At 48.9% G+C, this 71,891-nt stretch overlaps 1 protein-coding gene, 1 long non-coding RNA gene and 1 pseudogene across 2 annotated transcripts; all 3 read right to left on the bottom strand.

Annotated features, from left to right (window-relative positions):
• Positions 1-19,499: 19,499 nt before the first annotated feature.
• On the bottom strand, positions 19,500-21,134 carry LOC109941359 (DEAD-box ATP-dependent RNA helicase 14-like; annotated as a pseudogene).
• Positions 21,135-34,876: 13,742 nt separating this feature from the next.
• LOC103644842 (uncharacterized) lies at positions 34,877-35,979 on the bottom strand. Its single transcript, XM_008667998.1, has 2 exons — positions 35,809-35,979; positions 34,877-35,137 (listed from the first exon to the last, which is right to left on the bottom strand). The coding sequence occupies exons 1-2, from the start codon at positions 35,977-35,979 to the stop codon at positions 34,877-34,879; spliced, it is 432 nt and encodes a 143-aa protein (XP_008666220.1).
• Positions 35,980-39,213: 3,234 nt separating this feature from the next.
• Positions 39,214-39,883, bottom strand: LOC103637743 (uncharacterized). Its single transcript, XR_558325.3, has 3 exons — positions 39,864-39,883; positions 39,429-39,541; positions 39,214-39,318 (listed from the first exon to the last, which is right to left on the bottom strand). It is a non-coding gene; the product is annotated as an uncharacterized lncRNA (long non-coding RNA).
• Between the last annotated feature and the right edge of the window lie 32,008 nt (positions 39,884-71,891).

The following is a 71,891-nucleotide window of genomic DNA, read 5'->3' as shown; positions in this document are numbered from 1 at the left end:
TTGGAGACATATGTTTCCTTTAATTTTTGTATATACGTATTTGTCATACAATCAAATGTTTTTGTACATATTTTAGTTTTGTAAATTTGTTGTTTAAAATATTAAAATGGATAGAGGAGATGAGAGAGAATATCTATGTATAAAGAACAGATGAACGTCCTTTATATTTAAAGTATCGTTTGAAACATACTGACAGAGAGATAGAGGAGGAAAATCACCCCTAAGAGCTGATTTGGTGACCAAGGATCACGAGGTCTATTGGGGAGGAAGGGATGAAAGTTCCATATGCCCGGGAACAGGATCTGGATGTCGCCTAGAGGGGGTGAATAGGCGAATAATAATTATCACTTTATAACTGAAAATTCATACTCTACTCGAAGGCTGGATCGCAGTGGAATGAAAGACCCTTCGAGTAGGTTGCAGCGGAATTGAAGTTCCTGTCTTAAAATACCCTGCACTTCGAAGACAGCTTGTACCACATATAAATATTGAAGTGCAAGTATAAACAACAAATAAGACAGAAAAATAGCACACAGCACAGAGCAAAGCACACAGACACATGGATTTATCCCGAGGTTCGGCCAAGCCTGAATTGCTTGCCTAGTCCTCGTTGAAGTTAGCCACACCTTGGCTTGGAGTCTATTTCAACTCCTTCCTCTGTTGCTCAGATCTGTCAGTGTGACAGATAGAGCCTTCCACTATGTTGATATCAGTTACAACGATGTCGTGGATGCTTACAATCTTCTCGACAACACTCCAGCAGAGTAACAATGCGCTCAAGATATTGCTCTAGCTCTCAGCAGCACTTCCCCTCTCTCTAAAGGCTTATAACTTCGCCTCTACACAAACTAGAGAGATACACAAGAGAGGGAGAGAAAGAATTGATCCAAATGATGTATGGATTTGTTGGCTGCACTTGTGTTCTTGTTTGAGGCGCCTAGGGGTCTATTTTATAGCCCCAAAGGGCCTAAGAGTCGTTGGAGATTCATTTGGAAGCTCCCAGCCTTCCCTGGTTGCGGGTGCATCGTACTGTCCGGTGGTGCACCGGACAGTGAACAGTAACGGATCTGATTGACAGTTTCCTTCTGTGGAACAGCTAGCCGTTGGTGCACCGGACAGGTACTATTCACTGTCATGTGCACCGGACACAGCTACTATTCACTGTCTAGTGCACCGGACACAACTACTATTCACTGTCCTGTGCACCGGACATGTCACTATTTACTGACCTGTGCACCGGACAGAGTTACTATTCACTGTCCTGTGCACCGGACAGCTACTATTCACTGTCCTGTGCACCAGCCAACAACACACTAAATGATTTTTCCTCCGTTCTTTCTCCGTTTGACTTCAACTTTTGGGAGGATTTTCCTGATACTTAAACAAACACATTTAGAGTATAATCCAATTGATTTAGTCCTAGAAACTTACATCTTTCTTGTTCTTCTCCTAGCTTTTCTGTTTCTCCTCCAGCAGAGCTCAGAATGGTACTTTCTCTACAGAAAGAGTTAGAGAGCAAACCAAAGCACCAAATTTGTAGTAAGAGGTGTATGCAACATGGTTGAACACTCAAACCTGACATACTTAACCTTTTTCATCGTTTTACCCAATTTGGCATGTTTGAGGTCGATGTTGGACTCTAAACCATTAAGTCAACTTGACTTGATCTAGATTGACATATCTGAGCTCCAACTCCCTTGTTCATTTCTCGAGCTTGATCTTGAGCCTTATGACTTACACCACATAACTATAGATGTTACCTCATTGGTTGTAAGTCATGTCCTTATGTAGTGATCCTTGATGCACCATAACTCTTAACTCGATCAACCTTGACTTTGCAAGTTGTTGGAGCGAAGGCAGAAACGCCACCCTTCGCTCGAAGTCTCCGCTACTTAGCCGCTGCTCTGACAGAGACAAAGCAGGCAGGGACACCCTTCGCTTGATCGGCACCAGACGAAGACCGACGACGAAGGCATCCCACAGTGCGGCCTCGTCCGGCTCAGTGGCCCACGTGCGATCCGGCCCATTGTAACGGGCCCTGCGTAGCCGTCGCGTGTTACGGGCCTAATTTGTAAAGGCATCCCTGTAATTACAGTCTGTAACCCTGCTTTGTGGGAATAGTCCGGGGATAACCTAGGTAGCTGAGGGCACATGCGTCCTTCACACAAGGCGCTGGGCGTTCAGGTACCTATAAATACCCCCGCACAGTACCCGTGAGAGGCCTGGTTAACAGAGCTATTCGCCATCTCACGCGTAACCCTACTGTCTACACTATTCACCCCTGTTGGCCTTCTTGCGACTGATAGCAAGTTCCAACACAAGTCTTCTTCTTCACCCCTAGCTTTGGGTTCCTAGTCTCCTTGACCTTCTCCCGTGCACTCGGTACCTCGAAGCTCTTCTTGCCTCCATCCTTGGCTTGATCGGTTGTCTCTGAGTTACGCACACTGAGTCTCACTTAAGCAGTGTTCATTATCTATAGATAAATCAGTCCTTGGACCATCACACTTGTTCACTTGTGTTGAACCATGTTAGCTTTGCATTAAGCACCTGTTCAACACTTAGCACACTTGTTAGTCCTTTAATTGGGTTGTCATCCAAACACCAAAACCCACAAGAGAGCTTTCAAGGGATTCCTCCCCAATAGATCCACGTGATCCTTGGTCACCAAATCAGCCCTAAATATAGAACACATAACCCTTTAGGGCTAGTTTAAAACTTAATTTTTTTAGGATCACTTTCTTCTTCTAGGATGAGTAATCCATTGGGGTATCATTTAAATAAGTCATTTAGTTGTTTGGGTTCGGCTTCCATTGCATTCAATTTAGTCTCTATGGACTGTTCATTTCGCTTTAATCCGAAATGGCTAAATTATTCGCTTAGATTAAATTCGAAACGACTTCTACTATTTCTACAGTGTTTTGTTTCTATAGATTATGTTGGATAAATGTGGGCTTGGGCCAATTAATATTCAATAATAGTTAATGCTAATGGTTCACTTAAAATGCTATGGTGTACTAATAAATTAGCACTGTCATTACCCTGGAAATGGGGTACCCGTTATTACAGTATGAAGGTACGGTGTTCATGCGGCTATCCTTAGTCGCTTGACGAACAACACATGACCCCTCCACGTGGGCGGTTCCAGGGCCGCCACGTGGCCAGGGAAGACAATATCCTCCAAGGTATCAACAGTGGGTCCAGACCCCCATGGGAAAGTGCCGGACCCCAGCATATCCGGACCGGACCTCCGGGCAGGGTCCGAGACCTCCGCGGGTACAGACCGGACCCCCGGGACGGGTCCCGGACCTCTCTGTGTAGGGTCCGGGCCACCCTCAGCAGGGTCCCGGGATTCTGGGACAAAGAATACCCAGGCCTTAATCAATGCCAGGTGGGGGTCCGGAGCCGACACGTGTCCGGACCATACCATGTACACTTCTGCTCCCCGCTCAGGCGGAGACCCGATGCTGCCACGTGGCCTACTGCCCATGACTTAAGCTAGCGGGCGGAGCTTGACATAAGGCCTCTGGGCCACGCAGCGCTGCATTTATTGCGGAGAAGACGCGCCGCCTGACTATTCCGCTGACAGGCGATGTGCCGCCTCAGCATTTAATGTGTCCTATCCACTCCGCTCGCAGGCGGTGTCCAGGCCATCCTACATGCGGCATGCCTGTCCAGTCCATTGCCAAACAGTACGCCCGTGCTGCGAGGTGCATTGTGACCATCATCACTTGTACGTTGCCCGGGAGGCTTCCCCTGCACGCCAATACTACGCAGATCGCGGATATCAGGGCGCAAGGAGATTGCTCTAGCAACAAACAATAGTTGCTCCAAGTATTACATCCGATATGTCCCTGGGCCCGCATGTCGGGGCTCAGCATCCTTGTACGTGCCCCCCTTCAGCTATAAAAGGGGAGGCACGCAACGTTACAACGGAGGCTATCTTGCACTCAAGCACACTTAGACCTAGCGGAGGCTCACAAGTTCATACAAGCTCTCGAGCTCAATACATCACATAGTGGAGTAGGGTATTACGCTCTGGTGGCCCGAACCACTCTAAACTCTTATGTGTTCTTGTGTTCGTTCATCGCTTAGTAGACAGGAAAAACGCTTAGGCCCCTACTCATCTAAGGATTTAGGGCGGGTGCATTCCGCCACCCGACCGGAGATTTTCTCTCCGACATTTGGCGCGCCAGGTAGGGGCTAGGCTTTCGGTTTTTGCTTGTTTTCTCGCTCAGCATGATGGTGCAAATCGTTGAGCACCACGCCGAGACTTCGGTGGATTTCCTGGTGGAGGAGGAAGCTGCTTCTTCCACACCGCAGGTTCCAAACCGCCCAGTGTCGGGCACTGCTGCTGTGCGCGCTGCACAACAGCATACAACTGCGCAGACATTCCGGACTCCATCGAGGGTGACCCCGGGGGCATTGTCTGCAGCCAGGGAGTTGCTGTGTCACCCTCCAAGCTCCATGGCCTCACCGGGGGCCATGAAGCAGTGGCGGGACGACGTTAACCGACTGCTCGGCATGGCACATTCTACCTCGACTAGGTCGAGGCCATGGTCATCCAGGCGCCAACATGAGGCGTCGACGTCTGTGCGCTCACCCTCAGTGAGGGGTGCGCAGACCAACGACCTTCGGGTAGAGCTCAACCACAGGCGCGCGGGGGAGGATGCCCGGGTCTCTCTGGAGAGGGCGCGGGAGCACCGACAAAAATTCGAGGGTCGTGATGACGCTCGAGTCTCTCTAGAGAGGGCGCGTGAGCGCCGGCAAAACATCGAGGGTCGCAACCTCGATCAAGACTTTGCTGCGGTAGCACCGCAAACACAGTGGGCGCCCGGTTCCAGGTGGGTGTCCCTTTGGCCGGCGTGGGCTGCGCCGCACTCGCGGATCATCTCCGCGCTGCGACTTGGCCATCCAAGTTCCGGCCGCACCTGCCGGAAAAGTACGACGGAACATCAAATCCGTCGGAATTTCTGCAGGTGTACGTCACCGCTATCACAGCAGTAGGAGGAAACACCGCCGTGATGGCGGCATATTTTCATGTCGCCTTGTCTGGGCCTGCCCGGACTTGGCTGATGAATCTTGCCCCAGGATCAATCTATTCCTGGGAAGAGCTCTGTGCGCGGTTCACAGTGAACTTCGCCAGCGCCTATCAACAACACGGCGTGGAGGCCCGCCTCCACACAGTGAGGCAGGAACCCGAGGAGGCTCTCTGGACGTTTATCTCCCGCCTCACTAAGGTGCGAGGTACTATACCTCGCATTTTTGATGCTTCCATCATCACGACCTTCCGTTAGGGAGTACGTGATGAAAAAATGTTGGAGAAGTTAGCCACGCGTGACATGAAAACTGTCTCCATTCTCTTCGCTCTGGTCGACAAGTGCGCCAGAGCCACCGAGGGCCGGGCATGGCACTCGGCCCCACAAAACTGGGGCTGCCCAGATGGGTGGCTCGGGTACCGTCCCCCGGGACGGTAAAAAGAAAAGGAAGGGTCGCGGCCACGAGAAGCCGCAGTCCACCGCTCTAGTCGTCGCAGCTGCGACTGGGGGCCAGGGCGACCACAATAAGCACCCACGGCCGCAGAGGGGTAACAGCGGCTCATGCCCTGTGCACCCCAACAGTCGCCACAGCGCCGCGGAGTGTCGCGAGATCATCGACCTCGCGAAACGCGTCAGCGAGCGACGCGAGCAGTCTTCCAAGCACGGCTCCCCACCTCGTCGCCGACCTGGCAAGGAAAGGGTCGACGACGGCGAGGTGGCCGCGGCTGAACGGGACCTCGGGTACCAGTCACCCGAGGGGGTCCTGAAGGTTGTCATCACTGGAGACTCCTACTCCGGTGGTGACAGCTAGACGGGCCACCGGGGGGACCCCGGTCTACGGGGCCGAAGCCTACCTTCCCCCGAAAACCCTTCTAGGCTCCCCACGGGTCCAATCTTCTGATGGGTCCATACAGAAACGGCTACAGCGTGAGGACGTGGACTCTATCAGCAAACGTAGATGGGAACCTAGGGTCGGGACCTAACCCTAAGGCGAGTACTGAACCAAGAAGGGCTCCACAAACTCTCCCCCTGCTGGGAAGGACCCTTCAAGGTGATAGAAATATGTCGACCCGGGGGTAACCACCTTGTTGCAGCTGGAGTACCTCTTCCTAACCCCTGGAGCATCTCTGTAAGTTCTATCCATAGGAGCAAGTCTGTGGGGTTTAGTTTTTCTCCCTTTTGTAACTAGGTTGCGCATACGTGTATGCCAGCCCGGTGAGGTCCGCCCTCATAAGCCCGGCCTGTTGGCCTGCACCCATGCATGTCGAGTTATAAAGATAAGATTTACCCCCTCAGATGCGCTCCTATGACACTCTTATCCTCCTGCCTCCATGGTTTTATCCTGCAGTTCCCGGATATTATTTTTATCTAACCCACTCGTACAGTTCCTATTTGTCCTGGCATGAAGACATTCGAATTGAGTAGCCATGCCTGCAGTTTAGGACCCCTCTACGAAAGCAGGGGGTCCGGTAGCCTCGGGACCGGTTCTAAAGAACATGAGCTCGTTCCATGGGGTGGTCCGGAGCAGTGTGGCCACTTAGCCTGGTTCCGTACCCAAAAGCCTGCACACTCCACCACTCTGTGATGGGCACCCTAGTACTTGGAGCTATAGTCCTGTGGGTCCGACAACCTGGGGTCCGGCTCTAGAGAATGGATACTTGTCTCCTGGGGTGGTCCGGAGCTGTGTAGCCGCTTAGCCTGGTCCCGTACCGTAAGCCTGCACGCTCCACCACTTTGTGACGGGTGTCCTAGTATTTGGAACCACGGTCCAGGGGGTCCGGACACACAACTTGGCTTCCCAGACTAAAACCTGCAGGTCCCGTGCATGTATCAAAGGATGGCTAAATGTCAGACGATGGGTCCTATGAGTGTACTACTAATGCTCCCTAGTCGAAGCCGTGTTCAGGTCCAGGTCCCAGTCGAGGCTGCCTCCTGGGGGCCGTTCCCAGCTCTTTTAGGTATGCTGGTATCTAGCCTCGACACGTCGAGCCTACCTCCCAGGGGGCCAGGTACCAGGGAGGAGCCGGCAAAGCCACGCACAACAGGGACAACTGGTATACAGATAAGTGCTAATACTGCTTAATAAATAGTACTCAAAAGTACCTTACAAAAACAAAGTTATTACATCCGCCTTCAAGCGGAGTCCTAGCTCCATCTCTACTCTACAGGTATGGACTACTCTGCACCAGCAGGGTGCGTTGAAAGCTAGCTCCGAGCGGCTTGCCAGCGGCAGCGACCACCTTAGCGTGTGCGCCATGGTGGAGAGGCCCTCGCCCCGTCCTCCTACGGGAGTGACGACAAGACCATCCAAGCCGAGGAGTTAGAAGCATGGCGACAGACGGCGCTTGCGGTCTGGCCGGTGCCGCGTAGCCGGAGTTCGCCTCCAACCTTCACAAGGCTGGTGATCATCCTTCCCTCCGAATGCTGTAGGAAGAGGCAGGTCACCAGCTCACGTGGAAGACGGAGCTGCAGCCCAGCTCGCTCCCCACCACCGCAAGGCTGATGAACATCCTTGAAGCTAAGCACCGGTGGAAGAGCGCTGCCCCCACGAGGCCGTGCACCTCCAGCAGAAGAAAGGCAAGATCGGCAGCACTAACCCGCTGGGGAGGTTGAAGACAAAGAGCACGAACTCTCCGCCGGCAAGTTCACCGGGGAGGATGGCGCCGGCGCAAATCCTTCCACCGAACGCCGGCGCATCCCATCCAAGCAGGCGGCACACCATGTCGAGCACTGAAAGTCGCCTAGAGGAGGGGGTGGATAGGCGAAACCTGAAAATTATAATTCTAAATACAAACTAGATCCCTTGATTAGTGGTTAGAACAAGATTCACAATTATCGGAGTATAAAACTAAAACCTTTGCTTGCAACGAGTATTGTTTCCAAAGAGTGCGGAATTTAATCAATAACAATACTATTAGAAATGTTAGTGGAGAATAATGCAAGAGGGCTTAGTTAGGAAGAAGATAAACACAAGTTCTTTCTTACAAGAAGTTGCTTCTCTAAATGAGAATTTAACTTGAAGCAACACAAAATAATGTTAGCAAAGAGTAGCGTGAGAGAACTTAGAAAGGGAGAGAACAAACAAATCACAAGCAATAAACACACGAGACACGGGTGATTTGTTTTACCGAGGTTTGGCCCTCGAAGGCCTAGTCCCCGTTGAGGAGTCCACTAAGGATGAGTCTCTTTCAACCCTTTCCCTCTCTCTACCGATCTCCAAGATCAGCGAGCTCTTCTTCTTCTCAAGGATCACTTAAGACCCCGCAAGGATCACCACACACTTAGGCGTCTCTTGCTAGCTTTACAAGCCTCCAAAACTTTGGAGGAAGTTCAATGGGAGTCAAAACTCCATGCACAAATGAACGCAAGATGTAGCACACACTTTCTCTCAATGAATCTCACAAGGCACTAGAGCTAAACTCACATGAGAAGCTTTCTTTTGCTTGCTCTCTCTTATATGGCACTTGTGTGGGTTGTAGTGGTCTAAATCTTGTGTATAGGATGGATCAATGAATAGAGGTGGTTGGGAGAGCTGGGATATGTCAACTATATGACTTGGAATGTTGCTTGGGCTCCCTCACCTTGAAGTGGCCGGTTGGGGTGGTATTTATAGCCACCAACCAAATTGTAGCCGTTGGAGAAGGCTGCTGGCGATGGGCGCACCGGACAGTCCGGTGCACCACCGGACAGTGTCCGGTGCGCCGCCACGTCATCTTGTCGTTAGGGCTTGGAGCTCATCGACCTTTGGAGGCTTTGTCCTCATGTGGCACCGGACAGTCCGGTGTCACACCGGACAGTCCGGTGCCCCTCTGACCTGCTGCTTTGACTTCTGCCGTGGCACTGTGCTGCACTGTTCATCCGTTAGAGTCGACCGTTGCGTGCAGATAGCCGTTGCTCCGCTGGTGCACCGGACAGTCCGGTGGCGCACCGGACAGTCCAGTGAATTATAGGGGAGCTGCGTCTGGGAAACCCAAAGCTGAGGAGTTTGAGCTGATTCACCCTGGTGCACCAGACACTGTCCGGTGGTGCACCGGGCAGTCCGGTGCGCCAGACTAGGGCACACTTCGGTTTCCTTTTTGCTACTTTCTTTTGAAGCCTAACTTGTTCTTTTTGTTGATTTGTGTTGAACCTTTGGCACCTGTAGAATGTATAATCTAGAGCAAACTAGTTAGTCCAATTATTTGTGTTGGGCAATTCAACCACCAAAATCATTTAGGAAAAGGTGTGAGCCTATTTCCCTTTCAATCTCCCCCTTTTTGGTGATTGATGCCAACACAAATCAAAGCAAATATATAAGTGCAGAATTGAACTAGTTTGTATTAATGTAAGTGCCAAGGTTACTTGGAATTAAACCAATATATATTTTTCATAAGATATGCATGGATGCTTTCTTCATATTTAACATTTTGGACCACACTTGCACCACATGTTTTGTTTTTGCAAATTCTTTTGGAAATTCTTTTCAAAGTCTTTTTGCAAATAGTCAAAGGTAAATGAATAAGATTTTGAGAAGTATTTTCAAGATTTGAAATTTTCTCCCCCTGTTTCAAATGCTTTTTCCTTTGACTAAACAAGACCCCCCTCAATGAAATTCTCCTCTTAGTGTTCAAGAGGGTTTTAGATATTAATTTTGAAAAGGGGTTATACCAATTTGAAAAATCTATCAAAAATAAGATACTAATTGAAAAACCTTTTAATACAAATTTGAAAGACTACATTTTTTGAAATTGGTGGTGGTGCGGTCCTTTTGCTTTGGGCTAATACTTTCTCCCCCTTTGGCATGAATCGCCAAAAACGGATACTTGTGAGTGAAATATAAGCCCTTTTTATTTTCTCTCCCCCTTTGGCAAACAATATATGAGTGAAGATTATACCAAATTGGAGAGCTGGCGGAATACTGGCAAGGAAGGATAATACTGAAGATGTAGAGTGGAAGCGATGTCTTTGCCGAATACTCCATTTCCCTTTCAATCTAAGACTTAATACACGAGATGCTCATGGAAACATATTAGTCTTAGCCTTGGCACAATAGAGATAGGAAATATGCAAATGTACCAAAGGAAAGAGACATGATTAAAAGGATATGTCAATTAAGCTTAAACAGTTCTATATAATAGATTGCTCCCCCTAAATATGTGCCTTGTGAGGAATACCGATTTTGGCCTTAAATGCCAAGTGCACATAATTAGGTTAATGAGAACATATCTTTAACACAGAAACTGTGAAGTGCAATGTGTCATAATAAAAGTGTGATGCTCATGACAGACTATGCACTTATGGAAGCATGTTGGAATCTTAAGCATTTACCCTTAAGTATTTCAAAGAGACTTAAGGACCCTACACCTTTTGAAACAAAGGTAGCTTATCCTCGTTACAAGGTTAAGCTTTAAGCTCTTTGACAATAAAATTACTTCACCTAGTTTTAACAAGAATGCATAAATGCAGGAATGAAATGTTTGAGAGGTTAAACTAGGTATGAAGCAGGGATATGCATAGATATGCTTTCTCTTCCTTTTATACAAGATAAGCAAGGAATGTATAGAAAAGAAAGATTCAGGTACATGTATAAATGAGAGGAAGTAGTTTTACCCTTTTGTACATTTACATAGAGACGCTCTCTTCATTGTGCTTTGTCCTTAGTCTTAGTAACTTAAGACCTATATTTAAGACAGTGTATGGAAATATTTTGCACAAAAGAGGGTTCTACAACTAGTGATCCTTTTTCTAAGTCATGGTTATTATATATCAAGTAGATCACAAATTGTATAAATATATCATGAATTCTCCTTTTAACTTAGTGCATATCAAGAAAGATATTGATTGAAATTATATGAGGCACTAAGAAACATAAGTGTTAATTGAAGTTATTCAATGATCAAACAAACAACAGATGCGATCAAAAGAACAACATAGGCATTAGATCATTAAACAAGCTTAAAACGGGAGAATCCAGTAAATATGCTACTTTAATAATGAAAGCTACAATCCTTGATAAAGGTGACATTACTTTACTAAACTGGATTGATATGTAGTAGCATACTTCATGAGAAAAATGTTCTCATACATGAGACTATATGAGATTACTAAGATAAAGTGTTAGTCTCAATATAATCAAGATATAGAAATAGGCTTCCCCTAAAGATATGCATCAAGAAATTGAATGACTTGGATAGATGTACTCACTTTTAAAGACAAATAGGGAGAAGCATTATTCATCTTGATCAAGGCTTACAAAATTTGCAATAAACAATTTATGCCTAGTATTCTCACAATGAAAAATATTTAGAATGCTTACAACCACACCATTGATTGTTTTGAAGATCTCATTATCCAAGTAGGTGTTGTTGCTCTTGATGTCTTCCTTTTTCATTTGAGTGTCCTCCCTTTATAGTTGACTCTTTTTCCTTCCAAACTTATTGAAAATACTCAAGAGAGATGTTAATAGCACAAGGGAGTATATGATGAAGAATGATTTCTTTTAGATAAGGAATATAAATAATTCATCATTCAGAAGTCACACAAACATGAAGTAAAATCCTTAACATTAGTGCACATTATTAGAAAAGAGGAATAAGCACCTTTTAAATATCTTGATCAATCATAGGAATTTTACTTCTTCATATTGAATTTATTATCATGACTTAAAAGCATATCAATATGCGGACAGATATAGCAAAGGCATGAATTAGATTCTAATAGACAAGTGCATCTATGAGAATGAGATTGAATGCACATCTAGTTGATTTAAGTCCAATAAAGAATCTATTCTTCACATAGGTAGAATATGATAAATTTGAATAAATAACCAATGATGGGAACTATATTTGTTTAAGAGGATGAGTTCCCATACCTTTGCTTTTACCTTTCTTCCTTTGGGTGAAGAGTAACCCTTGAGGCTTGTGACTTGCACTTACTCTCTTGTAGATTTTCATAAGTAAGCTCAAGAGATATGGCATTAGTAACACAAGCACTAGTTTCCCTTTTGTAATCATTTTGATAAGGAATGGAAAATAGATTACTAAAGCATGGAAACTTTATAATATGAACTAGGTATTCCATGATGTATGCTTAATTTTGCTTACAAAACAAGCATAGATAATTCTTTAAGATTATGGAAATAAATCTAATTCATAACATGGAGAGCAATAAATATAGAAGAATCATATCCAACTTAAGCAAGAGGCAAAACAACATAAATCATTGGATTGACTTTTCTTTTCATGTTAGATCGCGCACCTCCAAAGAGAAACTTATTCTCTACATGTGAGACTACTTAGGTTATTTAGACAAAAACATTACTCCCACGATTTCTAGATATAAAGAGAGATTACCTTTATAAGTGTCCTAAGGAATTGAATTCCTTACGTGACACCTTATTCTTTTAAGAACATGGAATATCTCTTTATATCTAGAACATGGCAATAATAGGATGATTAGTGTAAAGCATGCCATGAGATACTTACATCAACTTAAAGCATGTAGATTGCCATGGTATAGAAATGATGAATATACAATCTACCATATGAGAGGAATTTCTTCAAAGAATGGTGACATAATTTAAAAACATTTGAAGTGCTTTCTTTTTCTATGTGACTACACAAGACACATAAGAAATGATAATTTAAGATACTTGCCCTTAAAAGCATAATTGTTACCATCCTTTGGCTTTCCTCCATGATGTAGGCCTTGACTTTTCGGCATAGGATTAATTCTTTATTTCCTACAACATCAATATCTTCCCCGAGATGATTTGAGTTTTATATATAACAATTCAAAATAACTTTGGGTCAATCTTGGATATATATCATTGAAGATTGATAGCTTGAGTTAATAAAAATCGAATTGACTCTCTCAAGCACCCCAAAGCTTCATACCATCTCCTTTTCCTGCAAAGCTTGTCAAGCATATTTTGGTAACCATCGCTTGATGGGTCCATCAAGGTTAGTCAACAAAGATCTAGAAACCCAAAAGTCCTTGGTGTTAGCGCTTGGTAAACTCATTACCTTTCTAGCACAAGTTGCAATTTTGGGTTGCCTAGTTACATGTGAAATAATTGACAAGCTAGAAGTGGGGTTGTTACCAATGGGACAATCCTTGCATTGATGTCCCTTCTTTCAGCATATGTAGCAAAGGCGATCTTCAAGTCTTGAAGATTTTTTCTTTCCTTGTTTCATGCTTGCTACATGGTTAGTTAATAATTTCTTTTCTAACACTATGCCTTTTTGCTTTAAATAGGGACAAGACTTAATTAAGTGTCCCTTTTTTGAGCATTTAAAACAAAGTTTATCATCCTTGTTAATAATCAAGCCATTTTTAATATGAGGACATGACCTAATTGAGTGTCCCTTTCCAAAGCATTCACTACACTTTTTACTTCTCTTAGTGTGAAGTGTGGCTTGATCATTACCTTGGATGTTACCTTGTATGGAGGCATGGTTAAGGCTTTTGGAAGAGGTATTGATTTTCTTCTTTTGTTCCTTCCTCTTTGCAATCCTCAAGTCCTTGACATTTTCTTCAAGGGATTTAGTGTATGCCACGGTTGTTCCCGTCTCAAGCTTCTTCACCATGTGATCACGGTTATCTTGAGATGGTTGAGCAATGCACTTCCCTTTTAGTTGTGCCAAGCTCATTTTTGGCCTCTCATTTTCTTCTTTGAGCTTTTGATATGTATCTTCTTTTGTTCCTGTAAATTCTAGCTCAAAGAAAGATTTGCTTGTCGACGGACAACAAGCAATGCACATGGTAAAATAGTTTCAATTTGAATACATGTGCATGAGTGAGGTTGTTGGGATTTTAAGTTTTCTATCACAACCTCATGAGCAATATTTAACATGATATTATTATCCATAAGATTTTCATGAGAACATAGAAGCATATCATATTTTTCTTGAAAAGCTAGATTTTCAATTTTTAGCTTTTCCATTTGGTTCTACTAATCAAAAGTCTTGAAAAACTCTTTTTACTAAGACGTGTGATGGTGATCTTTTTGTGTGCCAAATTTATGTCGATGACATAATATTTGGTTCTACTAATCAAAAGTCTTGTGAAGAGTTTAGCAGGGTGATGACTCAGAAATTCGAGATGTCAATGATGGGCGAGTTAAGCTACTTCCTTGGGTTCCAAGTGAGGCAACTCAAGGATGGAACCTTCATCTCCCAAACGAAGTACACACAAGATTTGATCAAGAGGTTTGGTATGAAGGACGCCAAGCCCGCAAAGACTCCGATGGAAACCGACGGACACACCGACCTCAACAAAGGAGGTAAGTCTGTTGATCAAAAAGCATATTGGTCTATGATAGGGTCTTTACTTTATTTATGTGCTAGTAGACCGGATATTATGCTTAGTGTATGCATGTGTGCTAGATTTCAATCTGATCCAAGGGAGTGCCACTTAGTGGCTGTGAAGCGAATTCTTAGATATTTAGTCGCTACGCCTTGTTTCGGGATCTGGTATCCAAAGGGGTCTACCTTTGACTTGATTGGATATTCAGATTCCGACTATGCTGGATGTAAGGTCGATAGGAAGAGTACATCGGGGACGTGCCAATTCTTAGGAAGGTCCCTGGTGTCATGGAGTTCTAAGAAACAAACCTCTGTTGCCCTATCCACCGCTGAGGCCGAGTACGTTGCCGCAGGACAGTGTTGCGCGCAACTACTTTAGATGAGGCAAACCCTCAGGGACTTTGGCTACAATTTGAGCAAAGTCCCACTCCTATGTGATAATGAAAGTGCTATCCGCATGGCGGATAATCCTGTTGAACACAGCCGCACAAAGCACATAGACATCCGGCATCACTTTCTGAGAGACCACCAGCAAAAGGGAGATATCGAAGTGTTTCATGTTAGCTCCGAGAACCAGCTAGCCGATATCTTTACCAAGCCTTTAGATGAGCAGACCTTTTGCAAGTTGCGTAGTGAGCTAAATGTCTTAGATTCGCGGAACTTGGATTGATTTATAGCATACATGTGTTATGCCTTTGATCATGTTCCTTATGCACTTTGTTGTTTACTTATGGTGCTCAAGTTGTACAAGCTCTCCCCGGACCTTACAAGTCCATTTGCAAGTGATGCACAAATTTAGGGGGAGATGTGCTACAACTTGACCCTTTGAGACTAACTGTGTGCTTGAGTTTGCTTAATTTAGTCTCAAAGGAGGTTTGAAAGGAAAAAAGTGGACTTGGACCATGAAAAGACTTCCACTGCACTCCGATGAGAGGGTAACTTATTCCAAGTTCATCTTCATACTCTTATTGCCTTTTTACTCTTAGTTGAAGATTTTGGTGAGGCAATGGGGTTAAAGGGCCAAAAATGATCCCGTTTTGGTGCTTGATGCCAAAGGGGGAGAAAATAAGGCCAAAGCAATAAATGGATCAGCTACCACTTGAGAATTTTGAAAATAATAAAATAGAGCTTTTGTTTTGTCAAAATACTCTTATTGGCTCTTTCTTGTGGGGAGAAGTGTTGATTATGGCAAAAAAGGGGAGTTTTTGAAATCCTGAATCAATTTCTCTTGGAATGACTCTCTTTATATCTTAACAAGTGTGTTTGACTTAGAGATAGAAATTTGAGTTTGATTTGCAAAAACAAACCAAGTGGTGGCAAAGAGTGATCCATATATGCCAAATATGATTCAAAACAAATTTGAGTTTTCATTTGCATTGGTACTGCACTTGTTCTGGTTGCTTTATGTTGTGTTGGCATAAATCACCAAAAAGGGGGAGATTGAAAGGGAAATGTGCCCTTGGGCCATTTCTAAGTATTTTGGTGATTGAGTGCCAACGCAAGTGCTTTTGTGTTGATCTATGCAATGTGGTGAACAAAGTGCAAATCATGTCAAAAGGTATGTTTCTAGACTTAGTACTTTGTTTTATGGACTAATGTATTGTGTCTAAGTGCTGGAAACAGGAAAGATTGAATTGGAAATGAGATGGCTCTGTTCTACCAAACTCTGCTCAGTCTGGGAGCACCGGACTGTCCGGTGGTGCACCGGACAGTGTCCGGTGCGCCAGGCTGGCTCGTGCGAACTTGCTGTTCTCGGGATTTCATCGGCGGCGTACGGCTATAATTCACCGGACTGTCCGGTGTGCACCGGACTGTCCGGTGAGCCAACGGCTGGCCGGGCCAACGGTCGGCTGCGCGATCTGCGCAAGACACGTGGCCGAGCCAACGGTCGGGAGGGAGCACCGGACTGTCCGGTGTGCACCGGACAGTGTCCGGTGCGCCAACGGCTCCCAGGCGCCAACGGTCGGCTACGCCACAGAAGGAAAGAAATCCGCACCGGACAGTGTCCGGTGTGCACCAGATTGTCCGGTGCGCCAGGCGACAGAAGGCAAGAATTGCCTTCCTGGAATGCACTCAACGGCTCCTAGCTGCCTTGGGGCTATAAAAGGGACCCCTAGGTGCATGGAGGAGTATACCAAGCATTCTCAAAGCATTCCTAAGCACTAAGACATCGATTCCGCGCCTTTGATTCTTTGCGATAGCAATTAGAGCTCTAGTTGAGTTGTGAACTCATTGAGTTGTGAACTCATTGAGTTGTGTTGTGAGCTCTTGTTGCGACTTGTGTGCGTGGTGTTGCTGTGATTTCTTGTCTTGAATGTGTTGTTTATCCCTCCCTTACTCCGTGCTTCTTTGCGATCATCTAAGTGTAAGGGCGAGAGGCTCCAAAGTGTGGAGATTCCTCACAAACGGGATATAGTAAAGCAAGCAAAACACCGTGGTATTCAAGTGGGTCTTTGGACCGCTTGAGAGGGGTTGATTGCAACCCTCATCCGTTGGGACGCCACAACGTGGAGTAGGCAAGCGTTGGTCTTGGCCGAACCACGGGATAAACCACTGTGCCATCTCTATGATTGATCTATTGTGGTTATTGTGTTTTGTTGAGATTCCTCTCTAGCCACTTGGCATTATTGGTACTAACGCTTTAACCAAGTTTTTGTGGCTTAAGTTTAAAGTTTTACAGGATCACCTATTCACCCCCCCTCAAGGTGCTCTCACATGTCCCGAGACTCTTCCAGCTGGTCCAGTGAGTCTTCTCGGTTTGTTCGATTGCTTTGGTCGTCGTAGGCCCTCGCCCTCGGGGAACCTTATTCTAAGTCTATGGGCAAGATGGCCTCGGCCCCATAGACTAGAAAGAACGGTGTGAAGCCCGTGGCTCGGCTCGGCGTTGTCCTCAGACTCCAGACCACCAAGGGGAGCTCCTTCATCCATCGCTTGCCGAACTTGTTGAGGTCATTGTAGATCCTCGGCTTGAGTCCTTGCAGAATCATGCCGTTGGCACGCTCTACTTGCCCATTCGTCATGGGGTGAGCCACGGTGGCCCAGTCCACCCGGATGTGGTGATCCTCGCAGAAGTCCAGGAACTTTCTGCCGGTGAACTGGGTGCCGTTGTCGGTGATGATGGAGTTCGGGACCCCAAAGCGATGGATGATGTTGGTGAAGAACGCCACCGCCTGTTCAGACCTGATGCTGTTTAGGGGTCGGACCTAGATCCACTTGGAGAATTTGTCGATGGCGACCAGCAGGTGCGTGTAGCCCCCGGGTGCCTTCTGCAAGGGACCGACGAGGTCCAAACCCCACACAGCAAACAACCAGGTGATGGGTATTGTCTGCAGAGCCTGAGCGGGCAGGTGGGTCTGCCTTGCGTAGAATTGACACCCTTGATAGGTGCGGACAATTCTAGTGGCAACAGCCACCGCGGTTGGCCAGTAGAAACCTTGTCGGAAAGCGTTTCCAACAAGGGCTCGAGGCGCTGCGTGGTGACCGCAAGCCCCCGAGTGTATTTCTTGTAAGAGCTCCTGGCCTTCGGCGATGGATATGCATCGCTGGAGGATGCCTGAGGGGCTGCGGTGGTAGAGCTCCTTCTCGTCCCCCAGCAAGACGAACGACTTGGCGCGCCGCGCCAGTCGCCGAGCTTCGGCTCGGTCGAGGGGCAACTCTCATCGGTGGAGATATTGCAGGTATGGGGTCTGCCAGTCTTGATTAGGCGGGACCCCATTCCGCTCTTCCTCGACGCGCAATGCCTCACCTTCGGGGGCCGAGGGTGCCTCGGGCTGAGCCGAGGGCGCCTCGGGCTGGGTCCAGGCCTTCTCGGGCTCGGGCGTGTCGTCGGTCTTGACTGAGGGTTGATGTAGGTCTCGGGAGAAGACGTCCGGGGGAACCGTTGTCCGCCCCGAGGCTATCTTAGCCAGCTCGTCCGCAGTCTCGTTGTATCGTCGGGCGATGTGGTTGAGCTCGAGCCCGTAGAACTTGTCCTCCAAGCGCCGAACCTCATCGCAGTAGGCTTCCATCTTCGGGTCACGGCAGTGGGAGTTCTTCATGACTTGGTCAATGACAAGCTGCGAGTCGCCGCGAGCGTCGAGGCGTCGGACCCCTAGCTCGATGGCGATGCGCAACCCGTTAACTAGAGCCACGTACTCGGCCACGTTGTTGGACGCCGGGAAATGGAGGCGCAGCACGTAGCGGAGGTGTTTCCCGAGGGGTGAGATGAAGAGCAGGCCCGCGCCCGCTCCTGTTTTCATCAGCGACCCGTCGAAAAACATGGTCCAGAGTTCCGGTTGGATCAGAGCTGCTGGAAGCTGGGTGTCGACCCATTCAGCCGCAAAGTTCGCCAAGACTTGGGACTTGATGGCCTTCCGAGGGGCGAACGAGATTGTCTCGCCCATGATTTCCACCGCCCACTTTGCAATCCTACCCGAGGCCTCTCGGCACTAGATGATCTCCCCCAGGGGGAAGGATGACACCACAGTCACCGGATGAGACTCGAAGTAGTGTCGCAACTTTCGCCGCGTCAGGATCACCGCGTACAGCAACTTCTAAATTTGTGGGTAGCGGATCTTGGTCTCGGACAGTACCTCACTGATGAAGTAGACCGGCACTACACCAAAATAGTGAACTTCCTAGAGCCTAAACCCTAGGAAGTTAGCACTAAACTCTAGGAAGTTAGCTAAACTCTCGGAAGTTAAGCCATCCCGTCGGAAGTTTGGCTCTCGAAAATTTTTTGTCGGAAGTTAGCTTAACTTCCTAGAGCCCTCTAGGAAGTTAGCTAACTTCCTACAGCCAAAGAAGCCTCTCGGAAGTTAGTAGGTTCTCGGAAGTTAGTAGCTTCACGCCGTCAGCGCCGTCAGCTGACTAACTTCCTACGACTAACTTCCTACGGCTGACTATAGCCCTAGGAAGTTAGCTGACTAACTTCCTACAGCTGACTGTAGCCCCTAGGAAGTTAGCTGGCTAACTTCCTACAGCCCAATATGCCTCTAGGAAGTTAATTTGACCAGCATTACAAATATTTTTTATTTTTATTTTACACCACATTCACAACATAACAAATATATCAACAGCTATATATCACAACATATTTTCACATAAAACATCTCACATACAATCACATAACAATATTTAAATCCATAATCTCATCAATTACATCACAAAAGTCTCATCCATAATCATAATAAGACATATCTCATCTAGTACTAATAAGAGACAATATCTTATACATAGTCATAATAAAAGTCTCATGTATCAGAACACAATAACATCCTCTTAGGTTTCGAGCTAACTGATCACACATCCTCTTAGTGGAGCAAAATATTATGCTTTTTGATCCAGGATCTTGTGAACGCAAGATCTGATCAAGTCGTCTAGATTTGTCCATATGTGGAATAACTTCCACATGCTGCAGTGTGTAACAAACCACTTCAAATTACAGAAACAAAGTGTCTGGTTTGAAAAAAGAAAACGACATTTTTACTCACCTGAGTAATTGACTTATTTGTGACCAGCTGATCAGTGTTTCCAATGTTAACTTGAACTGGGTTAGCCAGTAAATCAGACGCTATTTTTCTAACCTCTCTTGGCCATGTGGCAGTATACATAAGAGTTTGCCGTTTCGGTGGTATTTGTTTCACAATTTTCCTTATTTGTGGCTCAAATCCCATATCAAGCATATAGTCAGCTTCATCAAGGACAAGGTATGATACTTGGTGCAGGCTCACTCTATTCATTTCCAAAATATCATTTAATCTCCCAGGAATTGCGACAACAATGTCAGCACCACGCTCCAACTCTCTTAGCTGAGGGCCTTTTGGAGCACCTCCATATAATCACTTCAAACAACAACAAAAATAATTAACATCCCTGACATATAACATATATTAAATGTAAATGGAATGTTCATCTGCTCACATATGAATTCAACTGCTCACATATGAAGATCTATCAAACTTGATTGCTTCATCTTGAATTTGTGTCGCCAATTCCCTGGTTGGAGACAAAACTAATACGGTTGGACCTTCCCTTGAATTATGCTGCAGGCGCTTCAAAAGAATAAACCCTGGGAGAAGATAGCCCAGTATTTTTCCTGAACCTGTCTTCGCCATAGCTACTATATCACGACCCCTTGGAGCAATTGGCCATGATTGAGCTTGGATAGGAGTTGGTGCAGAGAATCCTGCTTGCAGAACCTGCAAAAGGTAGATACCCTTCAGAGATGAGTATTATCTGAATACTAGATCTGTGTAAGGATAAAAGTCATAATATAGTTATAGCAAAGAGAAAAAGGCTTCTCATGTTGTGAATTTTTAAGTTACACAGAACCAAGCCAAACATCATGCAGCCGAGGAATGAACAAAACAGGGAGTTGTTTCAAACCACAGGAGGTTGTACAAGACAACAAACAGGTCGAACCACGACTTGGATTGTTGACTTGAAGAGCCTGCTGCAAACAAAACTTGGTTTAATCATGCATACGTACAATGTATGCACGATGACCACCTAGTCACATCGGAAAGGGATCCAAAAAAATGACATTAATATTCCTAAACATTGTGTAGACCTACCTCCCTTAGAATGTCTAATGGGAAGCCTGTGGATTGAAATGTCATGAATGGTGCAGGTGCCTCATTGCCCTATTAATATAAATGAAAAAAGTAATAACTAAACAAAAAACAAGAGTGATTGAGGGTAACATTTAAATAAAAAAAGAAATGGATTAGTTGACCACATAAAAAGTAAAATGGATGGATTTGTAAATCACATACGACCAAAATTTTGTTTCTTGTCCACCTTCATCACCGTCATTTTGAACTTTTGAAGGCATCTGGGCTGTCCTCCAAAAGCTGGAGCTTTTTTAATCTACTGCAAAGCATGAAGTGTAACAAGCGAGGTCATTAGTAAATTAAGCGAACCGGCTGCATCAATTACACACACAGCTCGAGCTACAACAAATGCACACCCAATCAATCCGATCTAATCAAATCAAATAAAATTTAGTATTAACTGAACAGGGGAGTGAGAGTTTTGATCTAATCCAATCAAATAAAAATTAATACTCATAGGCCTAGTAGTATGAACAGAACGGGCAGCACATAGGTTCAGACATGAAAATTGTTCAGCCACAACAAAAATGGACCCTACACAAACATTATCCAGGTCTGCTAATTCATTTGCTCATCTATAACTAGTATATATAATTCCTAAAAAGCAGTAACAAATTCCTTAGGGCTAACAGATCAACTATAACTAGTAATTTGCTTGCACGAAGACCAATGTGTTTAAACAGTTAAAAGAGGTCTTGTTTTAGGTAGAAAATAGTAGTATATGTGAAAACATACATGTAGAAATGAAAAAACTACCTGAATAGACAATTGTAGTAGTAGAACAATTAAGTCTACAAATGTAGCATCAGAATTGTAAGCAATTTATTACTGCTCTATAAAATTATCAGTCTACATACTATCTGTGTAGTGCGGTAGTGCCTCAATTTTCAGTCTACAAATTCTGAAAAATATGTTTACAAATTATCAGTCTGATATATCTATGTGGAAATGTTTGAACAAACTTACAGCTAATCCTACAATGCAGTGTCTCTATTAAAAAATGCATAATTAAGATATAAAATAAGCTAAGGATCAAATATGTATAAAACAAACTTACAGCTAATCCTACCATGTATTTGTCGCGTGCTCCATTTTATCTGCACAAGTGGAGCCCGGTAATGGGGGAGGCTCTGCTGCAAGGGTTTTGAACCAAACGTTGTCTTCTGAAGAGATGCAGGACCAGCTGGAGCAGTTCACGTATGTGATGCAACAGAAGTTCCTGTCCGGTGAAGACATGGAACATATGGACTACTCACGGATCGATAACGATGAGATGCTGGATGACCACTGGTCCAGAGAAGCCAATTATGACGCAGAGAAGAAGTATTTCGAAGAAGATTAGGTAGTAATAGGCCTACTGTTTTAGTGCCTTGGATGCAGCGGCCGCGGTGGGTGCGGGCTTGGGCGGCCGTGGCGGGCGGGGGCGCGGGCAGAGGCGGCCGCGTCGGTGGGAGCTGCGGCCGGGGGCGTGGGCGGCCGTGGTGGACGAGGCCAGAGCCAGGGGCGGCCACGGCGGGCGGGACCGAGGGAGAAACCGAGGGAGAGAGAGACGTGAGAGAGAGACGGTAGTGAGAAAAGTGAGAGAAGAGATAAGATTGAGTAGAGGTTTAAAATAAAAAATATAACTTCCTAGAGTAAAGTCGTAGGAAGTTACATAACTTCCTAGAGTTTGTACATGTACTCTAGGAAGTTAAGTAACTTCCTAGAGCCGGCCGTAGAAAGTTAGCTTTTTGTTTGACTGGTCAAAAGCTAAAATCTAACTTCCTAGAGGAGACCGTAGGAAGTTACCTGCCCACGCTAACTTCCTAGAGCCGGCCGTAGGAAGTTAGCTTTTCGTTTGACCACAACCGCGTATCAGCAACTAAAAGCTAACTTCCTAGAGGAGGTCGTAGGAAGTTAGTTGCCCATGCTAACTTCCTACGGCTGCCACTAGGAAGTTAGCGGCTCGATTAACTGAACACACGGGTCAGCATGTGAAAGCTAACTTCCTACAGCTTTTATAAAATACCGTAGGAAGTTATGTTTATTTCCTAGAGCTACCAGTTGCCTCTCGGAAGTTATTTATTTCCTACGGTTTGTTATAAAAGCTGTAGGAAGTTAAAAAACCGTAGGAAGTGTATGATTTTGGTGTAGTGCGGCCTCTGGACGGGCAATGCATGCTCCTCTTCTCGTCTCTCAACCACGATCGCGGCGCTGACCACCTGAGTGGTAGCGGCGACGTAGATCAGGAGGGCTTCTTCGGCAGCGGGGGGCACCAAGATGGGCACGTTCGTGAGGAGCGCCTTTAGGTTCCCGAGGGCTTCCTCGGCCTCAGAGGTCCAAGTGAAGAACTCGGCCTTTCTTAAAAGGCGGTAGAGAGGTATGCCTCTTTCGCCGAGGCGCGAGATGAAGCGGCTCAGAGCCGCAAGGCATCCCATGACCCTCTGTACGCCTTTCAAGTCCTTGATGGGCCCCATGTTGGTGATGACCGCGATTTTCTCCGGGTTGGCGTCGATGCCCCGCTCGGAGACGATGAACCCCAAGAGCATGCCTCGGGGGACTCCGAAGACACACTTCTCGGGGTTGAGTTTTACGCCTTTCGCCTTGAGACACCGGAATGTCGTTTCAAGGTCGGAAAGGAGGTCGGAAGCTTTCCTCATCTTGACTACGATGTCGTCGACGTAAGCCTCGACAATGGAATCCACGATTTGATCGATGCGAGGCAGAGGATAGGGAACTTTCAGACATGCTTTGTTTAGACCAGTGTAGTCTACACACATCCGCCATTTCTCTCCTTTCTTTCTCACAAGCACAGGGTTGGCAAGCCATTCGGGATGGAATACCTCTTTGATGAACCCTGCAGCCATCAGCTTGTGGATCTCCTCGCCTATGGCTCTGCGCTTTTCTTCATTGAATCGGCGCAGAGGCTGCTTCACGGGTCGGGCTCCAGCTCGGATGTCCAGCGAGTGCTCGGCGACTTCCCTCGGTATGCCGGGCATGTCCGAGGGACTCCACGCGAAGACTTCGGCGTTTGCGCGGAGAAAGTCGACGAGCACTGCTTCCTATTTGGGGTCGAGCTCGGAGCCGATCCGGATCTACTTGGAGGCGTCGTTGCTGGGGTCGAGAGGGACGGACTTAACAGTCTCTGCTGGCTCGAAGTTGCCGGCATGGCGCTTCACGTCTGGCGCCTCCTTGGAGAGGCTCTCTAGGTCGGCGATGAGGAACTCGGATTCGGCGAGGGCCTCGGCGTACTCCACGCACTCCACGTCGCATTCGTACGCGTGTCGGTGCGTGGGGCCGACGGTGATGACCCCGTTGGGGCCCGACATCTTGAGCTTGAGGTAGGTGTAGTTGGGGACGACCATGAACTTGGTGTAGCATGGCCTCCCCACCACTGCGTGGTAGGTTCCTCGGAACCCGACCACCTCGAACGTGAGGGTTTCCCTTCGAAAGTTGGAGGGAGTCCCGAAGCAGACGGGTAGATCGAGTTGTCCGAGGGGCTGGACGCGTTTCCCGGGGATGATCCCGTGAAAAGGTGCCGCGCCCGCCCGGAGCGAGGACAGATCGATCCGTAGGAGCCCGACGGTCTCGGCGTAGATGATGTTGAGGCTGCTGCCTCCGTCCATGAGGACCTTGGTGAGCCTGACGTTGCCGATGACGGGGTCGACAACGAGCGGATATTTCCCCGGGCTCAGCACGCGGTCGAGGTGGTCACCCTGGTCGAAGGTGATGGGCTTGTCGGACCAGTCTAGGTAGACTGGCGCCGCCACCTTTACCGAGCAGACCTCCCGACGCTCTTGCTTGCGGTGCCGAGCCGAGACGTTCGCCACTGGCCCACCGTAGATCATGAAGCAGTCGCGGACCTCGGGGAACTTCTCTGCCTTGTGATCCTCCTTCATGTCGTTGTTGTGGGCCCTGCCACCTTCCGCAGGTGGCCCAGCCTTGTGAAAGTGGCGCCGAAGCATGACGCACTCCTCAAGGGTGTGCTTGACGGGTCCCTGATGATAGGGGCACGACTCCTTGAGCATCTTGTCGAAGAGATTGGCACCTCCGGGAGGTTTCCGAGGGTTCTTGTACTCAGCGGCGGCGACAAGGTCCGCGTCGGCGGCGTCGCGTTTCGCCTGTGACTTCTTCTTGCCCTTCTTCTTGGTGCCGCGCTGAGTGGACGCCTCGGGGACATCTTCCGGCTGGCGGCTCTGGGGCTGCTTGTCCTTTCGGAAGATGGCCTCAACCGCCTCCTGGCCAGAGGCGAACTTGGTGGCGATGTCCATCAGCTCGCTTGCCCTGGTGGGGGTCTTGCGACCCAGCTTGCTCACCAGGTCGCGACAGGTGGTGCCGGCGAGGAACACGCCGATGACATCCGAGTCGGTGACGTTGGGCAGCTCGGTGCGCTGCTTCGAGAATCACCGGATGTAGTCCCGGAGAGACTCTCCTAGCTGCTGGCGGCAGCTTCGGAGATCCCAGGAGTTCCCAGGGTGCACGTACGTGCCCTAGAAGTTGCCGGCGAAGGCTTGGACCAGGTCGTCCCAGTTGGAGATCTGCCCCGGAGGCAGGTGCTCCAGCCAGGCTCGAGCGGTGTCGGAGAGGAACAGGGGGAGGTTGCGGATGATGAGGTTGTCATCGTCCGTTCCACCCAGTTGGCAGGCCAGCCGGTGGTCCGCAAGCCACAGTTCCGGCCTCGTCTTCCCCGAGTACTTTGTGATAGTAGTCGGGATTCGGAACCAGGTCGGGAACGGCGCCCGTCGTATGGCCTGGCTGAAAGCCTGCGGACCGGGTGGTTCGGGCGAGGGACTTCGATCCTCCCCTCTATTGTAGCGTCCCCCACGCCTGGGGTGGTAGCCTTGGCGCACCCTCTCGTCGATGTGGGTTCGACGGTTGCGGTGGTGGTGCTCGTTGCCGAGGCGACCCGGGGCCGCAGGCGCTGTGTTGCGCGTGCGCCCGGTGTGGACCGAGGCTTCCCGCATGAATCGGGAAGTCGCGGCGCGATGCTCCGAGGGGCATCCCTGCCTTCGGGAGACGGAGCTTTCGGCCTGTCGGACCGCGGCATCCTCCAGGAGATTCTTGAGCTCTCCCTGGATATGCCGCCCCTCGGTGGTTGATGGCTCCGGCATCGCGCGGAGAAGTATTGCTGCTGCAGCCAGGTTCTGGCCGACCCCACTAGAAGCCGGTGGCGGCCTTGCCCTGACGTCGTCGGCAATGCGAAGCTGGATGCCCTGGGGCAGATGACGCGCTTCTCCGGCCGGAGCTTGGTATGCCCATTCCTGCCCGATGTTCCGCCGGAACGGCTCAAGTGTTCCTGATCCCTCGTCGAGCCTGGCCTGCCTCTCGCGGATTTGCTCGAGCTGCGCGTCCTGACCCCCCGCAGGGACTGGGACCACAGCTAGCTCCCAAAGGATGTCAATGCGAGGCGCAGGCCTAGGGGGATCACCGTTCTCCGGTATACCAAAATGGTTGCCTTCGCCGGGACCCCCTAGATCGACATGGAAACATTCACGACTTGGGCCACAGTCCTCGTCACCAATGCTGCGGCTACCGTCGGAACAATCGAAAAGGCAGTAGTCGCATGCGGTCATGAAGTCTCGCATGGCGCTGAGGTTACCGAGTCCGGAGAAATCCCAACAAAAGTCAGGCTCGTCATCTTCCTCAGAACCCGAGGGTCCGTAGGTCGAGACGGCCGTCAGCCGGTCCCAGGGTGACCGCATACCGTACCCCGGAGGGTTTGGACATGCCTCTATGAAGGCTTCCACCAAAGCGAAGTCGCTTGGTGGGTCGAGGCTGAATCCAAAAGGCATGAGATGGGAATCGGTCGGTACCTCTTGGTCGACGGGCGGTGACGAAGTCGCGTCGGGGGCAGACTGCACCGTCGTCTCAGGTACGAGGGTGACGCCCAGCAAGTCCCTTGCGAGCGTGCTGGCGTCGTCCGTCCGCTTGGAGTTGGCGTGTTGCGGGGAAACGGCGCTCATCTTCATCTCAGACGCAAGGTCGACGCCCGACGTGTCCCCCATTGGGGCGCCGACGCCGTCGACTCGCTCGACAGCCGACGAGGTGCCGCCTCCTACTTGGCCTTGGTTGCCCCGCCTCCTCCTCCGTCAGCGGGGGAGGCGACGGGACAAACCCGAATATTGTTCTTCCGCCACGTGGGGAAGACGTCGTTGATTCCGCCACCGGCGGGCGGGTTGTCGGCCGCTATTGTCGCTGTCGCGCAGCGGAGGAAGGAGTATCATGTCGTAGCTGCCGTCGAGGGACACGAACTCAAGACTCCCGAAACGGAGCACCGTCTCGGGCCGGAAAGGTTGCTGGAGACTACCCATCTGGAGCTTGACAGGAAGCTGTTCGTCAACATGCAGCAGGCCCCTACCTGGCGCGCCAACTGTCGGCGTTTCGACCCCGGGGGGTCCCTGGACCGACGAGTAAATTGTCGCCGCATGTCCCAGCCCAGATGGGTCGGCGCAAGACGAAGCACGAAGGGGGGCAAAAAAGGAGACAGGCAGAAAAGGGGAAACCCGCGACCTTCGTGTTGTCCTGCGTCCAGGTCGGGTGCGCTTGCAGTAGGGGGTTACAAGCGTCCGCGTGGGAGAGAGCGAGAGACTTTACGCGTCGTCCCGTTCCCCTGCGCGGCCAACCCTCTCGTACGATAGCCCTGGACCTTCCTTTTATAGGCGTAAGGAGAGGGCCCAGGTGTACAATAGGAGATGTAGCAGTGTGCTAACATGTCTAGCAGAGAGGAGCTAGTGCCCTAAGTACATGCCGTCGTGGCAGCCGGAGAGGTTTTGGCACCCTGTTCATGTGATGTCGTGGCCGTCGGAGGAGCGCTGGAGCCTTGCGGAAGGACAGCTGTCGGGGCTATCGAGTCCTTGCTGACGTCTCCTTGCTTCCGTAAGGGGCTGAGAGCCGCCGTCGTCATGGAGCACGCGGGGCGCCATCATTATTTGTTTACCGGGGCGAGCCAGATGGGACACCGGTCTTGTTCCCCGTAGCCTGAGCTAGCTAGGGGTAGGGTAATGATGGCCCCCCTTGTGATGTGGTCGGTCTGAGCCCTAGGTCGAGCGAGGCGGAGGCTCCTCCAAGGTCGAGGTCGAGTCTGTCTTCCGAGGTTGAGGTCGAGTCCGAGCCCCGGGTCGGGCGAGGCGGAGACCATCATCTGAGGCCGAGGCTGAGTCCGAGCCCTAGGGTCGGGCGAGGCGGAGTTCGTCGTCTTCCGGAGCCGAGGCCGAGTCCGAGCCCTGGGGTCGGGCGAGGCGGAGTTCGTCGTCTTCCGGAGACGAGGCCGAGTCAGAGCCCTGGGGTCGGGCGAGGTGGAATTTGTCGTCTTCCGGAGCCGAGGCTGAGTCCGAGCCCTGGGGTCGGGCGAGGCGGAGTTCGTCGTCTTCCGGAGCCAAGGCCGAGTCCGAGCCCTAGGGTCGGGCGAGGTGGAGTTCGTCGTCCGAGGCCGAGACGGGGGCCGAGCCCTGGGGTCGGGCGAGGCGGAGCTTCCTATGGCGCCCGAGGCCGGACTTGGCTGCTGTCAGCCTCACTCTGTCGAGTGGCACAACAGTCGGAGCGACGCAGGCGACACTGTCTTCTTGTCAGGCCGGTCAGTGGAGCGGCGAAGTGACTGCGGTCACTTCGGCTCTGTTGACTGAAGGGCGCGCGTCAGGATAAGGTGTCAGGCCATCCTTGCATTAAATGCTCCTGCGATACGGTCGGTCGGTGTGGAGATCTGGCCAAGGTTGCTTCTCGGCGAAGACTGGGCCTCGGGCGAGCCGAAGGTGTGTCCGTTGCTTGAGGGGGCCCTCAGGCGAGACGTGAATCCTCCGGGGTCGGCTGCCCTTGCCCGAGGCTGGGCTCGAGCGAGGCGAGATCGTGTCCCTTGAGTGGACCGAGCCTTGACTTAATCGCACCCATCAGGCCTTTGCAGCTTTGTGCTGATGGGGGTTACCAGCTGAGATTATGAGTCTTGGGGGTACCCCTAATTATGGTCCCCGACAGGTGGTGCACCGGACAGTCCGGTGCGCCAGACCAGGGCACACTTCGGTTTCCTTTTTGCTCCTTTCTTTTGAAGCCTAACTTGTTCTTTTTGTTGATTTGTGTTGAACCTTTGGCACCTATAGAATGTATAATCTAGAGCAAACTAGTTAGTCCAATTATTTGTGTTGGGCAATTCAACCACCAAAATCATTTAGGAAAAGGTGTGAGCCTATTTCCCTTTCAAGCACCCACTCAGTCTGGGCATGCTCGGGATGAACTTACAAGGCCATGGCAAACTACGACGACGCAAAGTAGAGACCTTGAAGGCAAAGGGGCGCAGAGAGCTCGGAGGCGAAAGGGCACAACGAGTGGGAGAGAAGCAAGGCATGGCTGCTGCTCGAGGGATGAACCCCTTTTTAAAGGCAGACTCCCCCGCTCGCGCCCCGAAACGCCACAGGAAATCTCCCCCGACGCACACCGGAGTACCCAACCTATGACACGGGGGCCCGGTCCCGCAAGTCATACAGCTGGTGCGTTGGTCTCCAAGTGTGAAGGAGGCGAACCGCCACACGTGGGGCGAACCGCCGCCCATGGTAGTGCGCCTCTTCATCTCCACCGAAAACAACGACTCAGCCTCTGGCATGGGGGCCCAGGCCCACATGTCATGCACCTGGCATGCCGGTTCCTGGGTGCAAAGAAGTTGAACCGCCGCGCAAAGTGCATGCTACCGACCCGCGGTAACACGCCTCTTCACCTCCGCCGAAAGCAGCGGACCAGTCTCTGACACGGGGACCCGGGCCCACGAGTCATACTCTTCGGGCGTTGGCCTCCGTGTGCGGAGAAGGCGAACCGCCGCGAGAGGAGCACGCCACCGCCTGCAGGAGTGCGCCTCTTCACCCCCGCTGAAACCAACAGCCCAGTCTCTAGCACGGGGGCCCGGGCCCACGAGTCATCCTCCATGGGCGCGGGGTCCTAGGTGCAGAGAAGTCGAACCACCGCTCGCGCTAGTACCGCGCCTCCTCGGGGCCTCCGCAAAAGATTGAAATTTTTTCAAAACCAATGCAGCAGTATCGAGGCACCACGCGCATGGCCCAGCAAAACCATTAAGTGCGGAGGTCACGGGTCAGTCAGCCGCGGAGACAGGCGTGGCAGTTGGCGTGTTCGAAGGCGGGCTGGCAGTAATTTCGCCAGCAAGCGCACAGAAGCAGCGCACCAATCGACAAGTCCAGCTTTGGCCCCACCTGCAGGCTCGTATCCTCCCCTGAGGCGGGCCCGGGGGCCACTGTCAGTACCCTGGAAATGGGGTACCCATTACTACAGTATGAAGGTGCGGTGTCCATGCAGCTATCCTTAGTCGCGTGACGAACAACACATGACCCCTCCACGTGGGCGGTTCCAGGGCCGTCACGTGGCCAGAGAAGACAATATCCTCCAAGGTATCAATGGTGGGTCCGGACTCCCATGGGAAAGTGCCGGACCCCAGCATATCTGGACCGGACCTCCGGGCAGGGTCCGGGACCTCCGCGGGTACAGACCGGACCCTCGGGATGGGTCCCGGACCTCTCTGTGTAGGGTCCGGACCACCCTCAGCAGGGTCCCGGGATTCTGGGACAAAGAATACCCAGGCCTTACTCAAGGCGAGGCGGGGGTCCGGAGCCGACACGTGTCCGGACCATACCATGTACACTTCTGCTCCCCGCTCAGGCGGAGACCTGATGCTGCCACGTGGCCTACTACCCATGACGTAAGCTAGCGGGCGGAGCCTGACGTAAGGCCTCTAGGCCGCGCGGCGCTGCATTTATTGCGGAGAAAACACGCCGCCTGACTATTCCGCTGACAGGCGATGTGCCGCCTCAACATTTAATGTGTCCTGTCCACTCCACTCGCAGGCGGCGTCCAGGCCATCCTACAGGCGGCATGCCTGTCCAGTCCATTGCCAAATAGTACGCCCGTGCTACGAGGTGCACTGTGACCATCATCACTTGTACGTTGCCAGGGAGGCTTCCCTTGCACGCCAATACTACGCAGATCGCGGATATTAGGGCGCAAGGAGATTGCTCCAGCAACAAACATTAGTTGCTCCAAGTATTACATCCGATAAGTCCCTGGGCCCGCATGTCGGGGCTCAGCACCCTTGTACGTGCCCCCCTTCAGCTATAAAAGGGGAGGCACGCAACGTAACAACGGAGGTTATCTTACACTCAAGCACACTTAGACCTAGCGGAGGCTCACAAGTTCATACAAGCTCTCGAGCTCAATACACCACACAGTGGAGTAGGGTATTACACTCCGGTGGCCCGAACCACTCTAAACTCTTGTGTATTCTTGTGTTTGTTCATCGCTTAGTAGACAGGCAAAACGCTTAGGCCCCTCCTCATCTAAGGATTTAGGGCGGGTGCATTCTACCACCAGGCCGGAGATTTCCTCTCCGACAAGCACCATATTGGAAGTTCATGGGACAAATCAATCAACTTAAATAGGTGGATCATTGGTGAATCTATTGAGAAGTTGGGAAAAGAATGAAGGACTACCACACGCGCGAGCGCGCCGCCGCCAGCCGGGCTGGGCTGTGGCTCTTGTCGAATATTCCTTTCAAACGGTTGCGCATTTTGCCTGGAGTGATGATCGTCCGTTTACTGTCTTCTGGCTAGTAACGGACGTTAGTTACTCGTCATTTTCTAGTTCTAATGGCGCGACTGTTTCTATTTGTTCTCCTTCTCCCTCCTTCTGACTGCCTATAAGAATGGAGAGGAATGACTCTCTTTCGGTTACGCCTCCCTCCTTCTGACTGCCTATAAGAATGGAGAGGAATGACTCTCTTCCGGTTACGCGTGATCTCTCACACGCGTTGCAAATAGCACGTCCCCTCCCATCTTCTGCGAGCAGAGAGAGAGTGGGAGAGCAAGCCTCCAAAATCGTTGTCCACAGAGATACACTTGCATGGGTGGGCGGATGATCAGATTTTTGGGGCGTATTCGTGACTACTCGCTTCATCCGTTAGACTAGCGATGCTTCGTCTACATCCGGTTCTTCATCGTCTTTCCCGGACGACACGTGTTGCTGTTCTTCTTCCGGCGACCGTTCGAGGGACTGCACTGCATAAATCTTCCCGCATTGAATTTGTACGGCTACATCGAACATACACACGAGATGTCTCGTGTGAATGGAGCTATTGATGCCTTGAACATCGGTCCCTCCGCAGTGTACTTTCCGTTTTTCGTATTTGTGCATGTTTTATTGCTATTTACTGCTTATGCGAGTAGTGATACACACATGCACATACATGTCATCACATATATGACACTGTTTTTCTGGATTAAATCAAACCTGATAATGCCTAAATTTCTAACGCTCCAAAAACCTGATATTAGGCATTTTTCTATTAGTGGTTTTGCTGCTGTGTTAAAACAAAGGGAACCATTTGATGGGACGTTTTACGAGAGATAGTGTAGTAAAATGATACTATGGTTGATAGCAATGAACTGCTATCACGCCACACAGGAGAAACCCGAACAGTTCACTCCTGAAGAGGAGCGAATGTTCGACGTTGTCGATAACCAGTTTTGAGGCGCCGTGATTGGCGCTCTTGCCAACAAGTATGTTGATTCTTATCTAACATGCACATTTTCAAAAGAATTATATGATGCATTAGATGAGAAATTTGGTGTTTCTTATGCCGATAGCGACTTGTACATCATGGGGCAGCTGTTTGACTATAAGATGGTGGAAAACCATCCTGTAGTTGGACAGGCTCATGAAATACAGGCACTGGCCAAGAAACTCAAACACTTCACATGTGTCTTGCCTGATAAGTTCGTGGCCGGCGATATTATCGCTAAGTTGCCGCCCTCTTGGACGGACTTTGCTACCACTATAAAACATAAGAGACAAGAGTTTAGTGTGGCTGAGCTTATTGGTTCTCTTGATGTTGAGGAGAGGACGAGAGCAAAAGATACTCATGAAAAAGGAATCGAGACTTCTAGTGCCAATATGATACAAAAAAAGAATTCCAATGCATCACATAATAATAAAAAAAGAACAAGCAACAGAATGCCACGAAGCCCAAGCAGGCAGCCACGTTCGAAAAGAAGAACAAAGGAGCTGGTTGCTTTGTTTCTGGGAGTACTGATCATTGAGCTAGCGCTTGTCCAGTCCACAAATTTAAGCAAGATAAAAAATCGGCTCAAGAGAAGAAAACAGTAAATATGGTTATTAGCAAGACTAGAGAAAGAACATCGGGGTATGGTAATCTTTTACCTACTATTCTTTCTGTGTGTCAATCCCCTAAGTGGTGGGCTGATATTGGTGCTAATATTCATGTGGTGTTGATATTTCATTGTTTTCTTCTTATCAGAGCAAAGGGACTGTAGCCTTGCTGATGGAAAACAGATCATATGCGCGTGTTCTTGGTGTTGGTACAGTCATTCTGAAGTTTATTTCAAGAAAGACAGTGCTATTGAAGAACGTGCATCATGTCCCCTCCATAAAAAAGAATCTAGTTGGTGGCTCACAATTATGTCGAGATGGCTACAGACTTTTTTCAGTCTAATAAATGTATACTGTCAAATTATGGAACATTTGTTAGAAAAGGCTATGGTAGTGGAGGCTTGTTCCGCTTATCTTTACATGATACGTGGCTCGTGGTAGATCGGACCTTGGTCCGAATATTCCTTTCAAACGGTTGCACATTTTGCTTGTCGTGATGACTGTCCGTTTCCTGTCTTCTGGCTGGTAAAGGACGTCAGTTACTCATCGATTTCTAGTTCTAATGGCGCGACTGTTTTTGTTCGTTCTCCTTCTCCCCTCCTTCTGACTGCCTATAAGAATGGAGAGCGAGGACTCTCTTCCGGTTACGCACGATCTCTCACACGCGTTGCAAACAGCACGCCCTCGTCCCATCTTCTGCGAGCACAGAGAGAGTGGGACAGCATGACTCCGAAATCGCCGTCCGCAGATAAACACTTGCACGAGTGTCTGGGCGATCAGGTTTTTGGGAGCGTATTCGCGACTGTTCGTTTCATCCGTTCGACCAGCGCTGCTTCGTCTACACCCGGTTCTTCGTCGTCTTCCCTGGGCGACGTGTGTTGTTGTTCTTCTTCCGAAGAACTTTCGAGGGACTACACTGCGTACATCTTGCTGCATCGAATTTGTATGGCTACATCGAACATACACACGCGATATCTTGTGTGAATGGAGCTACTGATGCCTTGAACATTGGTCACTCTGCAGGATACTTTCTGTTTTTCGTATTTATGCATGTTTTATTGCTCGTTACTATTTATACGAGTAGTGATACACACATGCATATACATATCGTCACACTAGTTTTCTAGATTAAATTAAACCTGGTAATGCCCAATAAATTTCTAACAAATTACAGATAAAACAGTTCAAATAGCTAAATTTAATCCGAATCGAACAACTTATCATGTCCTAATAATTATTTTGCAGGGGACGTGCGACCTTGTCTGCGTGGTGTACAGCCGTACAGGCATTGTAGGTAGTTGGAGGCTTGGAGCACATGACCGGCGATCCCGCATGTTCCGTTTCCTCGGCGGGAGGAGATGCGCTTGACGTGTTGACTCTCTGCAAGTGCTCCTCCTGTCAGTGAGCCAACCGTTCCTTGCTTCCACAGACCACAGGGGCTTGGAGGTTAGTACAAACCAGTTGCGGGATTGATTACAGATAACCAGAGTAGGGTAGCTGCCTGTTGCTTGTTACAACTACTGCCTTCACAGAGAACTAGTAGGGTGCCCGTGCGTTGCAACGGAACCGAATTATAACACGATAACTTACATTAAGTATTCCCTCAAGTTTGCAAATACTAATGTTTTGGAAACAGCAGTTTTTGACCAATATTTTCTAGGAACAAAAATGAACATTCTAACAAAGTTATGCTTTTTCATAAAAACATTTTTCAAGATAAATGTATGCATACGATCTTCGAGTTTCTAATGCAGTAGTTTAGTTACTTGCAATCAAAGTTTAAAATGAAACTTTGCTCTATTAAGTATTTGCAAACCAAAAACAGTAGCCATTAAGGGAGAATACCTTGCCCGTAAAAGCCATCATGCTCTCTTGAAAAGCTATGGCAGCCTGTGGACATAAGCTTCTTATGAGAACGCTGCTTTGGTCCCTTGTATGGTACATGGAGTCCACGAGGCCTCAAACAGAAGGCAAACAATGCAGGCTTGGGAGGCAATTTCTTTTCTTGGTACCCATTTGATGAACTCTGCATCCTGCATACTTTTGATTCCCATTCATGCAGCTGCTGTTCGTAGATCTTCCACATAGCCGACTGAAAAATGAAAATTATGCAAGACTTAGAACAAGATTGTGGTCTGCTTCGTAAGATATGTCATAATCAAAGCTCAGGAAAAACAATCAATTATTTGACAGGAAGCATCTATGTTACCATGAATTCTAAAAATAATTGATAAGTACAATCAACTATGACCAACTAATTGTTTCATTGTTACTGTTCAAAAAGAAGGCTTTCATATCTTTACCAATGAATAGGCAACAAAAAGGTCCCCTGAGGATCTAGTTCAATAAGTACTTAGTCAGAATCATACTCTGGGAGATAATGGATTTGCAGCAAATGTAAAGAGTGTTATGGCTTTTTACTTCACTACATTGGCACTGGCAGTACCAAAAGGCTGACAGTACACTTTGTTTGCAAAAATAATTTCAAGCATGCTTCAGTACTATATGCCCAACTAAATAAATAAATAAATATGTTCATAAAATTATGTAAGTGAACTGCAGTTATCTTTATCTAGTTAAAGTGTGACCAAGAACCCAAGACTGCTTACTAAACATTACATGAAACATAATAACAGAGTTAGATAACATCTATCCAATGCTCACCTGCTTTCTTTATTGTATCAACTAAATGACCAGTAAACAATAGAAAGCTAAAAAAAGAAGCCAAAAATAGATAAATAAAAGGAAAAAATATATGCTCACCTGAAAATGTCGAATAAGTGGCATTCCCCTTTTCTGCCTCTTGTCTTGCCAATATGCATGTATCACTTCAATAGTGTGCAGAGGTACATCATCAGTCTCCAGTTCCTTCATCTGATCAATGCTGAGTCCATTACAGTTGTGTCTATATGCAAACTGGTGTTCTGCAGGCATATGCTCCAAAGACAAATTTCAACATATAGGTAAAAGAGTCGCATAACAGAATGCTCTTCCAAGGCGGACAGGAAAGACTAAATGACAGGAACAAGCTAAAACAGTCATGAGGTGCCAAATGACCAAAAGCACATTTGTAGGTTCTCCAACTGAAAGCAATATACCTCATTGAACATTAGAAAATGTAGGAGGAGAGCGGGTCTCCTTACAAGAATTCGACACAATGCCCGTGACGACACACAAATTATTTGATAAATTGTTAGAGCACAACAATTACATGATAAATTAAATGTTCAGGTTGGACACTCTACAACATCTAGGTATCGACTAAAACATTAATGTACCGATTGTCTAGAATGGAAATTGTGCCTGTTAGCCTAGCTGGAGCATGGAGGTTTAGATGAACCAAAATCATTTCCTTGCTCAGTACACTGATACGATGGCATTACAGAGGTCATGGCATTATGGCTGTGTAAGTGAGCATTATTAAATGAGCATATTACTTATGTCCAACGTTAACCTGAAAATGATGTGCTGTAAATATCTCAATACTCAACTTCTATTGTTGGGGTTACCGTTTTGGTAGAAGGATACCTGCTTTGTTTTCTAATCATTTTAGCTTCTTCATCTTGGAGTTATTCCTGTGACTTTCTGTTCTTCCTGGAATATGTAAAGTTTCACATTCCATCAGTGAATGCGATAGGTGACTCCTCACTTTGCTATGAGCTCCAACGCCCACGAAACAGGATCATTCGGTGAGGCAATACAACAAACAGGTGGCTGGCACACATGGGTATCACACGGCACATGCACTGGAGCATGAGGGACTCATCGGAAAGGCCATCCCGGTGGTGTCTGCCTCCAGCCGGGCCTAGAGGTCGCCGTAGAACTGGTACTGGCCGACATTGCCTCCTCCCAGTACGCTTCTGGTCGCGCCTAGACGTCGTCGTAGAGAGAGAGGAAGAGGCATGGCTGGTTCCTCCCGACAAGCCGCGGTTGAAGCAAAAATCCCCTCCTCCCCTTCTCGTCTTCCTCCCGTCTCCCTCCCAGAAACGACTCGCGGTTCCTCGCTGCACTCTCCCTTGAGAAAAAAACCTTTGAAGGAGGTTTCGATCGTGAAACCGCCCAGGTCCCGCTCCGCAAGTGCATGGCAGTGAGCTTTCTGGCCAATGAGGTGTCGGACCTGTGCATCGGCAAGCCGGCCGTGAGGTCGCTCCAGTGGCGGAGGAGGTGAGCGAGGCGATGACGAAGGGAATAGGGCGGAGGCATGGGCGTGTGGAGGTGAGGAGCCCAGCGACTTGCTGAGCAGGGGGCTAGGGCGCGGCTGGAGCGAGGCAGGGGGCTCGCGCGGGCGGTGGTGGCGGCCGAGCGTGGGCTAGGCGATTGCGAGGCTAGCGAGCGATGTAGACGCGCGGCATCAGGGGGCGGTTGTCACGGCGGGGGAGGGGCGCAGACTGTGGCAGTGGGGCATGGAGACCAGGTCGAAGGGCGGGGGCACGCCGTAGGTGTGGACGCCCTCGTTCCTATCTTATAAGAGTAGTATAGATTTGAACAATATGAAACAAAGAAATGTATGCCATGTTCTGATGTTCATGCTCATTTAGTGAGGTTAGCAATGGCACAATACACATAAGACAACACATGAAAATTATTTGAGAGTACAAAGCCGATTATATTGGTTATACCAGGTTATCACTATCACAGGCACAAATGATGGCTTTATTAAACATTTGGCAAACATACCGAAGAGCAGCTTCTCTAACAGCACCGCGGACATCTGGCTTCTCGGCTCTATTCTTCTAGATCACTTCCAAGGAAGCACCCCCAATTGACCTGGAGTATGGCTTCTTGGTGGGATAGTGCCTCTTCTTGACAACTTCAACATGGATATCCTACAGAGAAAAAATGTCAAATACATGTGAGTTACAGATTTCCAACACCAATATGAGCATGGTAAAAATAATTGTTTTGCAAACATCTTATTAGATGTCATGCGTCAAATAGTTCAATACAAAGATAATGGCGAAGTGTAAGATTAAGAAGGATGCAACAATCACATGATTGAGAAGACAACTAACTATAATAGTTTAATAAGACTTGTATTTTGCTAATACAAGAAAGTTGCAGGTAATCTAACTAACAAAACGTGGAATCTTTATAAGAGAAAATAACGAATGACACTCTTAAGAAAGTTGTTGCTTCCTGTGCATTGCTGTCTAGGTAAGCTTTGTAGACTTCAGGCAGTTGTGGAAGTAGCACTTGCATTTCGAGTTGGCAAAAAGGAACACCTATAAAAGAAATGTATGTTCTTCATTTGATTAATCATTTGAAATCTGTTGATACATCCTTGTCATGGTCCTGCAAATTTTGTACTAAAATGACCATGGTCATCAGGTAGAACTAACGCCTGGTGCGATTAGAGACTGTATCATGGTTCTAAGTTCATATATATGGTAATAAAGAAGGAACTGATTGCATACTGTAATGCTTACAACATTCCTGGTGTCAAAAGCAAGGTTCCTCCTGAAGAACTTGATGTAGAGAAAGGTAGTAGGACCCATGGATTTCTGCTGGAACGTGTCATCCGCCTTCATCTTGCTCTAGATCTAGGCATCGCTTGTTGGGCTACGGCGTGGTGCCAGCCTGCACCACCGTGGAGGTGGGCAGCCAGCTCTGCTCCATCCAGCAGTGGAGGATGTCCGATGTGTGGTGCGACACGCGCAGTGCCCACTGGTCATCCACCTTCTGCTTAGCGTACACCTCCGCCGCCAGCTCCGACTTAAGTGCAACAAGAAAAATCATAGCCAACTGGCAAAAAAAAATGACAACGCTTCCTTCGACTTCATGATGATGCCCAGCATCTTTAGGGTTCAGTTCAGACTGGAGCGAGTATCACTCCTCACGTTTGGGATTGCATGGCATAGGAGGCATTGATTTTTGTAATCTCATGATAATGAAAAAATCAGAAACTTGTGAAAATGGGAGTAGTTCTTACCCTATAATGAAGTAGCGTTAAACATCAATTTCACAATTTGCTAGTGGTCTAGATGTGGGCTTGTTAACCTTGAGCGAGTATCAAGGTTAACTGAAGGTTTTGTGTTCATGGAAGAACTGGCATTGATACCAACATAATTACGCAAGTACTGGATTCCAAACTACAACCACAATGTAGATAAATTAGTAAAAACAATGAAATAGATATTCAACCAATCTAGAAAAGGTGAAGAAGCATACCCTCCCAAATGCTTGATGTGGATAAGAAATGGCCATTATGTTTTTCAAGCCTGGTAAACCAAGTTCCTCGACTGTGACTATAGTTGAGAGCTGAATAGGACTAATCTAAAATCAATCATATGCATAGAACAATTTATTTAATTCTAGGCAGTTAAACAAGAACCTTAACATAATAAGGCTTGAATAAGACATGAACAAATTTAGAAGAAACTTACATGAGGGTCTGAATTTGCTTTGACATCCACTGTGACATTCTTGTGCTTTAGCTGGGCTTGGATCTCACTAATGATGGACTCATTTCTCATTGTGCTTAAAGCTGTTATATCCCCTATAGACAGAAATATTAGAAAGGAAAAGGTGGAAGACCAAATTTTCATCATCGTTAGTGAGAAGTATGAATATAATAGGTGTATGCAAACGTAGACAAAATCGTGCAAATGTTTCCATATATCAAATCACTGTGAATAACAATTAAACAGAATAAATCATAACCAATTAATTTCTTCCATAGTGTACCAAATTCATGTCTGAAAATTGCAGTATGAAAGTCTTTAGTGCTTGCTCTAATTATGAGTTATTTCAACATTGGATAACAGTGTAACAAATAAATCTTGAGAGCACAAGAAATCAATTAAGGAAATATCACATACCATTTTATTGTAAAGAAAAGTAGAATTCAAAACTTCTCTGCTTTTTCAGATTGATCGTGGGGCTTATTGGTTCCATGTTCACTAAAAAGACCAGATATTGAGCGAGAGCTGAATTTTTCATTCAGCATGACATGAGAGTTCTTTGGGCTTGGTGTAGGGTCGGCAACCATTCATCAATGAGGGATCCATGGTTACTTGTGTCAGCCATGCTAGAAATCTCTAACTAAAACAGAAACTCAAATCATTAAATATCTGAACAAATAAATTACTTGCACATGTCAAAAAAACAATTGAGTTTTGACAGACTTACTGTGGGTCTGGGTTGTGTTACTGTTTGTGTAAATCACTCTTCTGTTGTTTGTGAAGATTTTCGCTAATTTGTTAGGACCTCCTTGTAGACGATGTTCTTGGTGTATGTCCCACAATCTACTGTGGGGTTCTTTCGTACACCCTTCCTCGACCTCTTATTTCCATCGACGGCTGGGGTGACAAGGATCTTTATGTTCGATCGGGCTGTCGCTCTAGATAGAGCAACATATAATTGGCCATGAGAGAACACTGATTCGGGCAAGTACACACCAACATTGGGAATAGTCTGACCCTGTGCTTTGTTAACAGTCATTGCAAAACTAAGACGTATAGGAAACGGCTTCCTTTTGAACTGGAAAGGGAACATCTCATCATCAGAGGGACAAAGAGGTATACGTGGCAGGAAAATCCGTTTTCCAGCATGCTGACCCAGTACAATTTCTGCGTCAATGCTATTTCTTTGGAAACCACGAACCACCAGCCTGGTACCGTTGCAAAGTCCATTCGCAGGGTCTATATTCCGAAGCAATATAACAGGGCATCCAATCTTGAGCTTCAAAACATGCGGGGGTAGCCCATTAGGCGTTAGTGTGTTTAGGAACTCAGGTGGGTAATAGTTATGGGGATCATCCATGGCGCTATCGAAACTATGGTACACCGTATGTGCACCTTGAAAACGATCGATCATCTTAACATTTATCATATCCACCCAATCGTTTCGCGTTGATAGTATCACTCGTGAAGTAATGTAGGTGGAATCTGATATATTTTCATTGAGATTTGGGAACACGTAGTCTATTAGATTGTCAAGATCACTGTCACTCCCACTATAAGGCACACATACCTCGCCAGGAAGACGGATGTCACCATCTCTATTCGTGACCTCAGTTCCACCACCTATGCGTAGCAAAAACTCTGCAAACTAAGGGTCGTTTTTTGCCCTCATATTGCTAACAAGCTTTAAGTGGGACATGGACTCCCATAGGTAAGACATCCGTAGAGAAGAAGCGACTACTTGAGCCCTTGAACCTTTACGAACAATAGGCAAGACTTGTCTGAAATCCCCACCGAAGACAATGGTTTTACCACCGAATGGCAATCCAGGCCGACCCATTATATCGCGCATGCTATTGTCTAGTGCCTCCACAGCTTGTCTCTTAGTCATAGAAGCCTCGTCCTAGATAATGAGAGATGCTTTCCGTAGCAACTCTGCGATTCCACTCTGCTTCGTGAAGCTACATACAGCGCCATCATCAATAGTAAGAGGTATCTTGAAGCGTGAATGGGCAGTTCTTCCTCCAGGCATTATGGAAGCCGCAACGCCAGATGTAGCTGTTGCCACCGCAATCTTGTTCTGGCTACGTAGCGTCACAAGCAACACTCTGTATAGATAAGTCTTTCCAGTGCCACCAGGTCCATCCACAAAGAACAATCCACCCTAATCAGTGTCAACAGCAGACATAATCTTATCATAGGCGGCTCTCTGTTCCTCGTTAAGAGTCTCTTTGAGAGCCACATCTGCCACTGTCGGTTCGATACTTTCCTCCTCGTAAACCTCCCTAGCAGTACCTATAGCATCGTCATACATGTCAATGATAGGAGGAAGTGGGAATGTCTTTATGTCCTTTCCCATTGACTGCAGCATGTTCCTAATGTCAATCAATACCATCTGCTCAACATGAGTTTTGCTCTCACTCCTACGTTGATAGTCCTCTGACATAGCATCTAGGTGTTTCCGCCAGAGTACCGCCACATCGCTTGGCTCACAGTACACCAGTATTGTGGCAAAAAGTCGTCGCAGCGCCGATGGCATCTGGAAAAGAGCACGTTCAGTGAGACACTCATCCAGTGTGTTGTCCGACTCAAGCAGTCCTCTTCTCTCTGCTGCCTCATGAAAAGTCGGTAGCGTGACACCATCTACTGTCCTTAGATCCACATAGGAGATGGCGCCAGCCACGTGGTTTAGGAGAACACGAAGATAGTAGCGCTCCCCCTCGGCTGGATGAGTAGAGACTATTCTACCGACTTGTCCACCCGTATCTCGTTTCCTCCGTTGCCATACTTTGCCCTTACCACTCTGCCAAGTGAACCACTCAGGGAAGTCACAATATAGGATGCCCGGAGCCTCTTCGTGTAGCCTATTTGCCTCAAAATATGCTGTGAGCATTGACCTATCAGCACCTGGACGGTTTACAACTCGCTGGACCATTTGCCGATCATGAAACGCCACCATGTGCATGTTTGGAAGATGGAGCTGCAGCTGCATCACAGGTGGAGAGTTCTGACTAAGCTCAAAGTCGTATATCCTCCATAAGGCTTCTGGCGGGGTCACCCACCTTACATCTCTGTACTGCTTGATCTCATCTACATCATCATCTGTCTTGCTCGCATCTCTCATAACAACAGACGCACGATCATGGCCTTTGTATATGTACTTGAACAAATATTTAACAACCTTGATGCTCCCGCACGCCTCAACATTGATGTGACAGTTGAAGAGGCGAAGGAGGTAAGGATTGTAAGGGACAACCCATCTATTGTCCAACTCGCACCCTCGAACCTTTTCCTTACGCCCATCATCACGACGTCTGTAAACAGGATATGAATCCTTCCCTTGCAAAGTTGCATCACTGAAAGGCCGAGGGTAATGATTCTTGCATGATGCACGACCCTTAGTGCATGGACAGTTAGGGTTTAGCGACCCGCATGGACCATGCATCATATGCTTGATAACCATCTTTCGTAGTTCATGGTACTTTTTGTCTGGGATCTCGGCTGAGATCAAAAGGTCATACTGCTCAGGGCATGTGAGCTTGTACTTCCTCTGCATGATTAGTAAAAAATGGGCATGGGGCAAACCCCTCTTTTGAAACTCGACGACATAGACGTAAGCACGAACCTTACCGAGAATATCTTGTTTAGTCAGCCTATACTTTAACTCCTGTAGCTTCGCATGAAAGACACGCACTACAAGATCCGAACGATCTTGTGGTGTCTGCCCAGAGAGAAGCTCCCTCCTTATCTCATCCTAGTTAGGGTTACATGTCATGGTAAGAAAGATGTCTGGTTTCCCAAACTTCCGCACCAGAGCCATAGCATCCATATACCGACGTCTCATGTCACGAGGACCGCCAATAAACGACGACGACAGCACAGTTCGCTTCCCAACCTTTTCTGCTCTTATATCGCCATCTAACATAGTATCCACCAAACCCTGGTATAGGTCTGCCCGTAACCGATCCTGGTTCTTACGAATGAAATCTAAATGGGAGCTCTCAATCTTGATGTATGTGTCAACTGCGAACTGCTGGAAAAGACGTTTACCATGAAGTATTGGATTGAATACCCCTGGACGAATCTGGAATTTGTAGCAGTAATAGTCACGTACGGACACACATAGATGATTAGGAGATTCTGCATGCGCAAGGATTGATTATTTAGTAATGTCGAAAGGATACTTTAACAATGTGTTACGTAAGAAATTACAAAGAAATAACTAACCTGCATCTTCATCGTTTGCATTACTTGCCCTATGCGTCGCACGGTATGCATCCACTTCGCCCATGGATACACCAACCTTTGGTATATTTGCATGCCATCCAAGTTCACCTCTAGGAAAGAACAGTGGATACGATAGTGCATCGTAGCATCCATGGTATGAGCGGATACCATGGCTTGACCTATCCTTCCCATGTAGCATAACACTCTTGCTGAACTGGCCTCGCCGTTCGCTCCCCTCGATCCAGACAGCAGCGACTCTGAAGTGATAGGTGTGTTATATGTCTTCTGGTTCAACGATTGATCAAGGTTCAATGTGATACGATAGTCATCAAGGTTCTCAACATGACCCATGCTTCTAAGATGTTCAGAGTATGGATTTTCACGGAGTATGGAAACTATCTGTTTAATAACATCTTTGTCTTTCTGTTGATGTTCTTTGCGGCACATACGGTACCGATGCTCGAGATTGGGATCATCATCGTAAAAGTAAAGTTCAAGGTGTTTATGCTCCGCCCCACCTTCCCTACCGAATGACTTGATATTGTGATACATCATGCCTTGTGCTCGGAATGTGTATATACCAGAATCCCTAACATTAGTTGTCATACTATCAAGGCAACAGTACAACAAAGTGAAAGAGAAATGGCCATTAAAAAACCTGATGTTATCACGAAAGTGCCTAGCATCAGAGTCTGCACTATCCCACAACCTCCGGAGTTGTGGAGGGGTCTCCAGTGGGGCTAGCTCAACCTTCCCACCACGACAGCAAAATCCAGGTGGCTCATACTCAAACTTCTTCGCATTGCAATAACCGCAGTTGGGAACAGACTTCAGCATATGTGTTTCTTCAAGCACGTTACTGTACACCTTGTTGTACGTGTCAGGAAAATCAGTGTCAATAGATTCTTCTTGAGTACCATCAATCTTGATGTCCTCGTCAGTCTCATCATCTAATATTTTTTTAGAAAACAATGATTAAGACATGTGTATCTATATAAACCATGGTAGCAACATGTAAATCCATGTACATACATTGCCCAGCGAATAGGTATCCATCATTATCATCATCATCCTCTTCGAATATGACACCCTCATCATCGTCACCTATTCGTGAAAATATGAGGTTTGACTTCTAGGGTGGGGAAACATGTAATGTGAACAAAGTTTTTAACAATTACCATCGGAAATGACCTTTGGCTTCGTATGTGTATGCTGCACTCTTTGTTCAGCCATGCCTTCACTCAGATTTGTTGCCAAGGTAGCACCTTGGCATGGATTCGTACATTGTACTGATGGAAACACACGTTTAGTAAGAATACATGCTATCGTCACCGTGCAAGATTGATTTAAAATTGGTTAGAAATTACCATTGTTGTGGATCTCTGTAGTCGTATGGGGTTGTGTCCAATCGTCCCCTTCCACGGCGTCACTGATTGTATCCTCAGTCACCGTAGCCACGTTCCTTGAAATGGCGGCTTCAAATTGTTGGTTTCGACTACCTAAGATAGCTGGTCTTGCCCCAGATAGCACATGATGTTTACGACTTAGTGGCTCAGTAGAAATAGTGAGTGAACCAACATCCTCGATTTGTATTGAAGTTGACAGGAAAGGTATCCCGACGAATTCAGGGATAACCCAGTCGCAAGTGGTAACTGAGGATCCATACGGTTGTGTTGCATCTGTTCTATGACGTCCAACCTCAGGGGTATATGTTGGGTCCTCCATGGCGATGGACTCCTGATGCAAAGTGTCAGATTGCAGTGCTCTACGTTTTCTGCCGTACTCTGTCTTTGCATCTTTCCGTTTTGGTGTCTTATTATACAACCTAAGGTGTTCACGCCTAGACTCCCTCTCGATGGGAGTTAAGTTTTTGTACCGCTCACTAAAGTAGGCGGCCCTTTTCATAGTATGATTAGGTGTGTTATCAACACTTTCATGCACACAACCTGGAATAAATGCATGTCTACGTTCAATGTTTTGAAACCCGTTGTTTTTTGCATATGTAGTCAAGTGAACAGTCATGTACCTATTGTCAGAAGGTCATTACTTGCGACAATGTTGTTTACCTGGAATGTCTCATTTCTATGCAACCAATCGCTATCATCATCTAGATCCACGTTTACTTGTTCGTCTCCACCTACATTTAACATTTTAGCATAAGTAAAGAGATACATAATAGGTGGTGCTAAAGTGACAAAAAATGTGATTGTTATATACCTGCAATGCCTTGTGTTGACAAAATTTTGAAATCAATGGTGCTACAGTCATCTGGAAAGCTATCTGCAAAACATGGTGAAAACAAAAATAGGATTAATAGGTACTCACTCATTCATAAGAGGATCTGTTCAAATATTGGTAAAATGATCATATACCTAAACCGAGATGCACATCCCCACGTATTTTAAAGTTAACCACCTCACATGACTTGTCCATATTAATGTCTTATTTATATATACCATTTACAAAAGGCTACACGACAACTTTGTATAGTACGGACATGTAGGTATAAAATTTAGAATTAGAAATTTAACTTTCATCACCTATGGATGATTGTGTTTTTATCGGTAGTCCTTTATTCCTTTGGCGCGCTTCACGACGCTTCCTATTTTTCTCATTCTTTTGTTCAACAGTCATCGTGGCATATCTTTCCCTATCCCTTTGCCTCTTACGTTCCCTAGCATCAACAATTGGTCCAAGCGAGTTCGATTCATTTTGATTACCTACAATGTAACTTTGTGGATTAGTGTCCGTACCTACTACATTTCGACACGCATGTACTAAGCTTTACCTGTAATGATGGTGTTTGAGATGTTCGTGAATGGTGTGCGATCAGCATTGTATCCCATCTGATCCATAACAAGAACAGTGCCCTACAAAACATGAACACATCAATAAACAATAATAAAAGAGGGTAGACAATCGGTAGTCCTTTATATGTGCTCATCCAGTTAACCAGATTGACCATCAAGAGAGGTGTGATTGAGAAGACAATAGATGTTGTCAAACCAATTAGGACTGTGTGTGAGACATATACATTATCAAACAACAATTGTGAACTGAACTATAAAGCAACATAGTTTCAATGATTATGATATTGTTATCTCTAGATAACACCCACCGAAGGCATTTAAAGCACCACATCACACCATAACAAAGCAAAGTTCGCTAGTTAGTTTATAGTTTTGTGTTTTATAGTTTTGAAGTCCTAGTGTTGAATAAGTTGTTACTGTTACCACTGATTAAGTGCTACTGATATCAGTGAAGAAAATATAAACCATAAACATAACAGTGCATTTTAGGTTTACCTGGTAAATGAAAAGAAGCCTTATGGAAAGTGTTAACAGTCCCTTTTCAGAAAGAAAACCTGTGGAGAGCAGAACAAAAACATTCAAATCAGTATACAACTTATTTAATTAAATGGTAGTGCACAATGATTACTGTTTAGACCGTCTAAATAGTGTTTAGACAGAATAAAGATAGTTCAGACAACATGACAAAGCCATAATATATACTTATTCATAAAAATACATGTTATCTAAGTTCTCGGTAAAGCAATAAGAAAAGGAATAGTGTGCTTTCATTGTAATGGATTTTTCTTGCACCTAACAATAGCAAATGAATGTCACGCTGTATTTGACAGAGCAGCTAATTATTGGACAACCACCATACATATGATTGGAAATTAAAAGCTTTTGAAAGAACTCAGATTGAAATCATCACCAAATTAATAGATAGCCGAAGGCAGATACTTAGATAACCGAGCTGTGATGAAATCTCTAAATCTAAAACTCTCTAACATGTAAAAGTCTCTGACAAAATCATAAACATAATAGTGCATTATAGATTTACCTAGTAAATAAAAAGGAGCCTTATGGAAAGTGTTAACAGTCCTTTTTCAGGAACAAAACCCGTGGAGAGCAGAATAAAATAAATCAGTACATCTATCAGTTGTATGCACCCAAGTAATATAGTAGATCGAGAGAGTTTAATCATAAATTTTGGTTAAATCAGTACTGCTATCAAAATAGAATGGAATAACATTAGTGGCCAGGAAAAGCACAAATAACAACACTTAACCGAAGGCAGAACCAAAAAAACAGTACATCTATCAGTTGTATACATTTAAATTTTGACAGTCTGTGAAATACTAAAATAACTCTCCTGTAATGAAATATCTGAATCTAAAACTCTCTGACAAAATTTCTGATCCGATCAGTTGCGGGATATTGATAGACTGCGTGCCCATAATTCATGCCTGAAAACTGGAAGTTGCCAAGATAAAGTTTACAGTTTAGGCTCAATTTGCAAGGATAAGTTCTGGCAAATGTGTATGACTATTATATTCCTTGTTCCACAATTCCATTAGCTTGATAAAGTTTACCGTTTTTTTCTTCATTAAGTTAAAACCTTATTCCTGTCACCTTCAAGAACTACGTAATGTGCTATCGTGCATCTCGAATATCAATGAAATAGGCAACTACGAAATGCCAAAGACCATAGTAACTCAACCTCAAAAGATTTAGCTGTCGGGTGACTACTGGCAGAAAAAACACAGAACAAATCTATGCTGCAAAGCAGGTCCCCTGGTCCATAAGTACATACAAAAGTTTGACAACTACGCTATCGAAACAGCTTTATGGCCACAACATATGTGCTCTGATCAGTCCCAAGGAAAGGAAACCTAAATCACATCACGCATAGCCAACACAAAACTCGACTGGACATATACTTCCCAAGGACTATATGCTTGCAGGACAATGACTACAACTAATCTGCTACAAATGCAATAGAAACCAGATGAAAATGTAATTATACAAGCACAATACCTGACAATCAATAGCAATGAATTAAACAACCAAGTAAGTTTGCAAACACACAAATATCAGGATTTGACAGGCAGCAGAAAAGCAAACAAAAGTAAGTTCCTGCCACAAGGGTGCTATCCTGGTGCATCTCCCACATCAATGAAATAGGTGACTATGAAATGTCAAAGGACATAGCACCTGAGTGCGTGTGCTTTCAATTAAAATGGGTCTCCCAAACACTTTTAGAACTCAAAAGGTTAAACTGACATGCGACTACAGACAGCATAAACAAGGAACAAACCTCTGCTGCAAAGAGGGTTCTCTGGTCCATATACCATGCACAAAAATAGACAACTACGCGATTGGAAAAGCTATAGCGTCTCAAACACCTCAGTATGGTGCTTGGATCCGTCCCTGGGAAGGAAAGCTAAGCACAAACAGCCAACTCAAAACCACCGGATCAGAGGAGGTCGTCGGGTAGGCTGGTGATGCGGTCGCCCGCGTCATGGTCATGGCGGCCGCCTTCTTCCATATGGAGCGGACGGGACTCGATCGACGGAATGGATTAGTAGGGTTTGCGTGCCGCAGATGGGTCACCGAGACAGATGACGAATGGTTGGGGGCGCTGAGACGGATGGCAGTGCAATCGGATCTCTAAAGAAGGTTTCTAGAAAATTTGCAAGTACCTGACACTGACAGATGACGAAAACATGGATGGCCTGTTTAGCAAATCCTTCGCATGATTTGATGGCGAGAGGGCAGGAATTTCGAGCTGCGTCGCTGCGGAACTCTGCGCGAGGTGGATGAAGAGGAGAGACACGGCGGCTGCCAGCGCCCAGCGATATGAAACGCGAACTCGGATGGGGAAAGTAGTCACTCACGTGTAATGGGCTGAGTAGGCCGAACAAATGACAAAATGAAACCATCTAATGACCAAAACCACCGGATCACAGGAATGGAATTAGGATCGGTTCTAACGACAGCAAGAGATAAGGCGAGCGCAGGAAGCAGTCTATGGCAGGAATGAAAAGAAAAAGGTTTCGACTGTTGCCATACCCTTTGAGGAAAGGGTGCGCCAAGGCTACCACCCCAGACGCGAAGGACGCTACGACAGTGAGGAGGATCGGAGCCCCTCACCCGAACCACCAGGCCCGCGGGTCTTCAGCCGAGCCATACGACGGGCGCCGTTCCCGGCCCGGTTCCAAGCTCCGACTACCATCACCAAATACTCAGGGGAGACGAGGCCGGAGTTATGGCTCACTGATTACCAGCGGGCGTGCCAGTTGGGAGGGACGGACGACGGCAACCTCATCATCCGCAACCTCCCCCTCTTCCTCAAGGCCTTCGCTGGAAATTTCCAAGGTACATACGTGCGCCCTGGGAACTCATGGGATCTTCCGAGCTGCCGACAGCAGCCAGGGGAATCCCTACGAGAATATATCCGACGGTTCTCAAAGCAGTGCACCGAGTTGCCTAACATCACTGACTCAGACGTCATCGAGCATTCCTCGCTGGCACCACTTGCTGGGATCTGGTAAGCAAACTGGGACGCAAAACTCCCACCAAGGTAAGCGAATTGATGGACATAGCCACCAAGTTCGCCTCTGGTCAGGAGGCGGTCGAAGCCATCTTCCGGAAAGACAAGCAGCCTCAGGGAAGGCAGAAGGAAGACGTCCCCGAGGCGTCCGTCCAGCGCGGCACCAAGAAGAAGAGCAACAAGAAGGCGCAAGCAAAACGCAACGCCGTTGAAGCAGATCTCGTCGCTGCTGCCGAGCGCAGGAATCCTCGGAGACCTCCCGGAGGGGCCAACGTGTTCGACAAGATGCTCAAGGAGTCGTGTCCCTATCACAAGGGTCCCGTCAAGCACACCCTTGAAGCGTGCGACATGCTCCGGCGTTACTTCAATAAGGCTGGGCCCTCGACGGAAGATGGCAAGGACCAAGGCAACAACAATAAGGGGGGCGACAAGGAAGAAGAGTTCCCGGAGGTCCACAACTGCTTCATGATCTACGGTGGGCAAGCGGCGAATACCTCGGCTCGACGCTGCAAGCAAGAGCGACGGGAGGTCTGCTCGGTGAAGGTAGCGACGCCAGTCTACCTAGACTGGTCCGACAAGCCCATTACCTTTGACCAAGACGACCACCCCGACTACGTACCAAACCCAGGAAGGTACCCGCTCGTCGTCGACCCTGTCATCGGCAACACTAGGCTCTCTAAGGTCCTCATGGACGGAGGCAGCAGCCTCAACATCATCTATGCCGAGACCCTAGAGCTCTTGGGGGTTGATCGGTCCAAGATTCGAGCCGGTGCAGCACCTTTTCACGGGATTGCCCCCGGCAAGCGTATCCTGCCCCTTGGGCAGCTTGACTTGCTCGTCTGCTTCGGAACTCCCTCCAACTTCCGAAAGGAAACCCTCACTTTCGAGGTAGTCGGGTTCCGAGGAACCTATCACGCGGTGTTGGGAAGACCGTGCTACGCCAAGTTCATGGTCGTCCCCAACTACACGTACCTCAAACTCAAGATGCCAGGCCCCAAGGAAATCATCACCGTCGGATCCACATACCGCCACGCTTACGAGTGCGACGTGGAATGCGTTGAGTACGCCGAAGCCATCGTCGAGTCCGAAGCCCTCATCGCCGACCTGGATAGCCTCTCCAAAGAGGCGCCCGACCCGAAGCGGCATGACGACAACTTCGAGCCAGCCGAGGCAGTTAAGTCTGTCTCTCTCGATCCTAGCGACAACGCCGGCAAAAAAGTCAGGATCGGCTCCGAGCTCGACCCCAAATAGGAAGTAGTGCTCGTCGACTTTCTCCGCGCAAACACCAAGATTTTTGCGTGGAGTCCCTCGGACATGCCAGGCATACCGACGGATGTCGCCGAGCACTCACTGGACATCCGAGCCGGTGCCTGACCCGTGAAACAGCACCTGCGCCGTTTTGATGAAGAAAAGCGCAGGGCCATAGGTGAGAAGGTCCACAAGCTAATGGCAGCAGGGTTCATCAAAGAAGTATTCCATCCAGAATGGTTAGCTAACCCTGTACTTGTAAAGAAAAAAGGTGGGAAATAGAGGATGTGTGTAGACTACACTGGGTTGAATAAAGCATGTCCAAAAGTTCCCTACCCTCTGCCTCGCATCGATCAAATTGTGGACTCCACTGCTGGGTGTGAAATCCTGTCTTTCCTCGATGTCTATTTAGGCTATCACCAAATCAAGATGAAAGAATCCGACCAGCTCGCGACTTCTTTTATCACACCTTTCGGCATGTATTGTTATACTACTATGCCATTTGGCTTGAGGAATGCAGGTGCAACATACCAAAGGTGCATGAACCATGTGTTCGAAGAGCAAATCGGCAGAACGGTCGAGGCTTACGTCGATGACATCGTTGTCAAAACAAGGAAAGCCTCCGACCCCCTCTCCGACCTTGAAGTAACATTCGGGTGCCTGCGAGCAAAGGACGTAAAACTCAATTCCGAGAAGTGTGTCTTCGGAGTCCCCCGAGGCATGCTCCTAGGATTCATCGTCTCCAAACGAGGCATCGAGGCCAACCTGGAGAAAATCGCAGCCATCGCCAACATAGGACCCATCAAAGATTTAAAAGGAGTACAAAGGGTCATGGGATGCCTTGCGGCTCTGAGCCGCTTCATCTCGCGCCTCGGCGAGAAAGGATTACCCTTGTACCGCCTCTTAAGGAAGACCGAACGCTTCACTTGGACTCCCGAGGCCGAACAAGCCCTCAGAAACCTTAAGGCACTCCTTACTAATGCACCCATCTTGGTGCCCCCCGCTGCGGGAGGAGCCCTCTTGATCTACATAGCCGCAACCACTCAGGTGGTCAGCGCTGCGGTCGTAGTCGAGAGACAAGAAGAAGGGCACACGCTGCCCATGCAGAGGCCAGTCTACTTCATCAGCGAGGTGCTATCCGAGACCAAAATCTGCTACCCGCAAATCCAGAAGCTACTATACGCAGTGATTCTAACACGGCGAAAGCTGCGACACTACTTCGAGTCTCATCCGGTGACTGTGGTGTCATCCTTCCCCTTGGGGGAGATCATCCAGTGCCGAGAGGCCTCGGGTAGGATAGCAAAATGGGCAATGGAACTCATGGGGGAAACACTTTCATTTGCCCCTCGGAAGGCCATAAAATCCCAAGTCTTGGCCGACTTCTTGGCCGAATGGGCCGACACCCAATTGCCAACAGCTCCAATCCAGGCTGAACTTTGGACCATGTACTTCGATGGGTCGCTTATGAAAACCGGAGCAGGCGCTGGCTTGCTCTTCGTCTCACCCATTGGAAAACATGTGCGTTATGTAATACGCCTCCATTTTCCGGCGTCAAACAACGTGGCCGAATATGAGTCCTTGGTAAATGGGTTGCGCATCGCCATCGAGCTAGGGGTTCGGCTCCTCGACGCTCGTGGTGACTCGCAGCTCGTTATTGACCAAGTCATGAAGAACTCTCACTGCCGCGACCAAAAAATGGAGGCTTACTGTGACGAAGTTCGGCGCTTGGAAGATAAGTTCTATGGGTTGGAGCTCAACCATGTTGCTCGACGATACAAGAGACTGCAGATGAGCTGGCTAAGATAGCCTTGGGACGAACAAAGGTTCCCCCGAATGTCTTCTCCAGGGACATATATCAACCCTCCGTGAAACTCAACGACGCACCCGAACCCAAAGGGACCTTGGCCCAGCTCGAGGTACCTTCGGCCGCCGAGGGTGAGGCCCTGCACGTCGAGATAGAGCGGAATGGGGTCACACCAAACCTAAACTGGCAGACCCCGTACTTGGAATATCTCCTCCAAGGAGAGTTGCCCCTCGACAAGGCCGAAGCTCGGCGACTGGCTCGGCGTGCCAAATCGTTCGTTTTACTGGGTGACAAAAAAGAGTTGTACCACCTCAGCCCCTCAGGCGTCCTCCAACGATGCATATCCATCACCCAAGGACAAGAGCTGTTACATGAAGTACACTCGGGGGCTTGCGGTCACCATGCAGCACCTCGGACCCTCGTAGGAAACGCTTTCCGACAAGGCTTCTACTGGCCGACCGCGGTGGCCGACGCCACTAGGATTGTACTCTCCTACCGAGGGTGTCAATTCTACGCGAGACGGACACACCTGTCTGCTGAGGCTCTACAGACAATACCTATCACTTGGTCGTTTGTTGTGTGGGGTCTGGACCTCGTCGGTCCTTTGCAGAAGGCACCCGGGGGATTCACGCACCTGCTAGTCGCCATCGACAAATTCTCCAAGTGGATCGAAGTTCGACTCTTAACCAGCATCAGGTTCGAGCAGGCGGTGGCGTTCTTTACAAATATCATCCATCGCTTCGGGATCCCAAACTCCATCATCACCGACAATGGCACGCAATTCGTTGGGAAAAAGTTCCTGGACTTCTGCGCAGACCACCACATCCATGTGGACTGGGCCGTCGTAGCTCACCCAATGACAAATGGACAGGTGGAGCGCGCCAATGGCATGATTTTGCAGGGACTAAAACCAAGGATCTACAATGACCTCAACAAGTTTGGCAAGCGGTGGATAAAAGAGCTACCCTCGGTGGTTTGGAGTCTGAGGACAACACCGAGCCAAGCCACGGGTTTCTCGCCGTTTTTTCTGGTCTATGGGGCCGAGGCCATCCTACCCATGGACTTAGAATACGGTTCCCCGAGGGCAAAGGCATACGACGACCAAAACAACCAAACCAGCCGAGAGGATTCATTGGACCAGCTGGAAGAGGCTCCGGACGTAGCCCTACTGCACTCATCGCGATATCAGCAGTCTCTGCGACGCTATCACGCCCGAAGGATTCGGCCCCGAGGCTTCTAAGTTGGAGACTTGGTGCTTTGGCTACGACAAGACCCACGAGGACGCCACAAGCTTACGCCTCCCTGGGAAGGGCCGTTCATCATCGCCAAAGTATTGAAGCCCGGGACATACAAGCTGGCCAATGATCAAGGCGAGGTCTACAGCAACGCTTGGAACATCGAACAGCTACGTCGCTTTTACCCTTAAATGTTTCAAGTCGTTCATGTATCTCGGTCCCTTTACATGTATAAATAAAGTCTAACCGTCAAGGAAGGATCGGCCTTGCCTCAGCAAAGACCGACCCTCCCTCGGGGCTAGAAGGGGGGAACCCTCTCTGCGTCAAAATTTTCCTCAGAAAATTTTTCTACCAAAACGACTTTCGTGCCTTTCGACTTTATCGATAACGAAATCCTAAAAACGAACGAGAGAGACCTCGAACGGCAAGGCCGACCGAGCCAAGGGACTCCTACACCTCCGGGATACGGATACCTCACTCATCACCTTCCGCGAAAGGTAACTCGCGCTCGGATAAGTGATTCTGCTACCAAACAAGTCCTAACGTTCAAAACGAGAGGAAAGAAACGCAACTTTATACTCAGACATCCAAATGTTTAGGCCCAAGCGGCCGCAGAAAACATACACGTACTTAAAATAACCGTTCCACACAGGCTCAGGCGTCGGCAGGGGGAGGAGCAGCACCCTCGGCATTGTTTCCACCTGCGGCAGACGAAGCAGCCTCGCTGGCAGGGGTGGCAGAATGTGGCCCGGCCTCGGACGGCGACACGGGCGGAAGGATCTCCACCTCAAAAAAGGAGGCCATTGCACGCTTGGACCCTCGGCAACCGCATTAAGCCTCTGGGCCTCGGCCAGGGCGGCCTCCTCGTCATCGGGTAAGCAATAGCCCTCGCTGACCTGCTCCAAATCCACGTCATAGTGGGAAGCGAGGACGGTGAAGGCCCGCCTAACACCGTGATGCAGCGCCCCACGGAGTCTGCTGCGCACGTGGCCGCCCAAGGCCCGCATGCGACTCTAGGGGGAGATGCCCGAGGGGACGTCGTCAAGGCCAAAGGTCCGGCAAAAGGCCGAAATGGCCTCGGACATGGCCGTGTGGTCAGCCTCCTTCTGCTCGGCCGTCTGGGCAAGCGCCTTGCAGTTCTTAACGGACTCGTTAAGAGCCGTCTCGAACCCTGAAGACAGCTAGACAATGTTCAGACATGAGGAGAAGAGTTAAGCTAAAGCAAAATCATAAAGCAGGCAAAACATACCTTTGGCACGGACACGCTACGGCCAGGCCCTCCGAAAGGATCCCGGCCCGAGCAGTCGCCTCGGCTAGCCGCTCCGTGACCTCAGCCAGCTGTCCCTTAAGGGTCTCAGCCCGGCTCACGGCCTCAGCAGCTTGGCCCCGGATTTGGTCCCACTCACTGATGACCTGACCAAGCTCCAGCTGCCGCTGCTGCATCTCCTCGGCCTGGGAAGCCACCTGCTCCCGAGCCGACGAAACCTCCGTCCGTGCCGACGCCGCCTCTGTCCGCGCCGCCGCTGCCTCCGACTTCAGCTCCTCATAGAGCAGCCAAAGGTCCCCCGCCTCGGCGCTCTGTTGGGCGAGGCGCTCGTTGGCCTTGGTAAGCGCGACCCCCTAGAGCCGCAGCGATTCCCAAATGCTGCTCTCACGGCGGAGGAACAGCGACTTAGCGGTGCTCATGTTCGCGAGCTCCTGAAAAGAAAAATAGAATATCACAAAGAATGCCCTGACCACACGAGGTGTGCGTCTAAATCCTTACCTGGAAGACCCTGGGAACGTCTTGAGAAAGGACTTCCGTGGCCATCCGAAGCGACCTCATCGCCGCCTCGCTATAGTCACGGAAAGCGTTCCGCAACCTTTCCTCTCCCTCGTCATTAAGGGCAAGGAGAGGCTCTGAGGTGTCGCAACCCCAGAACACGAGCGGCTGCCCTCCCCACTCATTGGGATTGAGCTACGTGTGGATAAGGCCGCTGCTCCCCACGACGAGCCAAGGATCTGCGCGCCCCGCGACTGAGTCATCGGGTCCCTTTGCAGCCGACGCATCGGGCCCCTCCTCGGTCAAGGCGACAGGCCTCCGCTCACCAACCCCGGCAACAACGGACGCCCCCTCCTCATGGTCGAAAACGGGGGAATCAGGGATGACCAGGACCGAAGGAGCCGGGGGCGGAGGCACCTTAGCCATCTCGACATCGGCGGCAGCGGGCGGCTCCGTGGGCGCACCAGCGGCGGCCCCGGCAGGAATCGACGTTGGCGCCTGCGACGAGGCAGGCGGGCTCGAGGCCGCGGCCGCGTCAACGGCCTCCCCTAGCACGATGGTCGCTCCAACGGGGGGGGGGGTCGACCTAGGAGGCTTGCCCCATGACAGCCCGTACCTCCTGGGCCCCCCGCCGAAGGGCGCCTTGCGCGGAGGCCAACCAACCAGCATGGCGTGCCGCAGCTCCGGCTGAAGAGGCCGGCCCCGTCTTGAGGGCCTTCGTGGGGGCCAGACCAGCTGAGCCCTGCCTCCGCTTGCTGAAAGGAAGAAAAGGCAAAATCAAGATACACAGAAAAATGGTTGAAACAAGGGTACCTTCAGATATTTACCCGCTCCGGGGCAAGGCCAATCGTGCCTGCGGGGAGACCTCTCGGACACTGGTCTCCTCAGACGCTGCCGAGGGTTGGCCAGCAGCCGGCTTCGACGCCGCCTCCGTCTCGGACGCCCGAGGCGCCGAGGGGGCGGTCTGCCCGGGCGATGTCACGACAGCCGAGGGAACAACTTCCCGCATGGCTGGCACGGACACTTGCTCTCGGGGGGCATGCGGGTCGGCCTGGCCCCACGGAGTCACCCCAATTATCTCGGCGAAGGGGTCAAGTACCCCCTCGGCCCGCCTCCGCTCCTCGGACCAGGACCCTGGCGTCCTGGCCCCAAACACTGGTGGTGTCAGCCCACCTGGAGGCTGGCTTGACGACCCCTGGCCCAGCCTCGGCTCTGGACTAAGGCCAAGTCGGGCCACCATGTCGTCGTCCTCGTCATCATCGTCGTCGTCGTCGTCGGGCGTGTCCGGCGATGGCTCCAACGGGAGACCATCCCTTGCTTGCCTCCGACGACGCTTCTCCAAGGCTTCCCGAGCCCGCATCCTTTCGCGAGCTCGGGCCTTTTCCGCGTCTTTTTTCTGCTTATCCTTCTCCGCGGCGAGCCTACACGCGGTTCGGCCCGTCTCGTCCTCCGGGACCGGTGGCCGGGAGGTTTTAAAATTCCTCAACCCCTAGGGATGAACAAAAATCCCAAGGGTAAGGGCTAAAGACGTAAGAAACACGACAGAGAAAACAGAAGAAGGGTCGGACACTTACTAGGGACACATACCTGTGGTCGGGACGCATCGGGGGCTGGTTAAGGACGCCAGCGTCTAGCCTCCCTACCGTGCCCGCTATCCGTCTGAGGAGGTCGTCGGTGGAGAGGGGGGTCGAGGACATCCGTGAACCCTCCAAATCAACCCCCGGCTTCATTTCCGAAAGCCGCAACTGCCGCTCTGCCAATGGGAGCACCCTCCGGCGGTGGATAGGGGCGACGACCCCCGCAGCGGTAAGGCCTTTGGCTTGTAGCTTCTGCAGGGCACAGAGAATGGGCTGGAGCTTCTCCTGGTTCTCACGTGTGGCCCCCCCGCGCCAGTTATCGCCGGCGGCGGTCACCACTCGTTGAGAAAAGGGCGGCAACACCCCGTCGTCATTCCGGATATAAAACCACCGGTTCTGCCACCCCTTGTTTGAAGACACAAGGGAGGCAGGGATGTACTGTTGTGCGCGTCCCGACCTCAGCTGGAGGGTGCAGCCGCCAGCCTGCACCGCCATACGGACCTTCTTCACGTCCGTCGACGCGGCGAAGAACTCCGCGGAGAAGAGATGGGTCCACAGGTCCCAGTGGGGGTCAATCCCCAAAAACCCCTCGCAAACCGCCACGAAAATGGCCGCCTGCGCGATGGAGTTGGGGTTGAAGTTGTGAAGCTCCACCCCGTAGTAGTGCGGGAGCGCCCGCATGAAGCGGCTCGCCGGCATCCCAAACCCCCGCTCGTGAAAAGGGGTGAAGCTGACCACGTACCCCGGCGGCGGAGTCGGGTCGGCCTCGCTCACGGGGGCCAACCACTCAGGCTGCGGCCCGCCGAAGAGAGGACGGAGCAGACCCTCGGCAACGAGGGCTTGTAGATCCTCCGCATTGACAGTGGAGAAGGGCCACGGGTCGCGCGGCGGAATGATGGTCGTCTTGTCAGCCATCGTGAAGCGAAAGCGGTGGAAGCGGAGGGGACGAGGTGCGCGGTTTTCTCTTCTCTCTGTCTACTCTCTCAGGTTGCGAAAGCAAAAGCGGAAGGCAAGCGCAAATGGCAGGGTAAAGAACCACTGCCGGTCCCCCTTCCAGGTATATAAAGGCCCGGGCGAAATCCACCCAAAACTTCGCCCGAGCCCCTCGTGAATTTTAAATTCAAAATCAAAACGATTTTTCCGTTCCTCGAATGACTCGCGCACGCGCAACGGATACCCCGCGAGTCGCCCATCCCGTCGCATTAACTCTCTAGGAGGGCACGCGTCACCCCTGGCAGGCGAGCGGGCGCCCTTTCGCCTCTGTCATGATGACCGCCTCAAAAAGGTGCACCTCACTGTTTTAGTTTATATCCTTTCTTCCTTTCCCCTCTCTCTCTCTCTCCGCAAGGATCGGGAAAGGAGATATTTCGAAAGAGTCCTTCTCAGCAAAGGAAACGGGCCCCAAGCCCTCCTACTGATTAGGGGTTCGAAGGTTGCGCCCTGCGGGGTTCGGCAACCGCCCCAGAGCACTCGGGCTCCGAGCCCTCTACTGATCAGGGGTTCAAAGGTTGGCCCCTCGGAAGGGTTCGACAGCCGCCCAGAGCATGCAGAGTCAGGGCTGACCCTGGGTACGTCTGTTACATGGCCGAGGCTCGGGCTACACTCCCGAGGTACCCTAGGACATTTCCGAGACCAGTGGGAACGATTTGTAATGGAATCCCACCGGAGGGAGGCACCGAGCCCTCAGACCCTATCAAATGGTCCGGGTCCAGCGAATCACCTGCAGATACTTTTGGAGCGCGCCTCTGGGCCACTAGCCGACCCTTATCGAACGGGGCTTGGGCGTCCACTCGGATTACCCGTTAGCAACTCACTGAAAACACTGTGTTCGGTGCCCACCGAGGGTAACATGGCGCGTTCCCCCCTTCCTCCTTGCGGAAAGACGACGAAGGGGCGTACTATAAAAAGCTGAGACGGTCCTTGATCGTCCTCTCGCTCCGTGCAGAGGCTCGGGGGCTGCTCTCGCACCAGGCTACGGCTAAATTGTTGACCGCGTCGACAAACTAACTTAAGAATTCGGAGCCTGACTATGCACCCGGGCTGCGGCCAGGCCGCATGAGAGAACAACAAGACCGACCAGGGAATAACAAGAAGAGCGTTAAAGACCTCAGAGGAGTCAAACCACTCCTCCAAGGCCTCGGGAGCTACACCCGACGGGTGCGCTCGCGCGCACCCATCGGAATAAAATACTGCTAAAAAAGATCAGTCGCCTTGCAAAAGTCCGGTAAAACCTCCAAGCGAGTGCCTACACTCCCTTTGAGGCTCGGGGGCTACTGTCCGGTTTCATAATTAGGGGTACCCCTAGTACTCCTCAACGTGGCTGGAGAACATCTTTAAAACAAACCATAAAGACTAGTAAGCACGGTTCAAAGTTAAGGCCTCATCTACCGAGGGACGCGATCCCGTCTCACCCGAGCCCAGCCTCGGGCAAGAACGGTAGTCCCGTACAGATTCACGGCTCGCCCGAGGGTCCCCTCAGGCAGTGGGCGCACACCACCGGTTCGCCAGAGGCAAAGCTCGGGCAAACTTTGTCGCATGGCGGCCTCGACCAAACCGCCTTGCCACCGGCCGTATCACATACACATTTAATGCGGGGATCACCTGACACCTTATCCTGACACACGTGCCTCAGTTGGCAAGGTCGAAATGGCCGCAGTCACTTCACCCTTTTACTGATCGTTCTGACAGGATGACGACACTATTCACCCCGTTCAGACCACTTGCCAACCACCGGGGTAAGACTGACAACAGTAAGTTACCGCCTCTCCCGAAATCAGCCTCGGGCGCAGCAGGAAGTTCTGCCTCGCCCGACCCAGGTCTCGGCCTCAGCCTCGGCCTCGGGAGGAGGTCTTCGCCTTGCCCGACCTAGGTCTCGGCCTCAGCCTCGTCCTCGGGAGGAGATCTTCGCCTCGCCCGACCTATGCCTCGGCTTCGGGAGAGATCACCGCCTCACCCGAGACGGCCTCGGACCGACTACACGAACAGGGAATACAACACTATCCTTCCCTAGCTAGCCACCTCAGGCTACGAAGGAACAAGACCGGTGTCACATCAAATTACTCCAGTAGCAGGTAATGATGATTCCCGGTATGCGCCCATGACGTCGACTGTCCTCAGCTCTCTACGAAGGCAAAGAAACGTCAGCAGGACCTGGGGCTGCACCGCCAGCCACGCTTTTATAGGGCTCAAGCACTTCTCCACCGGCCACGTTAGCGCATAGCTACACCCCCATATGTATAGCTGGGTCACCTCCTTGTACCTATAAAAGGAGATGTCCAGGGCCTTCCCACGGCACGCTTTGAAGGCTGACTCAGACGGCTCACTCAACATCAACCTCCTCTCCACAAACACTAGACCTGGGATCCGTTCCCTCTCTCGCGAAGCTTGTAACCCCTACTATAAGCACTCCAGTGCAAGATAATATAAGCCTCATCCTCTCTCTGCTGGAAGTAGGGCCTTCTTAGCCCGAACCAGGATAAACCTTGTGTTTCATCTTGCATCAATCCATCCGGGCAGTGACACGCAGCATAAAATTTACTAGTCGGTTGAGGGTCTCCGGGTCCAAAACACCGACAGTACCTGAAAGTCAAAATTGGTTAAGCTGATTTGGTGACTTTTTTATTTTCCCTATGTTGCAGCTGCTGAACCAGAAGACTGCTAGGTACCTTGTAGCGCACAAGCAGAACTACTCCGGTGAGGGTGAAGAGCTTATCTACCACTCCAAGGGGCATGCTTTGAATCCGGGACAAAGGGACTGGACGAGGTATCAGCCCTGGGAGCCAAAGAAAGAGCAAGCCTAGCTCGTGAGTACATTGTGGGGAAGCTGCTGAATGTTTTGCGTTTTCTTGCATTGCGCTGGGTCAGGTATCACCGAGCTGAATAGCCTCTGGGTTATTGCCTGGACGGGACCCAAATAATGTTGTTCTGAATACCAATATATTGTATATTTGATCATCTTTTGACATTGAAATGTTGTTGCTGTTGTAAAAGCAGCTTTGAGGAATATCTCATGCAGGTGTTACTGACTTCGGTTACGAGACATTGGGTCTATTTGTTTCAGTTTTTTTTTTGCTGATTCTGACCGTCAGAAGTTGTTGTAGACCAAACACTAAGCTTTTCAGTCAGCTTTTATAGGAATCACTTTAGTATTAGTAAAAATCGTTTAAAATCAACGTGAACACACATCGGTCAAGTCGTCATGATAAAAGGAATCTATCACTTCATAGATCCTAAATCTTATATACTCTTTTATCTTCTCGCGATATTTAGATTCTCCCTGGTCAGATTCTCTTGGAGGGAATTGAGAGGCATATAATTCGCTAGTTTGGAAACTCAAATCCACTTCGGGATTGCTCAATATAATTGAGAGGTGATTTGAGTTTCCAAACTAGCCCTCCGTTAGAGATTATATATTCCTCAATACCATCTAATCCCCGTGTAACTTGTTTAGGAGAAGAGAATTGAGAGGGACTAAAACCAAATATGCCCTTAAGACTGGTTTGGTAGCGAGGTGAGGAAATTTCCAGAGAAATTAGCCTTGGAGGGTATTTATAGAGGCACTTTAATTTCTAGGGAGAATATTCCCTCGGATGTAATTTCCTAACACCATTAGAGAGTCAAGGGAATAAATATTCCTCTTGAACAAAAAATACTTCAGAAATTTCAAAAAAAACTCAAAGAAAAAGAGAAATATTTAAAAAAAATCAGAAACACAATGAAACATCACTAAAATTCAAACATCTGCACCACGTATGATTCATACAAAGTTTAATTTGAATATCATCTAATATCCATCGAAGCTAATCCATCCATCATCACATCATATAAGGTTATCTCCATTCACACGTACATATAGACAATATAACATAAAAATAAAATACAAGTCCCTTGATTAGGAAATTCAGCACTAGAATAAATTATGTGTTTGACTCCTTTTTCACAAGCTACATGTGGAATGTCGTTGCATTTTTCTTCTCCATGTTGGTTTCATGTCTTGCCTCCACTTAGCACTATGTAAGTAACATCAATTGGCACACGGTTTCCTTACATGGTTCGGTTTCCTTAACACTCTGTCATTGGTCTATATGTCCTAAAAATAACAGCAACTCGTCGGTACTAAATGGGCATATGAGATAAAACTAGAAGTCATAGAGTGAAAAAATAGGTATGTCGATAAGTCAAAACTTGAACAAACTAAAACTATATGAATCATAGACAAACTTAGTGAGATCATGCCAGATAATTTCGGTAAAACACCAAAAAAACAATTATTTACTCCAAGCCCTACTAGAGACATAATAGTGAGATCATGCGAGATAATTTCGGTAAAACACCAAAAAAGGCAATTATTTACTCCAAGCCCTACTAGAGACATACAACCTCACGCCTTTCCCACCTGAGTATTGCATCCGGATGTTCTCCAAGTTTAATGGTCAAAATTGCACTGATGATGTGGAACACATCAGCCGATGCTTGGTAGAGCTTGGTGCCACTGTTGCATCCGATGCTTTGAGAGTTTGGATATTTTCACTATCATTATTAAGCCAGCCTTCGATTAGTACGCCTTGTTGACCAGAAATTCTGTTAAAAGCTAGAGAGGACTATAGGAATAAATAATTTGGTTTAAAATCTAAAAACGGAAACAATTTGATTTTAAGTATGAAAAAGGGACATAATTTGATCCTAAGCTCCAGATGGTTTTAAATTAAAAAATAGAAATAATTTGGTTGATAGGTGGCTTCTCCTTTGTTGTATGGCATCTGGTCAAAGAGTCTTGTTGTTCTTAGACTATCAGCAGTGTACTCTATATCAATCTTTTATGTCTGTCATTTACATTCTCCTTTAAAAGATTTCCTCCTTTATATCTCCTTTCTCTCCAGTAGCGTCATCTATATCTCATCCTCTACACGCAACTACCTATGTTGGAGACATATGTTTCCTTTAATTTTTGTATATACGTATTTGTCATACAATCAAATGTTTTTGTACATATTTTAGTTTTGTAAATTTGTTGTTTAAAATATTAAAATGGATAGAGGAGATGAGAGAGAATATCTATGTATAAAGAACAGATGAACGTCCTTTATATTTAAAGTATCATTTGAAACATACTGACAGAGAGATAGAGGAGGAAAATCACCCCTAAGAGCTGATTTGGTGACCAAGGATCACGAGGTCTATTGGGGAGGAAGGGATGAAAGTTCCATATGCCCGGGAACAGGATCTGGATGTCGCCTAGAGGGGGTGAATAGGCGAATAATAATTATCACTTTATAACTGAAAATTCTTACTCTACTCGAAGGCTGGATCGCAGTGGAATGAAAGACCCTTCGAGTAGGTTGCAGCGGAATTGAAGTTCCTGTCTTAAAATACCCTGCACTTCGAAGACAGCTTGTACCACATATAAATATTGAAGTGCAAGTATAAACAACAAATAAGACAGAAAAATAGTACACAGCACAGAGCAAAGCACACAGACACATGGATTTATCCCGAGGTTCGGCCAAGCCTGAAATGCTTGCCTAGTCCTCGTTGAAGTTAGCCACACCTTGGCTTGGAGTCTATTTCAACTCCTTCCTCTGTTGCTCAGATCTGTCAGTGTGACAGATAGAGCCTTCCACTATGTTGATATCAGTTACAACGATGTCGTGGATGCTTACAATCTTCTCGACAACACTCCAGCAGAGTAACAATGCGCTCAAGATATTGCTCTAGCTCTCAGCAGCACTTCCCCTCTCTCTAAAGGCTTATAACTTCGCCTCTACACAAACTAGAGAGATACACAAGAGAGGGAGAGAAAGAATTGATCCAAATGATGTATGAACTTGTTGGCTGCACTTGTGTTCTTGTTTGAGGCGCCTAGGGGTCTATTTTATAGCCCCAAAGGGCCTAATAGTCGTTGGAGATTCATTTGGAAGCTCCCAGCCTTCCCTGGTTGCGGGTGCATCGGACTGTCCGGTGGTGCACCGGACAGTGAACAGTAACGGATCTGATTGACAGTTTCCTTCTGTGGAACAGCTAGCCGTTGGTGCACCGGACAGGTACTATTCACTGTCATGTGCACCGGACACAGCTACTATTCACTGTCTAGTGCACCGGACACAGCTACTATTCACTGTCCTGTGCACCGGACATGTCACTATTTACTGACCTGTGCACCGGATAGAGTTACTATTCACTGTCATGTGCACCGGACAGCTACTATTCACTGTCCTGTGCACCAGCCAACAACACACTAAATGATTTTTCCTCCGTTCTTTCTCCGTTTGACTTCAACTTTTGGGAGGATTTTCCTGATACTTAAACAAACATATTTAGAGTATAATCCAATTGATTTAGTCCTAGAAACTTACATCTTTCTTGTTCTTCTCCTAGCTTTTCTGTTTCTCCTCCAGCAGAGCTCAGAATGGTACTTTCTCTACAGAAAGAGTTAGAGAGCAAACCAAAGCACCAAATTTGTAGTAAGAGGTGTATGCAACATGGTTGAACACTCAAACCTGACATACTTAACCTTTTTCATCGTTTTACCCAATTTGGCATGTTTGAGGTCGATGTTGGACTCTAAACCATTAAGTCAACTTGACTTGATCTAGATTGACATATCTGAGCTCCAACTCCCTTGTTCATTTCTCGAGCTTGATCTTGAGCCTTATGACTTACACCACATAACTATAGATGTTACCTCATTGGTTGTAAGTCATGTCCTTATGTAGTGATCCTTGATGCACCATAACTCTTAACTCGATCAACCTTGACTTTGCAAGTCTTCTTCTTCACCCCTAGCTTTGGGTTCCTAGTCTCCTTGACCTTCTCCCGTGCACTCGGTACCTCGAAGCTCTTCTTGCCTCCATCCTTGGCTTGATCGGTTGTCTCTGAGTTACGCACACTGAGTCTCACTTAAGCAGTGTTCATTATCTATAGATAAATCAGTCCTTGGACCATCACACTTGTTCACTTGTGTTGAACCCTGTTAGCTTTGCATTAAGCACCTGTTCAACACTTAGCACACTTGTTAGTCCTTTAATTGGGTTGTCATCCAAACACCAAAACCCACAAGAGAGCTTTCAAGGGATTCCTCCCCAATAGATCCACGTGATCCTTGGTCACCAAATCAGCCCTAAATATAGAACACACAACCCTTTAGGGCTAGTTTAAAACTTAATTTTTTAGGATCACTTTCTTCTTCTAGGATGAGTAATCCATTGGGGTATCATTTAAATAAGTCATTTAGTTGTTTGGGTTCGGCTTCCATTGCATTCAATTTAGTCTCTATGGACTGTTCATTTCGCTTTAATCCGAAATGGCTAAATTATTCGCTTAGATTAAATTCGAAACGACTTCTACTATTTCTACAGTGTTTTGTTTCTATAGACTAATAAATTAGCACTGTCATTACCCTGGAAATGGGGTACCCGTTACTACAGTATGAAGGTACGGTGTCCATGCGGCTATCCTTAGTCGCTTGACGAACAACACATGACCCCTCCACGTGGGCGGTTCCAGGGCCGCCACGTGGCCAGGGAAGACAATATCCTCCAAGGTATCAACGGTGGGTCCGGACCTCCATGGGAAAGTGCCGGACCCCAGCATATCCGGACCGAACCTCCGGGCAGGGTCTGAGACCTCCGCGGGTATAGACCGGACCCCCGGGACGGGTCCCGGACCTCTCTGTGTAGGGTCCGGGCCACCCTCAGCAGGGTCCCGGGATTCTGGGACAAAGAATACCCAGGCCTTAATCAAGGCTAGGCGGGGGTCCGGAGCCGACATGTCTCACCCGGTTTTAGAAGGCAAACCGAATGCGAACCATGTACGTGCCAGGATCAGTTATTCACGTACACAGCAGTTACATAACATGGACATCATCACACAGTGCTCAAAATAGTATTAAAAGGGAAATAATAGTCAATTACATCATACGTCTGAGACGTCCATATAGTCCTTACAATAAATCAAAGTGCGAAAACGAAACGTAGATAACCGCGGCCTTCACAGGCAGCCGACTGGGGGTTGCCGCTAACCCACGCCTAGAACTCGTCGTAGTCTTGGAACTCCTGGAAGTCTCCTTCCACAGCTTCATCTTCGCCTGAGCAGTGGTTGCAATGCTGACAACCTGGGGATGGGGGGGGGGGGGGGGGGTTGGTGTGTAGAGCAAGGGTGAGTACACATCAACATACTCAGCAAGTATCCTGTTTGGCTGTAGTGGACTAGCTTTATGTGGGGATAAGTCCAGCAGTTGCTTTTAGTTGGTCAGATTATTATTTACTAATAGAAAGCCAGGTTTTAACATTAACCCAAGTTATTAGCCCGATGTACCCTTTCCAAACGGAAAGAATACCACTTACCAGCACCATAGACATAACCAAAACCATCAGTCTCATTGCCACCTGTAAACCAAAGTGTCTCTGATCAAGTACCACTAATCATTGGAGCTCCCTTGGCCGCTCATAACCGCGAGCACGGCTGATATATCAGTTTTCAAACACTCTGCAGAGGTTGTGCACTTTACCCACAAGTCGTGATTCCCATTCTGCCCGGAGAGAGCTACTCCCCATTAACCACTACCTAGGTGGTCTAGCAGGGCATCACTACGTAGCCTTTACAAAGATTCTCCGGGGCTGTAGCCACCCGTTAGGTTTCCTAAATGCACTGCACTCCTCCCCAAGGGGCGAACCCAAACTTGGCAGAGCGAGCCGCATACACCGAGCCCCATTGACGGCACGACGGCTAAGTGAACTACACCCCGGATCCTCTAATTATTCAGCTAAGGGCATCCCATTCCACCCTCATGGTTGCACTGTTTTCCCGGGCGGTCATCCATAGAACAGGTCCTTACGGAGAGGCACTCGAGAAACCGCTCGAGCCCCCTGGAAGACCACAAGTATAACATCATAATAAGAGAAGGGAAAACAGCGTATCATAGATAATCTCATCATGTTCATGATTAGAGTTTGAGCAATAGCATAAAGCTAAACAATAATAATCCAACCCAAATAGGTAATCAAGGACATGGATAACAAAAGCTAGTCAATCCTTAGGCATAAATGTGTAAAGCGGGAGGTGAATTAAATAATGAAGAGGACAGAGATAGGTCAAAGGACACTTGCCTCCACCAACCGACTGCTGCTCAGGGGCTTCTCCTGCGAGTTCCTCGGGCTCTTCAACCGGATCGTTCTCTATGCGAGTGCACACATACATACATCCATCCATTGAAATTAGGAAACCAACAATACACCATACAAGAGAACAAGTAGATTAAACATGCATAGAATATCACATACAATAATGAATCTACCATGGTTAGAAAGAGGCGGGGAAAGGTCTCGCGAGAGTTAAAGCTTATGCCCGAGACGCACTACGGGTAAACAAATAACTAAACGCTACGTGCTCTAGTTCCAATTGGTTCTAACAAAAGAATTAGCTACATGCACTAATGTAAACATGACCACTTTTAGTAGATTAACATTGAATGAGATAGATGATTAGTTATACAAATTAACTAACGTAACCAATTTCCAAATTGAGACTCCTACCTTATTAATATAAACACGTGATTAGCGCGCATAGGACACGGGGGGGGGGGGGGGGGGGGGTAGACGGGGACACGACGGGTCGTGCCGAGGCACTGCGCACTACGCGAGCACGACGAGCTACGCCAGAACGCTGTGCGAGCACGCGCAAAACCACACGCAACGTGCCGCGAACGAGTCGCGCACGCGTCGGGGCCGTGCGCTGGGCCGAGCTCGAGGCCACGCCGAGAGCCGACACGACGCGAGCAAGGCACGGCGGGGCGAGCGGGCAAACACGGCACACGGGCGGGGCGAAGCACGGGTAGGACGGGGGCACAGCCGAGGCCGGGCGCGGGGGCGCGGGCGGCGCGGGCGGCCGAGCCGGGGTCGGGGCGGTTGAACCGGGGGGGCGGTTGAACCGGAGGGGGAGCTCGCCGGAGGGGGCGGGCGGACGAGGGGGGCGGGCTCGCCGGAGAGGGTGGGCGCGGGACGGGGCTCGCCGGACGGGCCGAGCCGAACGGCCAGGGGCGGGGCCGAGCGGGCGAGGCGGCCGAGCCGGGGGCGGGGGACGCCGGCGGCCGGGGGAGAGGCGGCGCGGCCGGGGGAGAGGCGGCGCGGGCGGGGCCGAGCCGGGCGGGGTCGGGGCGCGGGCGGCCGGGGTGGCCGGGACCGGGGCCGAGCCGAGCTCGCCGGAGCGGCCGAGCCGGGGGCCGAGGCTGACGAGGGCGCGGGCGGCCGGGGTGGCCGACGGACGGGGGGGAGGAGAGGGAGGAGAGGAGAGAGGAGGAGGGGGGCTCACCGGAGGGGGAGGAGAGGGAGGAGAGGAGAGAGGGGGAGGGGTGGCGGCGGCACTAGGGCAGGGGAGAGGCGGTGGCGGCGCTAGGGTTAGGGTGAGGGTGAGGGAGAGAGAGAGGGAGAGAGGGAGGGGATTTTTGGAAAAAGAAAAAAAAGAGGGGGGAACGGTTGGGCCGACTGGGCCCAAAGTGGGGGGAGAGGGGGCGCGCGGCTGGGCCGGCGCGGGGCCCACGCGGGAAAGGGGGGGAGGGGGGCGGCTGGGCCGCCAGCTGGGCCGGCCGAAGGGGGGGCGGTTGGGACGAATAGGGGAGAAGGGGGGGAAGAGAAAAGAAAAAAAAGAAAAGGCTTTTTCTTTTTTTCTAATTTCTAATTTCCTCTAGATGAAAGCATTCACATTTTTAAATCAATCAAAAAGTATGGATGGTTCGGCATGGTGCATCACACAAAATAAAGTGTTTTAAGGTTTTGCTTTACACGAGGTCTAAAGCCAAAACCCACTGCGACTTTGGAAAAGATCAAGGTTTAGCGAGAAGAAAAGGGAAAAAGGAAAGAGTAACGCCTGAATTTGGTGAGAGAAAAGAAGAAAAAAAAATCTACCCCCAAATTCAGGGCGTTACAAACCTATCCCCCTTAAAAGAATCTCGCCCTCGAGATTCAGGGTTGGCTAGCAAAGAGCTCAGGGTATTTAGCCATCAGATCATCTTCACGCTCCCAGGTTGCTTCTTCCTCAGAGTGGTGATTCCATCTGACTTTGCACATTCTGATGGTCTTCCTTCGGGCGACTCTGTCTGCAACCTCAAGGATCTGCACTGGCTTCTCAACGTAGGTCAAGTCCTCCTGGACATCAAGACCTTCCACTGGCAACTGCTCTTCTGGCACACGCAAGCACTTCTTCAACTAAGACACATGAAAGACATCATGCACAGCGGACAAATTCTCTAGCAGACTGAGCTGATAGGCCACTTCTCCACGCCTTGAGAGGATTTGGTACGGACCAATGTAGCGGGGTGCTAGCTTGCCTTTGACTCCGAACCTCTTGACTCCTCTGATCGGTGACACTTTCAGATAGACAAAGTCTCCGATTTCGAAACTCAGCTCTCTTAAAGATAGGGGAGGTTCCAGGAAGAAGCTCTATAGCAAACTCAACTTTCCGCTCTGGTGGCATACCCGGTAAGTCCTTTGGAAACACATCTGGGAACTCGGACACAACCCTGATACTCTCAATTGGGTCTGCTTCACTGCTATCAACAGCTGTCTGATAACAACTTCCTTTCTTTGGCTCAGGCGGGACTAACTCGGTCACCACTTCCTCTCCTAGTGGAGACACCAACTTGATTGTCCTTTTATCACAACTGATAACTGCCTGGTACTTATCTAGCCAATTCATCCCTAGGATGACATCTATTCCCTGAGTACCCATTACTATAAGGTTGGCGGGAAACGCTATCCCCCTTATTTCCACACTTATATTCAAACAAATGCTATCGGCTCGAATTCTACCACCGGCTGAGTCAATTTGAATGGGGGTTGACATGGTAGTAATTGGAAGATTATGTGCTTCTACCCATGATGCAATAATGAAAGAATGCGTTGCTCCAGTATCAAATAACACTTCTGCAATATGGGAGTCGACTGGGAACATACCTACTATCATGCCGGGAGTCTCCTGAACTGCTTCAGCCTCCAAGTGGTTCAGTCTTCCATGATTGTAACGTGGCTGAGAGCGGTTGCCTGCTCCAGGCTGAGGCACATTCTGCTTTGCCGGGGCATTGGGGTCTGACTGTTGCTGGGCTGCCTTCTTCGGACATTGCATCACCCAATGGCCTTGCTCTCCACAGTGGAAACATGCTCTGTTTCCAACCTGAGCTGGTGCTACCTGACTGTTCTGCTGGCTTGCTGGGGCAGGAAGACGAGGTGTCTGCTGATTCTGCCTCTGAAACTGACCTCCTGACTGATTGCTCTGACGGTTCTGATATTGGTGCTGAGGATACTGCCTTTGGAACTGCTGATGCTGCTGAGGTGGACGCTGGTTCTGCCTGAACTGCTAAGGTTGATTGCCTGAGAAACGGGGACGGCTGCTGCTTCCAGGCTGGGGTCCACTGATCTTGCGCTTACGATCCTCCATCTCCCTACGCTTTCTTTCTGTCATAATTGCTCTATCAATTAGGTGCTGGAATGTCGGGAAGGTATGATTCATCAGTTGGTACTGAAGAGGGTCAACCAAGCCTCTCAGGAAACGGTACTGTCGCTTGGCGTCGGTGTTGACATATTTAGGAGCATAGCGAGACAACTGCAGAAACCTGTCTCGGTACTCGCCGACAGATGATGACCCTTGCTTAAGGGCCAGGAACTCCTCCTTCTTCACTGTCATCAGACCTGCAGGAACATGGTACTGACGGAAGCTTCCTCCGAACTCTTCCCAAGTGATGGCATCAGGGTGGGCATGGGTGGCGAGGTAAGACTCCCACCATGACTGAGCTGCTCCTCTCAACAGACGGGGACCATACAGGACTTTCTCCCTGTCATCGCACTGAGCGGTATGCAACTCCCGCTCCACAGTGCGTAGCCAGTCTTCAGCATCCATGGGGTCAGAAGAATGAGCGAACGTTGGTGGATGACCTCTCATGAATTCAGCACGCTTGTCTCTGGGCATCTGAGGCATCTGAGGCTGAGGTGGGGCCTGCTGCTGTTGCTGCTGCTGTTGCTGAATGGCGGCCAGAGTCTGACCGATGGCTTGAACTGCCTGAGTCTGCATCAGAAACATCTGCTCGATCGACATCGGGGGCGGGGGCGGCAGGTGCTGTTGCTGGGGCACCTCTTCCTGCTGAGCGGCTCGCTCCTGCTGAGCACGCCTTCCTCCTCTGCGCCTATCCTCTGACATCTGCAGAATGCAACCACACATCAGAACTGATCTGGCAAATCTTGCAGCATAAGAAAAGAGTATAGAATT

The sequence above is a fragment of the Zea mays genome, chromosome 1 (assembly GCF_902167145.1).
Source record: "Zea mays cultivar B73 chromosome 1, Zm-B73-REFERENCE-NAM-5.0, whole genome shotgun sequence".
Classification (NCBI taxonomy): Eukaryota; Viridiplantae; Streptophyta; class Magnoliopsida; order Poales; family Poaceae; genus Zea; species Zea mays.
The sequence above is the reverse complement of the archived record's forward strand: the minus strand, read 5'-3'. Positions and strand labels throughout refer to the sequence as shown.

Bases quoted from the DNA above. Each gene is read 5' to 3' on its own strand.
- LOC103644842 (XM_008667998.1), bottom strand. From the start codon at position 35,979: ATGCCTGCAGAACACCAGTTTGCATATAGACACAACTGTAATGGACTC. The intron at 35,138-35,808 runs GTGAGCATATAT...TTCATTTTTCAG, and splicing joins CACTTATTCGACATTTTCAG to TCGGCTATGTGGAAGATCTA.